This window comes from Strix aluco, chromosome Z (genome assembly GCF_031877795.1).
Source record: "Strix aluco isolate bStrAlu1 chromosome Z, bStrAlu1.hap1, whole genome shotgun sequence".
NCBI lineage: Eukaryota > Metazoa > Chordata > Aves > Strigiformes > Strigidae > Strix > Strix aluco.
This window is the reverse complement of record NC_133971.1, coordinates 81,846,544-81,918,632: the sequence shown is the minus strand read 5'-3', so window position 1 is coordinate 81,918,632 and position 72,089 is coordinate 81,846,544. Positions and strand designations below refer to the sequence as shown.

The 72,089-nt window shown below is 37.0% G+C and overlaps 1 protein-coding gene across 1 annotated transcript; it reads right to left on the bottom strand.

The window, feature by feature from the left end:
- Positions 1–14,626: 14,626 nt before the first annotated feature.
- NDUFS4 (NADH:ubiquinone oxidoreductase subunit S4) lies at positions 14,627–63,477 on the bottom strand. Its single transcript, XM_074813671.1, has 5 exons — positions 62,873–63,477; positions 42,542–42,620; positions 23,440–23,612; positions 19,182–19,255; positions 14,627–14,833 (listed from the first exon to the last, which is right to left on the bottom strand). Exons 1-5 carry the CDS (start codon positions 63,475–63,477, stop codon positions 14,730–14,732), a joined length of 1,035 nt encoding a protein of 344 aa, XP_074669772.1. The 3' UTR covers positions 14,627–14,729.
- Between the last annotated feature and the right edge of the window lie 8,612 nt (positions 63,478–72,089).

The window sequence follows — 72,089 nt, the reverse complement described above, 5'->3', positions numbered from 1 at the left end:
AAACCAGCATTTGTTTCAACAGTTGCAATCCTGATATACATTGACCACTGTCACACTGCAGTCTTCAGTCTTGATGAATAACTTCCCTTTCTCCTTCATCTATCTTAATTGTGACTACAGACAAATAATCATCAGATTAGCAAGCTGTGTTGCAAATGGAAGGTAAATACTAGTAGTCCAATCACCACTATGGACACTGTCATTCTAGTAAGAAAACAACTCCCATTTGTTTTTTGTTGACTATAGTCAGCTTTTTCCTTGTTGTTTTGAAGTTTATAAGAGAAAGTTTGTAGAGAGAGGTGTTAACATTTTAATGACAACTGATGATAGAATTTTCTTTGAAAAGAACTACCAAATCAACAAAGAAAGTGAAAATGGAGATCTATCCTCAGTACTTTTAATGCTCTAAATTTCTGTTTTAAGATTTTTTATTTTTGTATTTAGTCTAATGTAGGCCCATGAAAATGTCTCTGACATTGAAATAAAATTGCTAAAACCAAAGTATTTCAGTGTCATCAGAAAGCAGTTAAAAACTACTGGCTTAATCAATTCCATGTCTGATTGCAACTTGTTGTTGAGTCAGAAGTTATTTCCTTGAAAACAACAACAAAAATCAGAATGGTAATTTCTTTTTCCCAGTGCTTATCTGAAAATTTTTAGTGTCTCAATTCAATAGATTGACCAGACTGGTATTTTGGATTGCTTACAACCCAAGTTCAGAATCTGATTTGTAAGTCACTGCCAACTTTCAGACATTTTCTACTTCTGAGGAAATCCTTAGGCTGTGATGTTTCATACTTAGATTATCAAATGCTTGTTTGGGGTTAATTGCACTTTGTGGCAGAAACACGTTTCTTCCATTTCCAGAGCGTCATCAGCTCTAATGACAACAAACTAATTTCTATTTCCATTCTGAATAATGTTTTGGCTTTGCAAGGGGCATGATTTACAGATGAAAGGAAACTGGCTGAATAGAAACCTTCAGGTAAGCCTTCCCTTTTGTCTTCATGCTGAAACGTACTTTGAGTATAGAAGAGGCTCATTCTTTATGTATGACCCTGCAAAACAAAAAATGTTTTATAGATACATTTATCTTCCAACATTGCCTGGAGACAAAGCCATAGTGAAAACTCTTGTCAAAAGAAAAAACTGCCAGTGGCTAAAATTGTGTATGCTCAACTTGGTGTTGCTTGTCTTGCTGTCTAGTAGACTAGCTGGTTTTAAGAATATTGAAGACAACTATACTCCGCTATGAGATTATTAGCACTCTGAAAGTGAATGGCATCCAAAGCTCTTACCACTTATTTTACAAAAAGAATAATTTAATACAGCAATGGCTACTACAGTGATTGGGAAATGGCAAGCCATTTGGCATGTGAGGAGATTAAAGAAAGAGTTTGATGTGTTTAGTTTGGTAATCAAAGGCTAAAAAGGAGTCTGATTAGGTATTTTAATTCAGAAAGCACATACCAGAGAGGGAATATTGGGTAAGTAAGTGGAAAGGCATATAAACTGGTTATAAATAAAACTAGTCTGGAAATAAGAATAGAAATATCAGTATTTTGGAGATGAGCCATTCTGGACTGGTCTTTGAAATGCAGTAAGGACCACAAGGAATACAATGTTTCATGCTAGCAACTCACAAGTGTGTAAGTGGGATTTGATGGCAGGATGGAGTTGATCCTGCTGTTGAAAATTAAAACTTGTGATTTGTATCTTTGGGTGGTTAACTGCTTGTATCTGTAACAGAGGCTTTAAAGGGGACTGCATTTCCATTTATCTTTTTTGCACCGTATTTTAAATACTTTAATTCTGCCAGCTGTTTACCTGCAGGGGCCAGAGATTTACATTGCCCTCAGTGTGTAATTTGGCTTTTAGGGAATGAAGGTAAGCAGGGTTGCTTTCTTTTGAAGCATCAGACAATGGCCACAGAAAGTGATGGGATATTGGGGCAGAATTTACTGGTATTTTTGTAATATTGAAAAAAACTTTCCTGCCTCTGCTCAGGTTTAGGAAGACCCTGTCAGGTTTGGAGTCATGTGGATTCCTCTCCCGAAATTCAGGGTATTGTCAGAGTCTTTTGATAGTCTTTTCTGGTTTTCTGCCTTTCTACCTAGTGTTAGGCAGTGATTACTTTCTAGGATGCCCTAAGCATTATCTCTTCACAAATGCCCTGCTATTGCTAAGGCCATGGTTTGGACATTAGTGACATTTTTAATTTTTCCTATTTTACTCTTGCGTATTAGCCTCCGTGATGTTTTTTTGTCTTTACATGGAATGTTTTGGGTTAGTTATACAGTGGTAGAAACTTTTATACAAGGTTTTGAGGTTTCATGGTTAACTGTGTAGTTGCATACTTAGGGCAGTCAGAGCAGATATTTTTGTAGACAGCTGTGGAGTATCTCTTCATGGTTGGCTGTGATTCATTCCAGGTCCCTCCAAAGACCTATGCTTCTTAGTATTTAAGTTCACCAAACAGTTGTTGAATCTCTGCAACTGTGACTAGCTGGAATATGTTTAATGCCCTAAAGAACATTAAACATAGGGAACTGCTCCATATGTCCTTCACCTGAACATACCGAGAACATGCAGTTTACAGTGGAGATGTAATTTTTTTTTTAATGTAGGCACTCCTATGCTCTTGTAGTAAAACCTCCTAGGCTCTGTTTCACAGGTTCATCAGCTAGAAGAGTAAGTTCTAACTTCTGGGGATGCAGGAATATTAGTCACTATCTAGGTTCCCATTCTAACTCCATCATGTAGGCAAGTTGGCAACATACCAGGATTTGGTCTTTGGATAGTGATGCTGTAGATGTGATGTTAAGAGTCATACCCTTATATGCCAGATGGCATAAAAAAACACCTCTGCAACTTTCCTACCATTTTTTTTGGTACCATTTTGAAAGCAGCGTAAAAGATTGGACAACCTACAGCAGGGACCTTGCGCAGCTTTGTAAGATGCCATCACCTACTATCCTCAGTCTTGACACTTGGAGACTATAGGCCATTCATTTATTTATTTATTCCAGATGTAAAAAGTCAAGCTCTAGTTCTACAAGTAGATCTATGATGAGTGAGCTATTTTTTGGAGGAAGAACAGTAACTCCTACTAACCCAGCTCATTCTATGTGCTCATCTGCACCTTGATGGTACTGCTCTGCAGACACCAACAGAAAACCCTGCTCTTCCTGCAACATAAGAAATTCTGGACAGGGCTAAAAGTGCTCTTCCAATGTATATGAATTCTCTGTTAAACATAATGACTGATCAGAACAGATCGTTATTCAAGAAAGGATTAGTATTGGAAAACCACCATGCTGGGCTAATATGACATTCATTCACTGAGCAGAATTGTGAAGATCCCTAAAAAGAAAAACATCTATGCATCCTTATTGAGTGACTATTTGGAATTACAGTTCAGATGTGGATAAAATGGGATGGGATGTAGAAAGAATACCCAGCACTGGTTAACAGTATGCAGAAATCAAACCAGCTGGATGCCCTTAAGGAAACATTTGAACATAAGCTTATTTGATTAAGCAGCATTTCAATCTTTATTTAGCTAGATGGTAAGCATCTCTTCCTATGACTGGATTAGCATTTGCAAGGTACCACCAGGGAAATACATAAACATTTACTCAAAGGAGACCAAGTTTTTCCTATGGTTGCTGTTTTATAAAATCTGTTTGTGCAATAAATCTGCACCTGTTGTACATAAGCCATACACGCATAGTCAGAATACTTAATCCTGAGCTGTTAGATGGTCTTCAGTGGAGTCCCAAATATTTCCTTCACTTACAGATCTGTTAAAAGCTTTATAATAGCAGGGTACTGAATACATGTACACAATACAATGAAGAGTTAATTTGTGGAAATAATTCAAAGGAGAGAGAAAAGCTATCATGTGTTTTACCTTTGGACATGACTTCAAGTGGCAGGAGGTAGTTGCTTACTGTCTGAAGATTAAAGTACCACTTAATTAAAATAAGCATACAACCCAGACTTGTCCCGCAGGGAGCAGTGTTTCATAAATGCATAAACAGGTGGCACAGCGCATGCTCCAAATACGGGAATATTTCCAAAAGCAGTTGCAGATTTTATGGAGTAAACCTTTATCTGACTGGGGAGAAGGTTCTCATTTAGCTATCTGTTAACATAGTGTATTTGAGTTAGCAATCCATATGGATTCATTTTGGGAAAAAATCTGTAGCACTGCTTGCAAAATGGTTTGTTCTTTTACTCTTTCACCAAAGCCCGTCACCTCAATCAGGTTGTGAATGTTTTGCTAAGATGCAAGTCATCGAAAATTGTTCTGACACATACAGTATACGAAGACTTTTTTAACAGCAATTAGGTGATTGACATGGAAAACTACAACTATTTTAAGGTGAAATTTTGCTTGGGGATTAAGGTAAGGTGGACTTCTAATTGGTTCTCAAGAAGCAGAATTAAAATGCTTATAAAAGGTCCTATGTTCACACAAAGATAATTTAAGAAACAAAATTAATGAGTCAAAACCCAGTCCCCATTCATTTCACTTATGATGCTAGAAAAGAAGGTCTCAGTAACTCTAGAGTACACACACAGAGCAGGTTTTTTTGAGACTATAACGAGCTGGATGGATTGCTGCTAAGTTAAGTACAAAGAAACCTTGATACTTGATCAGACTCCCTAGGTCTCAGGGAAACAGGAGAAGAGCTTATTTGGATGAACATAGATTGCAAATTTTTTTATCAGCATCACTGCAGGTGAAGGTTGTGAGAACAGCCTTACATATACTGTAATAGGATCCTTCCACCAGACATGCTGGAATGTTTTAGTCTCTGAACCAGGATGCCAGGCCAGAAATTCTTGCATATAACAAAGGTGAAATCTGGCTTCAAGAGGAATGGATGTGCCCAATGGCACATGGCTAAGTATTCTCAGATTCAAGCTTATTACTGCCCAGGGATTTCTCTAAAATTCAGCAAGTTTTACTGATTCCTGTCGATGCTCTGAAATCCTGTTTGTAAATTCTATTCTGCAAGATGGTATTAGAAATTATATTTCTTTTTCATTCTAAGCCAAAATTTGGCAGAGATTTGAGAGGCAGCATATTCTGTCTGTGATCTGGCAAAGAAGATACTCTAAATTAACTAGAAGTGGGTGGGGAAATATTACCCCTGAGGACCTTGCCTGGAAATAAAACCTGTAGCTTTTGAAGTTCCTTGCAAAGAAAAATAGAAAAGAGCAGCAGAGAAATAAACTAGAGCAAATAACAGTCACAAGAGCTACCTAGGAGACATAAGATCCAGACTGAAGTTCTGGCTCTAAATCAGACATTAGGGCCTGGGTCATTCATGTATGAGACAAGCACCCTAACAGTATCTAGAGTCCTTGCTTCAGTCACTTCTTTGGAGCACTCCTATTTTGGAGTATTAGTTGGGTCAGCAAAAAGGAGAGGAATTCCTTAGCCTAACAGTAAGGGATTTCACCTGGGATGTAGCAGCAGGTGCCAGTCCCTCAACTGTGCCTTCCCAGACATTATACATTCCTGCTATTGGCTACTCTTGTGCCAGTTCAGTGGTTTTGATCTGAAGTTATGGCTGGCTGCACAATATTTCAAAACTAATGTTTACTTAAGCCAGAATTTTCCCACAAAACACAATGATTTCAACAACTCAACATTTCCCAGTATTACTTATTTTTTTACGGAGTATTTCCAAGCTGCCAAGATTCAGAGAACTTTTCATATTGCTGACAACTCAAACAGCAGGACTCTAACAGGTTAAAAAAATTCAAGATGAAGCCCCAAAAAACCCCCCTTTTGAGCTAGTCTAGTACTAGATTGATATGCCACAGATAAAAAGAGTTAAGCACCTAGACACAACTAGCAATTCTAATCATGGATGAGACAGTTGGCTACACTCCGCCATTTTATGCCCTCAGGAGACGGTGAAGGTCATTTAAGTGCACAGATGTGGGATGCTGTGTCTACTGGCCAAAAAAAAAAATTCCAAACTCCAGAAAATGTAGTACCAGAATGGAGCACACATAACCACATCACTCAAAGACTGACTGTGAATCTTTAAGGCAATGCCCATGGAAAAGAATAAAAGGCCCAACAGGCGCCAGTAAGAACTGGATTTTTGTTTCTGTGACACCATTTGTTTTCTATTATGGATATTTGCGTCTTTGGTTAACATTCCTCTCAGATAAGACCTCATACCTGATAACATTCATCCCCAGGCCAGGCCACAGATCTATGTCCCTGGCACCATACAACTATTTCTGTCTGGAATCCAAAATACTCCCAAGAAACACATCACTTTGTGTTTAAGTTGTTTTTTTTCTATAGAGACCTGGTCAGAAAAAGTGTCCAGGAAGAGAAAATGAGACCTTGAGCACGTATGAAAGACCATATGGTAATGATCAAAGTTGAGGAAAAAGAAAAAGCTGCCTTCCATCTGCAAAACAGAATTGTCTGAAGATAGTGAAATGGGAATGCTTTGAAGATAAGCTATCACGTAGTGTGGGAAAAGGAGGCAAGAAGCAAAGCCTGGTATTGAGACAATTTCCTAAGGTGCACTCTGTGATTGGTGGGTGGGGGAGCCAGGTGCTGATTATTTTCTACCCTGTTCTAACATGTAAAAATCAGCAAAGTGCTACTTGTATTTGTTACCTGCTTTTCCTCATAACCTGCCTTCCAGTGGATAGAAAGCAAGGAGGGGAGGAACTGAAAATGATCTCAGCTTCTTCTTTCAAAATATTTCAGGTAGTAAGACAGCTGCCCTTCCTGAAATGGGATTCCTATATTGTCTTCCATGGTCTTCTGGCTCTCTTCAGGAAGATAAAGGCTTAAGTTCAAACATGGGCTCTGCAATTTCTCTCTCCTGTGCTTCTTAATCAGTCTGAAATCCGAAGGTAGGCACTGATGGGAAGTGAGGATGCTATTTTTGAGGTCACATCAAGAGAAGTGAGTATACCTAACTCTCTCCACTCCTCTATTGCACTCACTGGTAGCATCTATGCCTCCTTCAGAAAGCATATGGCATCTTGAGACATAAGACAGGACTTCAATACTGAATGAAACTACTAGCCTGGAGGAAAAAAAAAAAAAGTATAAATGGCATTTGTTATCCATTCTTTGTAGCACAGGTGGATGCTTCAGCCATCATTTTTAAAGGAGGCAGGAAAAAAACCCTGAAGGAGCTTCAGATAATACAACAAAACAAAAGTATCTATGTAATTCGATCTTAAACTGTGCAAAGCAAGGAGATTCAGATATAGAGATATAAATTCAAGAGCTTCAAAATCCCTCAGATGATATTTTACTGATCGGAAATTATGTCTCAGACATGAAGAGTGGTATTGATGATTGAACTTCAGGTGTTTACAGTGGAGAAGGTAGTAGCTTAACTAGTCTCTGTTTATAGTCTTGTAAGTGGTTATAAGAGCATAAAGGTGGTTATACTGGCTCCATCTAGCCCAGGTCCTGTTTCTGTTGGGGAGTGAATGTAGACAGCCATCTAGCTCTGTAGGGATGCCTGCCAACGTGTGTACCTTTGAGTATTTTCACAGTCTCCACTATTTCTGGAGAAATTGTCTTCTATTTCTGCTTTAGGGACTTCTCTGCTGGAGGTGGCTTCTATGTGTTTAATAACCCTTAATGATATTTCTTCTCCTCTCCGATAACTTGCTTAGTCTCTCTTTTGAGACATTAACATTTCACAGTTACATTACACCCACAGCAATAGACAAAAAGGCACTTCTAAAGCTCAGCGCATCTCACCTCTTCAGATTTCTGCATCAGCTAAATGAATCAAAATCCACCAGCTATTAAAGGACTACAGTTTCAGTGTGGATATCCACACTGCGGACAGGTGGGTAGTTCTCACATCACCTCACTTTAAAGCAGATACTGTAAGATATTGGCATTTGCAGTTTTACACCAAGTTACAGTGATGGGCTGCATCAAAGTTGTTTCCAATTTACTGTTATTTTTAAAATATGGATTATATTCACAGAGGTAGGTTTTCCTTTTTTATAGCCTAGTTATTTAAAGTAGTTTTGTTTAAATCATTTTACCTACATAATTATTACAGTTGTGCAAGTGTGGTTTGTGGAATCTAGTTACTGCACATTCTCAGTGCTGTGGGTAAGTACACCCTGTTGAGGCAAATGTACCTTTTGCTCCCAAGTTCTGTTTTAGGTATAGCTGCAAAGAGCAGTTGCAAACTAAGGATCGTGACAGTAGAAATTACAGTTATTTAATTGAAGTGGTAGAACATTTAGTAGTTTCTTTTACAGTGTTTCAGTGAAGCTTCTTCAGTTGTTATAAATGAGATGTTATGTCTGTTCTAGTTATTGGGTATTTTATATATTTGAAGACTATACTTTAGGATGTTGACTGGTAAAGGAACTTTGCTATCGGAACCCCAATAATAAAGTGAAAATCTGTCCTGCTAGAGAAAGAGAAAAAATGCATCATCAGAAAGCTAAAACTTGAATGACCCATGCAATATATTAATGAATAAGACAGTCTACAATGTAAAGGGCACTGTAACAGCAGCATTTCCCTAGCCACATGCATCACTCAAAAATATTTTCACAAGCACTGTGCAGACATCCCAAGCGAAGCAATAGAAGTGGTCAGGTCAAGAACAGGGGAAGAAAACAAAAATAAATATAACTTCTGAGCAGCTCTGTAATTTTGACAAAACACCTATTTGGCAACAACATCAGATCACATGTAAACCAAAATAGTGAAACATCCAAGAACTGATCAGAAAAGGTGCTGTAATAAGAAGGGAATTTATTAGGCACTAGTATGTTTTAAGTTTACAGTATTTCTCAGTTCGATGTTTGACTTCCCTTAGCTGGTTAAGGCAGAAGGCAGCAATGACAAGCTTGCATTTGATTAGAAAAATCATCTCAGTAGACTGACTACAACTTTGCATACCTATTCCTGTAACAGACAACGAAGGCATGCTGAAAGACAAATGCTTTACTTGATAGACATGCTAAGAATTTTCTCATCTCCTCTACCTAATAACGGAGAAATTAAATATCTTCCAGTATTTATAGGCACAATACCAGAATAAACAGATTTCTTCACTTCTTCTGGCTCAGTGATACCTTTTAAGAATAACTGTACTTATTTATCAAGTCAAGGCATTGTTTTTCTGGGATGTTTTAGGAGAGTAAACTGTACATATAGTATTAAAAATATTTAATCATAATTTAAATACTTCTGCAATCTTAGACAATAATTTTGAATCTGTGGAATTTAGCCACACATAGGTATCTGAGTATAACTTGTTTTAAAAAGTATGATGATCATTGAAGATCATGATGGTCAGTAGTAAATCTTCATCAGCTTTGAAGGGGAAGTTGTTTGTGGTCCTTTGTTTACTCTAAATAATGTATTTAATTAATCATAAAACACTGACAAACACAACAGAATGAAAAGTTTGAACACCGTACTGGCAAACAGTACTAAGAACAGCCATTCTGTGCGAGAGCAGGATATCCACCTGAACAAACCTAGCTTTGTCAGTGGCTCAGTGACCACCAAAGAAACATAAAAATAGGGCTAACTCCAAGGATAGCCTCTACCCCGTCAGCAGGCTTTAGCTCAGGGATTTTTCTACACACTATACTATTTAATATTTAATAGACTTGTATTGCATGCATTTCTTGTGTTGAATTTGAGCTAGTGTAAAGTTAAGTTTTGGTAGTCAAAAAGTTGCCAGTGAATTTCAAAATCTGCTATGTGAAAATGTACTTGTTTATTTTTAAGCTGTATCCTCATAAATTTGTTGATCTGCCTCTGTATGTAAAACACTGAATAATTATACACTTCTCTGCACCACTTGTGATTTTAGAGGCCACTACCACACTCATCTTCAGTTCTCTCTCCTGCAGACTGAAGAGCTAATTCCACCCTGCAGATTTGCTTCTCAAACAAAAGATACTTATGTCTTTATGTATGCTGTTGCCTCTCTCTGTAACTTGATAAGAGACCTTTTTGAAATCCAAACGGACTACTTGAATTACCTTGTTCCCACATTCATCACTCCTGTAAAGAACATGAAAGTGAATTACATCTAAAATAGCCAATTGACGCATCATTTTTATATCATTTCTGTTCACAGCACTATTTATAAAGACTTTTTTCTTTGGGGGACTGTGTGGGGGGAACCAAAAACCCAATAAACCAAAAACCAAAATCTGCCACATATTATTTAGGTAGAGAGAGTTTTAAGCAAAATGTTAAGTCACAGATAATAGTTATACAGTTTCAAATTTCAATTCCTTCAGGACTTTCACAAGACTACTGTCTGACCTTTGTATTTATTCTCACCAACTTGTCCAGAAAGTTTTTCATTCACATCTTCTGTTCAAGACAGGGACCTTTCTACCTTCCCTCATAATGAACATGGAAGAATCAGAATTTTAAATCCAACTGAAACCCACATTTTAATACCATTTCAAAATAATTTGCCTTGTTGTTCTATTAAGTTCCCGTTGGCACATTTATTTCAGCAATCTTACAATGTTGGTGTTAGTAGCAGCATTAATCAAGTACCCATTAAAAATAAATCCCTCTCAGAATGTAGGAATAAGAACAATGACTTATCAAAGCAAGCTGCCTTACCAGACATACCATGTTACTATACAACTGTCTAAAATTATTTTTTTTATGTTATTTCAGGTTTATTTGCACTTCTTTTCTTTTTGGAATAACAAAATATGTTGGCATACCCAGTAACAAAATATAAGGTTAGACAACAGTATCTCCAGCAAAACCAAACTACAAGAGTTCCTGGTGTGATATTACAGGCAAAGCTAAAATTAGTCCAAATTCATGTCTCTTTTTCTACCACATGACAAAACTTTGCAGATAAGGGTAATTAAATTTTCCATTTCATAGTATCACTTAATAGTCTGATTTGTTTTAAATTATCCATCAAACTGCACAGTTAACGAATACACTGCTAGAAATCTGAAACTGTTCTTTTAGTTTCCTGACAGTCTTTAGGTTCCATTACAACATCATGATTTTGAGTTCCAGGGCCTTTGTTATAATAAAAAAAATTGTTCATTGGAATTATGAATGCTGCCAGTCTTCAAAATAATTTGGTATCCTGCAAATGTAATTTTATCACAACGGAACTATGCAAAACATATTGAAGTACTGCAGGTATGCACCCACATTTTGTAGGGAGTCCTATAGCACAAAGTTGATATGGTTATCAGCAGTCAGCAACACAATGGGGATCATTTACTTCCACTTCAGTTAGGCTTAGGTAAAAGAAATGTCATAAAACATAAAGATTAGGACCATATGAGCATTCAGAAGACAGCTAAGCAGGGTTGGTTTGGGTTTTGTTTTTCTGTGGCTCAAAACTGAATTCATGTAAACAGGAATACATTTAACAGAGCAGAATTCATGGCCAGGAGCTTTGAGAAAAAGTGGCAGGAAGGGGGGAAATACAAATATGGGGGGTTAAATAAAAAATAGGGGAGTTTATTAATAAAGTTAAAATTTCAGCAAAGCATTCCTGGTTTTGAACAGAAATTATAGTACTGGAGTGGCCAAACTTTCAAAATTCATGTAGGAAATTTTTTTTTTAATATCTCTTGACCACATGAAAAAAAAGGTATGAAAAGGTATGTGCTACATACTTCATAGAGCTGATGTAAAAGCTGGGAGTAAAAGCAGTAGGATGTGGGAGGAAAGATTATGATGTTGCCTCTTTCTTAAAAGGAACTTTCACCCAGACTTGAAAGGAACAATCCAAATCTCATTGTGACAGGTAGCTGGCTGAGACAGCAATGACAGATAATAAGACTTTTTCAGAAAACTGGTCATACTACAGACTGATTTGCTAGAACTGGGAAAGAACTTTGTCCTGCAGCAGAGTTCTGCCTCCAAAACTTCACACAATATATCCACACAAGTGTAAACTACTTCAGATCAGTCCGTTAATTTTTTGCATTAGACTTTCCACAATAATGAATGCCACAAAACTGTAAAGAAAACCTCTTAAATCTACACAGCTCAGTGAAAGAATGTAAACGTTACATCAATGTAAGGCTCCTCTGCAACTGGCATGAAATTGTCTTGTAATTCTTTCATACTCTTTTGGTTGTTATTGCCATGGAAGGTGGTAAGATACCGCAGATGCATGTAAATCCCACTGCATAAAGAACATGTTCTATTTGTTTGGGACCTTTAAACTTTTTCTTCCCCCATTAATGATTTTGGTGTTTCCAGAGGTTTGAAATATTACTGCCATGAAAAGCTTTGATTAGTTGGATGCAGCACAACTACACCTACCACAAAGATGAATCTCTAATCTTATTCAGCATTTGTATTAGCCTTGAGTTCTCAAAATCTCTTTAGACTTCCATTTTCAGATCAACAGTTGAGGATACTAGAAAACCTAATTATGGTAGTTTTCCTGCTGTACCTTTTGTTTTGACATATTCTAGATCTGGGAGCAATCTTACCTGTCATAACACGCTGCAGAATAGACAGAAGCTGGAGTTGACCAATAAAACATACCCTTCTGAAGGTACTTAACTAAAGGTGGTCAGATCATCTTGTATGATTCCAGTTGCAGCCTAGTGCTGTAGTATTCTGGTAAGTTAATGAAAGGGTAATGAAGTTTAGTATCTAGTTGACTTTTTGATCTCTAAAATATATTCCTGTTGGCACTAGTGCTCTGCAAGCTCTTGCAATCAATTTCACTTCTAGGGTTTGAAGACTATAGTGACGATAATCAACTCTCTTCCATTGTCAGCATGCTCATTCTTAAGAAGCCATCCAAGTCCTAGGAAAGTGATTGGAGGAAAAGAAGGTCTGAGCTCAAACACAACTTAAAGACTTCAAGGTAGGGTGTACAGTACAGAATCATGCTGAACATATACATTTAAAAAAAAAAAAGGAAGAAAAAGCCACCTTCTTAGGAAGGGGACTTGAAATTCTCCTTTGAATATTTCCATTATCTTAGCAGCAGAAGAAAAAAACCAAACTGCTCTATGTGAAACTGATTCTTGTTATGCTCTATTAACATAGAGCAATTTCATATATTAGGTGTCCAAAGATAATGTTAGGTATCTAACATTTATCAGTCATTTCCCTGGACTACATAATTTCAAAACCCAAGCTGTGTATCTGCTGCATTAGCTATCCAAGCACTTTTCAGTTTTAATGTTAACAATCTTATAAAGCTTGAGGACCATTCAATTAAGATCTTGCTGCTCTTCACTTGTAAAAGACAGAAGGAAAAAAACCAAACCAGAACCAAAATGGGTTTTCTTATTACTGTCTCCTCAGTAAGATCAGCATACAAAGAGATGCAGTAGGTTCTTGACTGTTAAGATTCCAGTTTGGTGCACTCTGGCATTTCTGTAGGACCTTAGGCTTCACTGCACAATGCAGCATTCAAAATTCAACAGGAAGATGAATTGGAATAACAGTTCCCGTCTGTGATAGGAAACTAGCAGTGTCAGCCAACTGGTTGACTACACTGAAACTGGGTCAAAAACAATGCTTTAAACAAATTTTAGCCATCATATAGGGACGCTGGTTAAAACCGAAACAAATCTGGGCAACACAAGGTAGTTTTATGATTTCTTTTAGGTGGAATTCAGTACACAGCACTTACACCATTCTTTATATCTCTGTGGAGAGAGCTGTCTCAACTGCTTCTTTTCTGACAGTTGAGATAAAACTCTCAGTTGAATATGAAAAAGGTGTACCTTCCCCCAATTTGTAATAGATTTCACTGATCATGTGTGCGCCTCTTCACTTGTTAAGTAAAAGTTAAAAGTGAATAAATCAAAAGCCATAGACATGTAACCAAGGATTCCAAACATAATACTGTTCATTATTAAAATTAATGATTTAATGTCATGTAAGAAAAACTGAGTTTAGGCTGCATATTCGATGTTAAGGCTGAGATTCTATCACCACATCTCTTGTTAGGCAACAGAAAACCTCAGTGCAGATAAACATGTAACTAGCAATAAAAAAATAGAACTGTAATTATATAATTAGTATATGCTGATGAAGCACCCAAAAGTCTTCTGACTTTATTTGTGCACATTTAACCGGCATAGTTTCACTTTTGAAGAACATCACAGGGAAACAATTGCACTCTCAATCTTTTGGACCAAATCCAACACAAAAAACACTGCTTTCTATTCCAGTCATAAATGCTTCTGGAAAAAAGACAATATCAATTTGGGCAGAAAGGATGTTATATAATATACATTTATACAGAATAGTCTATACACCTTTACTCAAATATTAAGTTTTATATATAATACTTTGCTCTTGAATTGACAAACTTCTCTTGTATAGAAAGAGAAAAACCCCAGCTTCTATTGAGAGAATTTGTATATGCAAGGCTGATAAGTTTAAACAAGATAGTGAATATAAAATTACCACCAAACAGAAGCCATAACCTTTAAAGATGCAGCTGATTTTAAACATTCCTGTTGATATATTCCTAGTACAGCAATTTTTTAGAAGTATGAACACTTCAAATCTCCTCTATTTATAGGGAAATTTGTAACAGGTTCAATTGGAGACATCAAAAACATTTTAAATAGACATCACAAGATGCATCTGTACTTTAAAGGTCAAATTTATTAGGAGATTAAGAGATGTATTATACATGGACTATAAATATAGCACAGCTGACTTTATTCACAGTCAGACAGCCAATGCCAACCTATTTGGTAGACACCCTTGTTCTTTTGTTCCAAGAAAAGTTTGCACCATAAGACTTGGATTTAGGTTTTGGAATCTTCTCCTCTTCAACATCGTAGCTCCACCCTGGAGGTTACAGGGGAAATGGTGGGGGGAGACAAGAAACAAAGAAATTCTAAATTTCTCAGCATACAATACAGAGCAAATGCAACTTAAACGTTTTAACTTTAATATCTTTTTCTCCACATAGACATCCACTAGTTTATTGCTTTGTAATTGGCAGCAGAGAATACTGAAATGCCATAGATGTGACATATGCCCGTTCTCTCAGTTGATAAGACTTCACCATACTGTGTACCTCCATTTTTTTTACTTCTGCAAAAACTTGAGAGTCATCAGTGAAAAGCTCAACACAAAACAGTGACTGTCCTGCAAGTTCATGGCTCCGCAACTCCATAGTATCACAGAAGCACTAAGGCTCTATGTGTGCTGGGCCAAGAAATTAAAATAAGATAAGGAAAGGCGGAAAAAAATATCATACAGAAGATCAGTCCCAAAGGTTGGGAGAGAATGGAGACCTTGGAAAGCTAGAGAAAAAAGAAGGGTGGGAGGACCAAAGAAAGGAAGAAGCAAGGGAAAAACTTCAGCATTACAAAGGCGTTTAATACTCAAGATTTTTACAAGAACATAAAAAATTATGAGTAAAAAGGAATTAAATGATAGAAGACAAGTAAATTATGTGATAGTTAAGCAAGAGAAATGCTAAAAAATGTCAGAAAAGAGGAGGTGGAGACATCAGTGTTTATGTAAATCAAAATGCAAATTGGTTGCAGCCTCCAGGTGCCTGGAAAGTTGCCAGGGCAGCACTCAGTATTCCAAAGTTTGGTCTCTTTAGCTGCAACATTTCACTCAAAGTTGAGATACTTGAGTTGAAGCTAGAAGTGGTTTTAACTGATACTAATAAGATGATACTTTTCTTCCTTAGTTTTAAAACAAAAAACTTTGTTAAACCTTCTAGGACTTACCTATATCTGAATTTTTACATTTAAGATGCTCAGAAAACATGCAAGATAATCTACACATCAAAACATATTAAGACATTAAGACACAAGACATTGTCATGTCACTGTACTTCAATTTTGTGTATTCACAAATGTCACACAAACATTTTCTTCATGCTTATTAGGCTGAATCAATGTTCATTTCAAAGTTAACTATTCTCTGTAAGAAATACTGGAATAGAGGTTTTAAAAACATATTCTTTCCATCTGTGAGAGCACTGGCTTTTGCCTCCTGTGCTGTTTAATAATGTAAGCTTGGATAAACAGCCAGTACTAGATCCAGAGACACACTTTGGTATTGCAACATTCAGCATTATAACACCTAACTTTGAGGCACTTGTCAGCTGGAATGTAATCAACAGCCCCAAGTTATTGCTTCATCTTTTTATACACTGGATAGAAAGGAGCCGATTGCCTCCGAAAAGAGATTTGCAACTGCCAGCACAACGACTTGGGCTGCTGTAGCTATCCAAGATCCACAAAGTTAGTTACATCTAACTTTGGATTGCAAGAAGCCACCACATTTGATAAGGTTTCACACTCTGGAATGGTCTCCTTGAGCTGGGCACCTTCAGTTGTTCATGACAGAGCAGAGGTCACTTTTATAAAAATACCACAATGGTGGGGGAGGTTATTCTTCCTCTGCCACACAAGCCAAGTGGATAGAAATCAGATTTCATCATCTCTGGAAGAACACCCTCATCACCTGACTAAAGGTTATTGTGGAGTAGAAAAACTCTCCATCCTTGTTACTAAACAGTTTAAATGTTTTTAAACTGCCTTGGTGATGTCAGACAGGACAAAAAAGAATTTAGGTCCACAGGCTAAGCTTTTAATTTCATCCAGTAACAAGTGTTTCCTCCTTGCCTCAACTTCAGACCATCCTCAGCTGTCACATTTTGGACAGAGATCTCAGTGTATTCAGTGCTGTTATTCCTACATTAGAAAACACATCAGATGCAGAAGGCAGAAAGATAGCTTGCCTCAGGTTCCTGAAGCTTTCAGGTGAGAAAGAACTCTTGGGCTTCCCAATCGTATCAAAATACCTGCAATATCTAGGATTTGCAGAAATTAAACTTGAGGTACTTAAGGAATTTTGTAACGGAAAAGTTGGGTGGTTCATATGGGAAGGACAGAGAGGTAAGGATTTGTGTTCCTAGACTTAGATGTGTTTCAAAAACACCTCAGTTTACAAGCTAAGTTCCACTGTAAATGTGTACCTAATTTATAATTTATTTTTAAAAGCAGAACTAAATATTGTAAAATTTATATTCCCAGCTATATCTGATACCAAAGCTATTACCTCAGAAAATATTATGTACATATCATAACGCATAAAACTAAGCCACCTTAAATAAAAATGGAATAATAATTTAGCAAGCCAGTATTGCAGAAAAGTTTGGTACATCTCAATGATGGTAAAATTAAGCATGCAAGCTAAGTGAATATTGAACTAATAATATTAATACTAAGTCACAGCCTTAGTTTAGTTGGTAGAATTTCTTCGTACTTTTCCCACACAATGGAGATTCATTACTAATTCAGTGAAGGCATAACCTTCTACAGTGAATAGATCAAGTATTTTACTGGAATTGGCATTTGGAAAGGACAAAATATAACATCTTCAAAGAGATGACATAAGTAGCACATTAAGACAGTGATATATAGGCCAGGATTCAGGTTTTTCCTCTTATAGGCTGATTTTCCCAAGAAACAGAAATAGCGTGAATAATACAGAAGCATAAGTAACATGAGATTCTCTCAAATTTCATATTTGTTCATAAAACATTACAAAATACTATTAAAATTGCACAGTAATTGGTGTATCCAATGCAAATATGATGATCCTATTAATTCCTTAGTGAGCATAATTGTTTGTCAATAAAATTAAGACTGTTAAAAAAAATCCATTCAAAGAGGAATAAAGGAATTAAATACTAGCCTTTACCATTAAAAAGTACAAATAAATTGCACATTAAATGCTTTAACGTCTTAATTGTACAAGTTAATGGACTTACCCTGTTTTTTGGGTGTACAACATAAGTCATCTAACAACTTTGCACAATTTGGTCTGACCAAGAAACTTTACTGTCTGTTTACGCCAGACTACATAGAGTTGAAAGCTGCAGACCACAGGGAAGACTTTTGAAGAAGCTTACGCTCCATATGCATTATTCCTGGCTTTAAGTCAGTGCAAGTAATCTTCCTCACATCCATGAGCACTAAGGATTAAGCCTAGCTCTTTAAGGAAAATGAACTTGTATTTAAAATTAAAAAAAAAAAAAAAAAACACAAAAAAATAATGCAGCAAAAAATTCATACCAACACATAAAAGAACTGCTGAATATTCAAAAGGCTGAGATTATGGATACTGCTTGCGCTACCATAATTCTGTGAGAAAATACAAGCCTAAATAACCAAATAAATTTACGGATACAGTCATTCTGATACATCATTAGCATTAAAAATATTAAGTAATGATACTGGCTTTTCTAACATCTTTTCCTCAAACATGAACAATCATCACGTGTAAGTGTTAAATATAATTTCAATTTCCTCAATCTACAACTTCCTCACGGGGGGCAGCAAAGGGGGAGGTGCTGATCTCCTCTCTCTGGACACCAGCGGTAGGACACGAGGAAATGGAACGAAGCTGCGTCAGGAGAAGTTCAGGCTGGACATTAGGAAAAGGTTCTTCACTGAGAGGTGGCTGGTCACTGGAACAGGCTCACCAGGGAAGCGGTCACAGCACCAAGCCTGTCAAGGAGTGTCTGGACGATGGTCTTAGTCATATGGTTTAGTCTGAGGTAGTCCTACAAGGAGCAGGGAGTTGGACTTGATGATCTTTATGGGTCCCTTCCAACTTGAGATATAATATGATTCTACGATAAATCCATTCTGCAACATGGCCAAAACTAAAGTCCAATGTGCTTACTTAGTAGTCAATTTCAGTTCTTCTGATTATCATACATTCACACGGGTTCTGACAGCATTTCCTTAACTAGAAATCCAGATGCTCATGTCAAGCCTTCAGGCAAAAATCCTACTGCCATGTAGCTGGGACCCCCAGCCTGGGATACTCTTTAAAGATAAAAATATTAATTTTCCTCCAAGACCTAAGCAAGGCTCAGTTCTCATTCAAAACACAGATACTTGCAAAAGCATTGCAATATTAATGCTAAGAGGCTGGAACACTTTTCCAGAAAGTGGAAGGCCTAGATTCAATGCCTTCAGGACCCTCAGAAATATTCCTCCCCATTTTCCTCCTTCTCAAGTAGAGCACTAATGGTCTACCAGTTTTGTGGAATAGAGTGAAGATGCTTTATTCTGTACTTTTACTGTTGCTAATACTCTGAGATCAAGATTGCCTATATAAAGCTGAATCCCTCATACACAATAGGTACAATACGTACCATTTTTTTCAGCAAAAGCAATGGCATCTTCTTTAGTAGAGAAAGTAAGAACCATGTTGGATAAAGGATCAGCTCTGTAAGAAATCAGATGGCAAATTTTAAGCACATTTGAAATATAAAATAATTACACCTGTATCTCAAATGCTAGTCAAATGCTGTAATATGTAACTTTTTGTAGTACACCACCTCACAAGCCATTAAAAATCCCTTTATTTTTAATTCTTTCCAGGATTAACACTTACTTTCTGCAGGGTATTTTTTCACTCTTTCAATCTGTTAAACTTCCCTCCTTGCAGAAATTAATGTTTCAACTTTTTTATTAGACAAACATGTCTAACCACCTGCTGAGATTATAGTAAGTGTTCTGCGTCAACCTTTTTAATTTTGAAGCTCTGTAGTCCCTCTCCTTTTGGAAGGCTTAAGGTAATTTTGAGTATTTCAAGGAGACCAGGAGTCTGTAGAGCGGCTAGGGAAAGAATAACCTTATATAGAAAAGAGCAGAATATCAAAGTTAGAAGAGCAGAAATTAATCATAGACTGAAAGTACATAAAAAACCTCAAGAGTTCAGCTTTGGCTGAGGTCACATGACCTACATAAATTATTCCAGTACAGCAAGCAGATCACAGGCCACCACTGAAAATGAAGCTCAGAAATACAAACTGCTAGCTAACTAAATACACAGTGGTTAGTTTTAGATGATCAGCTATTCCTCAACTGCATTTCTGAAAGGCATCAAACTGCAAAAAGCTTTTTGAAGCAAATTAAAATCTCAGTTAAAAAAACCAAACTGCCTTATTTGTTGCTATAAAAGGTCAATTTAAGAATAATGACAAAGGATGAAAAAAAATGGTGTTCTGAAAATTAATCTACAAAACTTTTAGAGAAGATACTGGTTGTAGCAGCACAATGATGAGATAATGCTTCCCTGAGACAATACTGTACATGAGCCTGGGAGACAACCAGGAAGACAAGACCAAATTGCAACAAACTATTGAAGGAGCTGCCTCTCAACTGTTCTCTCTTTGAAGCTAGAAGGGTAAATGAAGAGAAAAAGCAACCAGAGATACACTGAACTCTACAATAAAGGACAAAGCCTGTGACTGGCGGAGGGGGAGGGTAAGAGGGGGAATCTAGCTTCCAGCAAAGACAACAATGTAATTTTATCTGATGTACACATGGAAAAATGGAGTTCACTATATATCCAATATATTCCCCCCCCTCCACCAAAACCCCAACAAACAGGATAAAGGCAGAAATTACATTTTCACAAGCCACTAAGATGGGTTCTCTTGAAGACATTTAAAGATTTCTCTTATAAATGCAGTAAGGAAAATTACGAACTAAGAATTAGTCCATGATGTGATCAGTGGAGAATCAAGTGACCCAAATACACGGCAATATTGTGACAATTTTTCTTATCATTCTTCTCTTCCACAATTGGGGTTGGAAAAAAACTTCTCAACACTGCTAAGTGGGAACAAAAAGTTTAAGTCTGAAATGTAGTGAGGGACCAGTGCCTGTTCAGTACTGCAAGTTTGGCAAAAACATTCCAGGACAGAGGCAGCTTGGAAATTGGGATTGCGCGGAAATTATTTGTTCTGTTTTCACGTGGGATCATCTCCCATCCAATCTAAACACAGCTTTTTGATTTCTTTCCATATATGAGCTATTCATGTATTTAAGGTTGGGATAATCTGTGAGCAAACTGGAGTTCAGGATGGCCAGCATGATCATATTGCATGTCAGCAATATCAGTGCTGCAGGATTTCATATGCCTACCCTAAACTGTCTTATCAGGCACTGCAAACTGGGATTCCACATTTTCGTAGGAGATCTTGTACAGTGAAAACCATGTACTTCCCATGTTTCTTTGTTTACAGCTTTATATTAAATGATGTACTCAAGAACTATCCATAGGCATTCCTGTAATGAAATCTCCCACTTTAAAAAAAACCCATCATGGATCCATTTCGTTTAGATCTACAACTGGATAATTTCACTGAAAAAACCCCTATATTCAAGAAACAACAAATGCAACCAAAAAAGCAAATGAGACTGTAAAATGACATAAATATAGCAAGGACCTAGAGGTAAGTAAGTATATTGAATTCAGAGGAAAAGGGCTCTAATCCACCAACCCTGTTACATTATTCACGAGTAAATGGGAAAACTTCTACGAACTGTTCTTTGCAGAAATTAAATCTGAAGAGAAGAAACTCTTCTTAGGTATTTGTGTGTTGCACAGTAATTTGAAATTACCAGAATGTCCACAAATAGTTTTTGTGAGAATTCCTTAAAAAAATTAACAAACTAGTTTACTAAACCCTTAACCCAGCAGTGTAAATTCTCAACATAGCACTTGCTTTTGGACTACCTAGAGCTTGCTTACACATGAAATATTCCTTTCCCTACCCCAAAATAAAAACGCATGCAGAGATGGATTAATTCAAAATGGCCATTGCTTTTTAAATTCCCACAATAAGCTCACTCCAGGACAATTTAACATACAGGTAAGCCCTTAATACCATGGCTTATTTTTCTAGATGGTTATATAGCACAAACGGTTATAACTGTTAGAAAGGTTAAAAGCCATTGTTTTGGCTGAGATCATGCAAAATCCCACCCAGAAAATAATTTGTCTGGGGAGGTTAAAGTCAATGGAAGAGCAAAGGGGGATTAGAAGAAAAGTTAAATTCAACCTGAACTAAAGTAGGTGTAGTACCTGCTACAGTGTTGTAATCTGTGCAGTGGTATAAATAGACCATACTCAGTGGCTAGACACTTAGAGGACACACAAGATAGGAGGGAAAGGTGTGTTGCTGGTCAACAGTCTATCACTTAATTAATTTATACCCTGTGAAACAACCTGGTCATTATTTGCTAAATGTAGTAACTACTTGCAGTGGCCGAGGCATCCAAGGCATACACATTAAATCACTGAAATCTTTTCTTAAACAGCAATTTAAATTATGCTTAAAATGAAATGGTGAAAAACCCCAGGGCGTGCTTAAGATGAGGTCAATGTATATACAGGCTTAAAGTTTTAAAACAGATATTTTAAAATATTAATTGTATTAGACTATTAATTCATATTCAGTATTTTTTCTCATCCAATGATAGTTGAGCTTGGCTTCACTAATGCTTTGCAATACCAATGCAACACAGATGCTACACATTTGAGCCTCCTCAATTTTTTATGGGAAACCGACATAACAGGAAGACTTGATTTCAGTCTTATTTTGAACTAATATTTCTGGATATATTTATTTTATAAATAAATAAAAAAAGAAAAAAAATCATTCTGTGATCTGATTTAGAATGCTAATAAATCTCAAAAAATGTGTCCTCAAATTATTTCACATTTATGGTTTAAAGGTGGTTTTTTCCCACAGAATTTTGCATTCTTTGATTGTAAGTGCTAATATGATTGCAGCCAGACATCTTCAGTACACACTGTATCCTTCTTGAAAAATAATCTCGAGTGGTTGATTTTTGTTTATGTAGAATAATTAACTTTTCTGAATATGCCTCAAACAAGACAGCTTCAAATCAAAATTACAATATTGTCAGGACAATTGCTGCCACAGTCCTCACAGTTTACAGGAATTCTAACTACACTGTAAAACGTAGGTAGCACATTTATAGAGGGGAAAAAAGAATTAAAAATTAGCTGCATCCAAGTTATACTTTCATCTCCAAATTACAGCATATTTAGCCAAGATTAATACTTTTCTGGATTTTGGCATATTTAAGCATTTTTACTATTAATATTAGCAACACTGAAACAAACAGTGTAATATTTTAAATAAGTTTGGTTTTTTTTTAAAAAAATAGTTATGGCTCATTTTAGATCTTCAGGATATTTATAAAACTTTGTTAAAAAATAAAAAACATCCAGAAGATAAGTATTGTTTTATGTTTAACCAAATTTAAAAGATGCAACTGAGAGCTGCTTCAGGTAACTAACAGCCTTCTTTTCTTGATGCTGCCACACAGTAATCACCACAAATGTAATCACTGAAGTTTCCGGTTCTTAAAACCTTTTTTCAAACTCCTCCAGGTCATGTTGTGAGCTAAAATCTGCCTTTAAACATAACAGATCATTAATCATACAACTAACAAACCCAACCACCTACTGTAAGTACTGTTAAAAGACAAGTAGATTTTCAGTAGAAAGGGCATTTCGAACTTAAAATTTACATGACTAGTAAGAGCCAAATATAGAAGAAAAGTATTCCAAATTCGGTAACTACTCACGTAGATGCCCAGCCCATTAAAGGGTTCTCCCAGCGCTCCCTGTTATCAAATTCCATCTTCCATTTCTTTGTATTGTTAACTCCTGCTTGCATTGCATTACGTGCTGGAACAAAAATGTGAACTTTTCTGGTTTTGATGTGCTCATCTGGAACACCAGTTAAAGTAGTGATATCCTATGAAAAATACAATGGAACTTGTTACAATGGGTTCACATACACAGCTTGTAAAATAATACTGCTTATACTTTTTACATAATTTCATGCTTTATTTCTTAAGTTACAAAAATGGAAAAAAAATTGCAGAAAAGTATGTTATGAGACCAGCTGTACAAAAGTGAAGCTGATTCATGCTGGGGCTGCTATCATCCTGCTTCCCCTGGCTGAATTAGATTTTGCATGGATCAGTTACCTGAACCTGCTCATCTCCCAAGCTACACAACTGCTAGTGCCAGAGGAGGGACAGTACATTCCCTCCCATCCTCTGACCACAGCTACAAAGTTGGGAGTGCTCCAACTTGCACCAGCTAAAACAAATGCAGAAATGTATTATCTCTTCCTTCTCCATTAAAGAAAGTATTACAGCACAGACTGAAACATCGACAAATCCTGAAATTCTACATTACCATTAGGAGCCTAAACTTAATATAAACAGAACTATTCACCAAAATCCTAGCCAGCCTACTATGTGCTGCAGTGTAAGTGCTTTCACTTGGGCTTAAGTCTGTATATAATTAAGAGACACCAACATCCATGCTGGCTCAAGAAGCTACGCTTCTTGAGCGTGAAGGAAGAGGCAAGAGGTTATATTTCGCACAATAATCTAGTGATTGTTTGAGACTGCAGAGTAGGTACTAGAATTCAGCTCTCTTATTTCTCTAGCCAATTGTTATCACATAAAATTGACCCCCTTGTGGTGTTTTAAGTTCTGAATATCAGCTTTTGAGAGTCAATTCTTCATGTTCAATATCAAGAGAGCAACATTTTATACTGGTAACATTCTTCAGTATTTTTGTGAAGGACAAAAGGATTCAGGAGATTCCAACCTTCAAAGAAAAAAAAAGGCTTGTAACATTGTATATAGTCAGTAGTAGGATGCCCTCCTCTACTAAGGCTTGGATTGTGAGCCCTGAACAAATAAAGATAAAATTGAAGGATCACAAAACCAGCCTAAAAATATTAACTGACTTTAACAAGAATAATATAGGTAAAAACCTCGCAAGAATTGCTGCGAAAAATTACCCTCAGCAGCATCTAATCAAAGTGAACTTTCTCGCTAAAAACTAAACAGTAATTACATAAAATTAACCTGTCAGTTCACCCTAGTAAAGAGTGAAATCAAACATCAAATCCATCTCTAAGGATGCTAAACTACTCCTGTTCCTTACATACTTAAAAGGCCAGTGGGAGCTCCTTGGTCTCCCTCCCTCCCTGCCCTCCCCTCCCCTGCCCTCCCCTCCCCAGGAACAAACAGTAAACTGCTAAAAGTTCAAAAAAGTGCAGCAAAACTTTGCATATATTGAACTCATCTCACCAGTACTGCCATGACTTGAATGAAAAAGCGAACAAGTTTAAATAAAACACTGTGGCTTTACATGTCTGTAGCTACTAACTTTATGGGATTTTGTTTTGTGACACTCTTAAAAGCTCTTGGTGCTGTCACCAGATCATTCTTTGAAATGACGAAAGTCTCATTTTTTGCTTTACTTCAGAAAATAAATTTTGGGAGATCAGTCCCTCAAAACTACACAAGGGAGCAAGTTTAAATCCTTTTACTTATATTTACAATTAGAACAGCAGGGGAAACAAACAAGCATGCACACTAATTTTCCAACTTCTGACATTTTTACCCAGACTACTAAAAGAAACTGTCAAAGTATCTTACCAATTCCATTATAAATGCTTTCATTAGGACGAAGTAATGTTTATTTTTAATATGACTCTAGCAGTGATAAGAAAAAGAAACACTACCAGTCACTGGAATGTTGCAATATGTATGTAAAACACCTCCTGACAGACGCATTTCTGACTGCTGAAGTTTAAACCACAGTTTTAGAAGGAAATAGCTTAAAGTTTTCTTATTTGAATTGGCAAAGTGCTTTGTTTAACAGAAATGGTTTTTTACCTGCAGTAAAGTCTGGTGGGGCTTCAATGTTTCAGCTTGCCTGTTTATAAGAATAGGCTACTGTATCAGCCTTTATTTCTGTATTTAACAAACATGCCTATTGAGAAAATGTAAGAATATTCTCAAAAAATGTTTTTCCCTTCTGAAATAATATGCTACATGCAACAGTTATGGGTTTGTTATCATCAAATACCTCCAAGTACTCAAGCTTCAAAATAGCTCAAAATTATGAACATTTATTTTTACTATTATTATTCTCAGCAACTCATGTCCATTATTAATTTTATGCTTCAATGATTCAGATTTAGAGGTTTTTGAATTGTTCCAGAATTATCTGGAATTATTAAAATAAGATACTATGTCAAATAACATTACAGACATATACAGTTTCCTCTTTTGAAGCCTCCACACCAGAGAATTGTAAAAAATACTACACATACAGAACACAATCTAAAAAGAGTATTAAAAACCAGCAAACGCTACATTTATGAGGCAACCATAGTAAAGAAATTCCTAGACTTGTCCATCTGGACAAAAATAAAACCAAAACCCCAGACAAACCCTAAGATCCTTCAAGCCATGTTTTCTTGGGCACTCAGTTGGCTCCAAATCAAAGTTATTTCACTAATAATATAGGATTCATCCCACAAAAATCTTTTCAAGGTGAAAATGAAAACCTGCCTACTTTTTGAAACTCAAATATCTACATGGTTTTCCCAGCTTTTCATACTTTGATTCATTATAGCTGAAGTTTCCATGCCTTCTGGGAATCTAGCAATTTTTTGTTGGTATCTTCCCCATTTTAAAGCTGGCAATTGAACAGACAGTTGTTAGGACAATGAGTTTCTGGTGTCTGAAGCCCAAGTTGTCCTGAAATAAAATCACTGTTTTTGCTTGCTGTAGACATGTAAGGTACTGTAGCATAGCTGAGCTGTTGCCAAAGATATGGAATAAAAAGGCTTGGCATCTATCACATACTTGACACCTAAAGAGCACAGAAGCTCTAAAATTCCTATTCCCTGTAGGCGCACTCTTAGTCTAGACAAACTGATTTCTCACACTTTTAAAATGCATTACAACACTCTATTGTGATCATTTCATCCACAGAGCTCCAGCTAGTGACAGAAGAACCTGTCCTTTAAGCGACATTTCAATGGGCTAAAGCTCCCGCTCCAAGATGCCATTAAAACAATATAATACTTGAAAAGAACTATGCTGCACTGGGTTGAACTCTTTACTGTGTCTTCAGTGCTTTGTTCTGAGTTCAAGTTCTCATTGAAACTACCTGTGAACCAACTTTCCAAAACAAAGATGTTTTTGACACATGATTTCACATTACTATCTTTTTTCTTTTTTCCTGAAGTGTTCCTTACTGAATTTGCTATATTAGCATATTGAAATATTAGTGAGGTGTTCGGCATTCAAAATTCTAAATAATAAGGTGACAATATAAAAGACTTGAGATTTGAGCTGTATAGGTTTGCTTTACTAAAAATTAACAACCCTGCTTTTTACATTTTTAACGCAGGCTATCATCTAAAAGGTGCATTCTGACATTCGGTTTTTCTTAATGTAGAGGTGTTTGGTTTTTTTTTTAACAGCAACCTCTGAATTTTTTTGTAATTCAAACAAATTAAAATACTTATTCTGAAGCATTTTGGCTCTTCTTGGAATAAGCTGAGAGGGACAAAACACATTCTTTAAACAGCAGAAATCACATCAGATTGCTTACAAATGAAGAGGAGGTTTTGTCTTTATTATAACATACACTATTTAATAACACTTGTCATGGTGGAAAGACTGGCAAAGCCGTTCTGGACAGAGTAATAAATGATAAATGTGCTATACAGCCGGGAGAAAAACTGTTTCACAGAGGCAGTGTCAATGAAAGCGGTATTGAGCATGAAGATGACTTTTAAAGGAAACAAGAATTTCCTACTTTTAAGCACTGCACTAATAGCACAAATTCCAAAGTGGACAAGAAATGGAACTCTATAATTCAAGGAGAAGAGACAAAATAATTGAAAGTATCTCTGAAAACAATTGGTTTTGAATAGATGGGTCAGGTGTGCATAAAGGTGTTGTGTTTCTCCTGTGACATTTCTTTCCATGCATAGACAAAAACTGTACATAACCACTATCAACTATCTACTGTTTAGCACCCCCCCCCCCCTTTTTTTTTTAATAAAGGAAACAGGGAACAAGCAATGGGAAGTTGATGTCAAAACACAGAAAAACCTCCCAGCAAGCTTCCAGCAACCACCCAGGATTTAGAGTCTTGATAGCTGCTCTCTTTTCAATACCAGAATTTCACACATTTCAATGACCATTATGACTTCAAAGAATCAAATTTTCATCATTGTCCGTCATCTGCCGGTTGATTTGTATAAAGGAGTTCTTCTGCATGCACTTCAGACAAAGGGCTTCTTACTTTCGTGGCTATATATCAAGTTTAAAAGTTCTGTTTGTGACAGTTGTGTCTGTGGTAAATTAGGGTAACACTGAAGGAGTGCAGCTGCTCTGCAGGAACCTCCTTTTTGGCATCATTTCACTTAAATAAAAACTGAATAATTAGCTTCTGCCTTTATTAAACCGCAAAAATGCCACTGGCCTTAGTAATTACTTCCGGTTGCTCCACCTACTTAACCTCAACAGTTTACACTTGTTAGAAAGGAGGGAAAGTAGAAGTTTTCTGTACTTTATAGGAGTTTACAACAGCTTGCTCTCTTCCCCACCCCCAACATGTTTTACCAGACTAAGTGCATGAAGTTTTGCTATAAATTCATGTTGCAATACACTTTCTTTAGGAGCTGTTATATCAAAGCACAGAACATCTTGCATAATACCCACAAAATAGCTGCTGCGAAAGGAGCTTTTTATTTAGTGTGCTCAGCTGCTTAGGCTGTAAGTCAGGAAGAGAACATTTATGTTTCTACACTTCAATACAGTATTTTTGAAACAAATGTAAGAGAACAGAATCTATTATGCAAATTGTAAGTGGAAAAATGGAGCAGAATGAACTAAATGTGGTCAGACAACATTTATCTAACAGCTACAGACATAACAAGGGGGGAAAAAAAGCACATTTGCCCTTAGGAAACTCTGTATCACACAGAATACAGTTTTCTCTCAGGCTTCACAATCATTTTGCATTATCACGGTAATCTGTGAACAACATGGTGTTACCCACAACGTGTTCTCCCATCTAACCATCCTGCAGAACAATTAATAAGGAAGTTGAGAAAACCAATGAAAGAACCATATTTGAAAAAAGAAAACTGAACACTGTAAACAGGATTCAATAATAATGATTGCATGAAAGCTTCCATTTAAAGAAAATCTCTTTCCATAGGCAGTTTTGCAGAACACGCTAAAGAGAAACTGGATATCGAGAAAAAGGTATGTTGAAAAGAGGGTCTAACAGAAGCAGAAATTGTCATGTTACTGGTATCAACATAAGTCCATTATAACACTTCTTAGACTACTGACTGCCATCATGCAGAGGTGTCAGCATCCAAAACAGTCCAACATTTGCAAGTGCTGTTAGTGTGAGCAAACTCTACCCAGCTGTGAAATACAAACTGGTGAAGAGACACTACTCTAACAGTCACTATGGCTAAGCATGTGCTGTTATCACAAAACCTCCTTGAGAACTTCCCCGTCATCCCACTGCACAAGGGTTCACTCCACTTTCTCAATATTTTGTATGCCCAATATTATTCCATGCCGCTTGTATGAAATACTACAAACATAATGGCAAAACACATCCCACACACCATTAAATGAATGTCTCTTGGATTTGTTCAGCGTGAATACAATGAAAGAGTAAACACGCATAACTGATTTGACTTCTAAAAATCCCAGATACCCTCTACAAACTGGAACACAACTTCACACTAGTAAGTAGAAAACTTCCCCCTCACCAACCCTTCTTTTGCATCTTAAAGCATTTTACTTATAGTTTGCATTACATTCTCGAATTTTGTATTCACATTTGTTTTCCTGCAAAAGTCACAGAAAGACTGTATTTATAAAGTAATTAATGGTAAATTATGGCAAAAGCTGCTGAGTTGTGCTTTTGTTAGTTTAAACCATAATACTAAAAAACAAAAATCTCAGATTTTGAACCTCTCAGTGCCCTGGCAAACCTCAAAACAGAGAAGCATTTTTCTTGACAAACATGCAAAAAACACCTATCATTCACCCTGCATCTAAAACAACATTTTAGAAATTTAAAAATGAAACATTCAAAACACGTAAGTCCCACTTTCAGCACAGTTGGGTATTTCATGCTCAGTACAGTTTTTCTGCCAAGAAAGAATCAAAGAGCAAGACAAAATGATTATTTATTAATAAATTATTTTTTTCCTCTAACAGTATGTCTTAGTTTTATAAATGTTGTTTGGGTAAATATCATTAAATTAAAGAGAAGGGGAATCAAATATCTGAGCTTACACTTTGCATTTTCTGTGTATGACTGGAATTAAGAAAATCATTAAATGGAGGAAAGTAGGGGCAGTCAGGGGAGAAGAATATATTTCATAAAAGTATATTGATGTTGCTACTAGTAGTCATCAGAGACTTCAGTGTGGTCATGACATTCTTCAAACTGAGGAAATGATAAACAGCGTGCTTGTCTCAGGGTGGAAAAAAAGTCTGAATTACAACAGACCTTGTAAATTACTTTTTCTTCTAACACAGCAAAACTTAGAGATAACATACCTTCTAGAACTCATTCAAAGCATATGTAAGCAAATCTTTTGCTTACATGCACACAAGTGGCTAGTGGGTTTTTCTTATTACCTGTGAGGCATTTAAAAATACAGTTTTCTACAGCGCACAACCTTCAAGCATTCTACAAGAACTTCAAAATCCTCAGATTAAAAAACCATGCAAAAAAAATAGACTACAGCAAAGTTTTTAGACCATAAACTTTCAAATAAAAGAAGAGGCAGTCTTAGTTTACCTGCATTTAGAAATAGGGTAACTGAACGATTGACATAATCTCATTCTTCAAATAATTTACAGCTACGGCAACACTCTACTGCCTTACTCCTCTCTCAGTTGGAAAACAAAAGACCAGGCAGGAAGGAGCTTTAAAGGAAAGAAGACAGAAGTAGTAACTGCTTGAGCCCACCTAGAACAGACAGCTTTATGCAGATTCCCCTGATTAGTTCAATTTTGTATATACTATTAAATAAATAGCATATTGTCGTTCACTTGCAGTTCAGTGATGGTGTATTCTTTCAAACAAAATGTATTCAAGTTCCAGTTCTGATTATTTATGCTATACTCCTAGCATTAGTCGCAATAAGCAGACTGGCTTGCAAAGCTAAACATAGTATTTCAAGAATATCTTGGTGAATTATTCACTAAAGATGACTCTTAAGCTTACAGTCTGTAAAATGGAGTTTTGATCATGGACACCCAAAGCCCTAACCAGCAGCTCAGGGTAGGGTCTTCCATATCTAAAGTACGAACCAAAATTCAGGTTACTCTTGCACATTGGGAACAATTTCTGCATTTTTTTTAGTAAAGTGGCATCAGAAACTCACAAAGTCCTTATTTTTTTACACTCATTAAAAGTTACCTGTCTTACAAAATAAATCGTAAGCATATGACTTAAGTGAATTTTAAAAAGTTACTCTTTTTCAGGAATTCTGTCAGGAATTAAAAAAATAACAGTTCAGATCTGCTTTATGCCTATTTGAAAACCTTACAAAGCCTCCTTTAAAGTACACATGGAGAAATTTTCCAAATAAGGCCCAGGTAGAGTTCCCAAATACAGGTACCATTTGTTTCACTATCTTCAGCCTTTGGAGGGGAAGGAGTCTAATCTGTGTTAAACGTGTGGCTGGGATGCTTTTTCTCAGTTTTGTGGAAAGCTCCCTTACCAGTTCAAGCTGCAAAAGACCCAAAAGAGCATGACATGCAGAGCCTAGCAGTGAACTGGGACACTACTTACACATAAGCAGTGCAATTAAAGCAAGTGAGGCAAGAACACCTTGGCCAATTCATACTCTAATCTGGACAGCAAATATCCTTAAATCTGAGCTGTTGTGATCAAATTTGGATGTACAGCAAAGTCTTAAGACTTGGTAACTCTAGTAAAACTTCCTATGTAAAAAAGATTATCACTACAGTATATGAAACAACCATCGTGGATTCAGTTTTAAGTAGCCATCTCCCTGGGCTGACAGCTAGAGCAAAGAACACCGATTTAAAAAAAAAAAAAAAAAAAAAAAATCATTATTGTGCATTCTGGTGTTCTTCTTCTTTCACCTCCCAATTACCTATTAATTCCCTATTTAAAGGTAGCTGTGGAACATCATTTAAGGATGAAAATTAGGCTTCCCTTTATTAAAAAAAGACATCCAATAAAGGTGGGGGTGAAAAAAAAAGAAACCAAAACCCAGTGTTTTAAAGTTTAACTTGACAATACTGTCACACCAGTGCATGGTCTGCTACTAAGAATAGTATTGAGAAATCCCGAGTTCATGTAAACCAATGCTTGTCTTAATTGTGATGCATGTTCTCTATTGTTTACATCTCCTTTATAAAGAAAGTGATTTCTGTAAATAGATCTTTGCCACTTAGTAACAAGTCGTGTGAGACTTAGGGGAGAAAAATAGAAGCAAATCCCCAATAAAGAAATGCAAATTTACAGCAAAAATCACTGTTGGTGCATGATTTTTAGAAGAAAAGTCGCATTTAAGAAATTACAAGGAAGTTAGACCTGTTAAAAGCTGTCCCTTACCCTAATGCAAGATGTAATGCTTCTGTGTAATATGCATGGACTTTAAAAGTTGAAAGAAAGTGCTAAATAGTGTACATAATTTCCATACACAGCAGGTAGTGAAGCAAGAAAAGAACTGACACAGTTACCCTCGTTAAAGAGATGCACAATAGAGAACTGTTATGCAGTGTTAGCGTACTGAAGGTCTATGCATCAGGGATGTTGCGGCTATTAACAGCTTAAATGTTCACTGTATTTTGTTAATTAGTGCATGCAGCTTTTAAGCCTTAAATGTGTTTCAGAAGGTTATTTTCTAACAGTAACACAGTCATGATTCCCTGGTGGGTATGGGAAGGGTTGATGGAGCTTCAACTGTTTCAACATCAATAAAATACACAGCTTAATACCGCTGGACAAAATGGTTTCTTAAAATTTATCTACATGGTTAGTTAACATGGAAGCTTTCTATAATGTCTCTCTAAAAAGCTGAATCATAACTAGAACGTTATTAGTGTTACTTCACATACTGTTTTTAGCTTGTTCTAGCTAGTAGTCTGTCCCTGTAATTTGTGCTTTGGTCTTTATATGTTTGGCCTTGAAGATTATTTTAGGACAGAAATCATGGTCTTACACTTTCTGATTCAATAGAGAGAAATTCATCACCAATTAAATTCAGTAACTCAACCCGATACACTACCTCTTTGCTTTCAGTCTTCTATTACGGGGGGGGGGGGGGGGGGAATCAAAAGAGAGTACAATGTACAATTGTATTTACTAAACAGTGATAAGAAAGTGAGAACTTTTACTGGAAACAGACATTACAGAATTTATTCAACTTCTGACTTATCAGAGAACCAGAATCAGTTGACCCAAGACTGCTTTCAACTGGAGTGGACATGGCAACAACAATGTGGTCCTAAGAAAATGCACCTAAGCAAAATTAAAAACAGGAGAATAAAGAATAAAATAGTAGTGCAAACTACAATCTTAAAAAAAACTTCTGCCTGGTTAACATGCTACTCAGTGAAAACTTTAAAATATATGATTGATGATGATGATGATGTTGGCCTATAAAGAAAAATACTGTTGTTTATTTTTATACATGAATATATGTGTACATCTATAAATCTATAAAATGAATCTGTAAGGAAAAAGTATCCATTTTTTCAGATGTTTGTAATCAGAACTACACACCACAGTCTTTAATTTTTTTAAAACGCTTGCACCATAATTATAACGTCTTTCAAAAAAATACGGTATTTGCTATGTCTTATCAGCATTTTGTAGAAATTCCTTATAGCTCAGCTTCTTCTCACTTGTTAACCCAGTTGTCAGGCTAACACATAATAGGATAAAAGTTATTTCCCCATCATGCAAACCAATGGGCTTTATGGAGTGAACCTCATAAACAAGACATCGAGAACTGGAAGAACATCTGGTTCCATTTCATCATTAATCTTCTGAGAAAGAGGAAGTAGTAAAGAAGCATCAAGCTTGCAGCATGACCAAGATGTTCAAGGATTCCCACAGGATTACTAGCTTTCCAGACAAGGAAAGATTTTCCTTTCTGACTTACATATATATACAAAAATTCAGAAAGACACATTTGAATGAACAGAAAAGAAAGAGCTCTACAAGAAACTGTTTATTCACTATTCCTGACAGGACAAGAAGAATTCATGTCACCTACAGAAATATTTCATAAGAGGGGATATTAACTTAGGTGTTCTAAAAAAGTTTCAGATAATTCTATTTTTTTATGAGAACATGAAAATACTATCTAGTCTTTAAAAAGCAAAACTACTAAACAAAACAGCTCCAAAAATGAAGTTACTTCTTACTCCTGTTGATTACTAGGCTGTATCAGTGGCTTCTTTTTATTCTTTCTAGCAGATTAGAAACATTGCCTGCATATTTAGACTTCTAAAACCAAACAAGTATCTGCATGTTGAATAACCTTTTGGAAGCCTGACAAACTAAACATGGCACAATGATACTCCTTTAATTTTTTCTGAGCAGCCATCATAGCATGCTCTTCAAAACCAGTATTCTTTGATAGAAAATTAAATACCATTTAATGAAACAAAAAAAATCACCTGCATCCCTTCAGAGACATATTCTTTGACCCAGTGCTCCAGACTAAAGCCTTGAAATTTTTGCACAAGGATGCTGCATGAAGGAAGCCCAGACAAAACAGACACTCGAGATCTTAGAAGGTTGTGTAACCTCAATCTCAGACACTTCTCCTTCCAATAATACGCAGAAGAGATAGCACTACCATGCACCAAAAAAAAGGCTCTCAGATGAAGAAAACCAAATCCTTTACCCTAACCTAAAACTAAAATAAATCTACATAGGGATGAAAGCGCAATTGCTCTCATTGATACAACTATGTATCACTTTATACCAGCTGCTGGGCTATACTTGCAAAACATGTAGTTTCCTAAACTGAAAAACAAAATTATCTCAGGCTGACGTTTAGTAATATAATAATATTTATTGCTCTTAAAAGACAGCTAAAGGTGATGGCAATTTCTTTACTTGGACGGTCAGGGTTATAGAAAGCTTCTTTATCACGAGGAGTAACTTGTTGCCCGCAGACATTCTTGTAGAAAGCACTTTATCGGTATCCAGCCAACCGGGTTTTCTAAACCACTGCAAGCTTCATCAAACACAACTGCATACAAAAACAAGTTGTAGCAAGCAGTATAGGCTGAATTGAGCTAGGATATTCCAACTGAAGAGGGATTTAATTGCCAAACAGCAAAATATAGTGAATTTGCACTACTAAAAATATGTACATAGCTAGATAATCATGTAAATACATACACAACTACACCTGAGCTTGTACTTTATTTAAGGCCAAATGCAAATACCAGCCAAAACTGTAAAGAAGAAACTGCCAAATTATTTAAATTAAAAAACAAAAAAATCACTGTTCACAAATAAATGTACGCTCTGACAGACCAGTGTGGTGTACAAGAAGTTAGAAGGATTATCACCACCCCAAAATCATTAAAACCTTTAAACTTCACATTAGCTGCTTGACAAGGTTATCCAAGGGAGTTTTTGCTTCCCAGAGCAGTCTTTCTTAGTCTTCACTGGGGGAAAAATAAATAAGAATTAAAAAAACCAAAACCAAACCAACAAGAAAAAAACCAACTTGTTAATAGATTATGTTTTGCAGCAAAAATGCAGATTCACAAATAAACTATCAGTGACCACAAAAAGTAAAGGCCTTTATGTATTCAACTCTATGCAAGACCACTCTTAAATTAGACACTTTTATTAAAGTAGATGTATATGTATTTTCACTTGTGAATAGCCTTCTCTTTTGAATAGTTCACTTTTATTGAAAGAATGCATTTAATTTTCAAATAAATCTCTCCACTGGAAATTAGTATCATCCAAGTGTCAAACATCACCACTGCAGATGACTGAATGCAAACTAAACACTATTGAATATGAAGTGAAACAAGAGGACAAGATACACTGTATTAAATATTTTATAAACTACCAGCAAACAATTTTCTTTTATCTTGAATCTCAAATACAACACAGTTCAGATAAGCTGGTCACCTGCTCACTTGACACAACTGTGATAGAAGAAAGTACTTCTCCAAATCACAGCCTTTATATACAAGGCTACTTTGGCCAAAGCTAGAAACTTTCTCAAAACATATCTGCAAAGTAAAGCATGGGACAAACACTTTTATTAATCTCAATTTACATAACACATTTATTCATTTTTCATTATTCTGAAGCAAAATGCAAGCTGCTGATCTAACCAAGAAAAAAAAAATATATACAAGGAATACAATCTACAAGAGAGAAATTTGGGGCTAAGGGGAGGGGATGGGTAACTCTCTCTGAAGCCCCATACAGATTTCCATACTGGTACCTTGTACCCTTTGAATACAACAACTCCTCATCATAGAGTCATACAAATAAGGCACACAAAAATTTGTAAGTTACATTCCTCATCTGAAGAGGAATGCTGTCCTGAACTGAATCCTTTATGGTAACCAGTTGAATAAATATTGCAGCTAGAGTGGATTAAATGAAGAAAAGATTATTCTAAATTCTTTTATCCCATTAAGTTACTTTAGGAACAGCTTGAACTCACCCTCAGGGAATAACCCCCAAGGGGTTAACAGCATTTTGAAAAACCAAAACATAGAACATCCACTATATCCTTATTATCTAACACAGTGGTAATGCTTGGAGAATTCTTGGCTGAATAGTACTTTCAAGACAAGGAAATCTAGTAAGCCTGTCTTTAATAAATGCATACTTTGCCAAGTGTTTCTCCTTCACCGAGTTGCAAAAACAGCTTCTATACACAGTCTTCAAATGCAAGGCCACACTGCCTCTCACATAACTTTATGATATATCACTGCTTTGGTTTTTCAGAGTAGTGTATATTACATACTCTCAGTTCTTGGTAAAAGCTGCTAGCAATGATCACACTTTAAAAAGCATGTTAAAGCTTGATTTGTTCTGTTCTTTGTTTCACAGCACTATAGACTATCAGATTGAGATTTGAAGAAGTTTCATCATTCCAGGCTATTTTTCACTTGTTTGTATATTTTCTTTTGAGCTGCAGTATTATCACTGTTTATTATAGTAAATTCTATGCTTCTCTAATAAAACAAAGATTATACAATTTCACTAATTTCTAAGTCTAGCCAAAATTGGGATTTGGATGGTGAACAAACTATGACTCAATCCTGAAAACACCGTGTGATGTTTGCTAATAATGCAGTCTTCTAGAAAAAATGGACTGGAGTGTTTCCGCAACTTTTTTGCTGAAGAGGTTCATGTTCCGAGAATCCTGTTAATACACTGCTATTCCTGGATTATCCAGTAGTAAACACTACAACCCACACTAACTGCTACCTCTGGACAGCCAAGAGAAAGCTGCTAAGATTCTTGATACCAATTTCACAGTAGTTATTAGAATCACAGAATCATTTAGGTTGGAAAAGACCCTTAAGATCATCAAGTCCAACTGTAAACATAACACTGCGAAGTCCACCACTAAACCATGTTGCTAAGCACCACATCTACACTTCTTCTAAATACCTCCAGGGATGGTAACTCAACCACTTCCCTGGGCAGCCTGTTCCAATGCTTGACAACCGTTCCGGTGAAGAAATTTTTCCTAATATCCAACTCATTTCCTCTTGTCCTATCACTTCTTACCAGGGTGAAGAGACTGACAGCCACCTTGTTACAACCTCCTTTCAGGTAGTTGTAGAGAGCAATAAGGTCTCCCCTCAGCCTCCTTTTCTCCAGGCTAAACAACCCCAGTTCCCTCAGCTGCTCCTGATGGGACTTGCTCTCTAGACCCTTCACCAACTTCGTTGCTCTTCTTTGGACACGCTCCAGCCCCTCAATGTCCTTCTTGTAGTGAGGGCCCCAAAACTGAACACAGTATTTCAGGTGTGGCCTCACCAGTGCCAAGTACAGGGGGACAATCACTTCCCTAGTCCTGCTAGGAACTACTTCTGATACAAGCCAGGATGCTGCTGACCTTCTTGGCCACCTGGGCACACTGCTGGCTCATATTCATCTGGCTGTCAACTAACACCCCCAGGTCCTTTCCTGCTGGACAGCTTTCCAGCCACTCTTCCCCAAGCCTGTAGTGTCACATGGAGTTGTTGTGACCCTGGTGCAGGACCCTGCACTCAAGCCTTGTTGAACATCATGCAGTTGGCCTCGACGCATCAATCCAGCCTGTCCAGATCCACCTGTAGAGCGTTCCTACTCTCAAGCACATGAACATTCCTGCCCTACTTGGTGTCCTCTGGCTCCAGTACCCTGAGGAACACCACCTGTGACCATCTGCCAACTGGATTTAACTCCATTCTCCACAACTCTTTGGGCCCAGCCATCCAGTCACTTTCACCCAGTGAACAGTACACCTGTCCAAGCCACGAGCAGCCAGTTTCTCCAAGGAGAATGCTGTGGGAAACAGTGTCAAAGGCTTTACTAAAGTCTAGGTAAAAAACAGCTACAGTCTTTCACTCATCCACTAAATCCACTTATTAATGCACTTTGGCCTAGGTTGCTGCAGTACACAGCATTTATTGCTCCTCTTGAACATCATCTGAAAATTCGGAACCGCTCATCCTCATAAAGGGGTTCAGATTTTCAGCACCCAATTTGGTGTTTGCGAGTTATCTTTAGTGACTTATGTAGAGTTTGTCTAGAATCAGAAGGAAACTGGCCCTCTGCTGAGGTTCAGTACTGAGACTTCTGAACCATTTCTGAAAAAAGAAAGTTAGTTAACAGTATAGACAAAATAATTTCAGGACAGGTGCTGAAATGTCAATAGCATCATTGTAGTTATCCTGTCATGCATATAATAGAGTCCATCTCTACATATTCTCACAATGCTACAAAAGCTGTCTTAGCACCATTTCAGTTGCACTTGATAGCACTGCTCTTGAATGCTTAACTCTGTCTAGCAACTCATCCTATTTTATCTTGGCCTGATACAGAATAAAAACATCTGTAAGATGGATGTAACTAATAGCTGATCCTTAACCACAGTTCCACAATCTTTCTAGCGTCTCCCCAGTGACCAAACTCTACAACTGGTCTTGCAATAATTTCTGCTGGTACAGAGGTACAGCATATACATTATCAGTGGAATATTCTGCTTTAGAGATGTAAAGGATATATTCTGGCAGTTGTTCTAATTTTGAAATATTCTTGCAATATTGGTATCACTTAACCACTACAAAAGTCCTTTTATTGGCAAATATTTGGGGGTACCTTCCAATTGCAGACAGCAACTTTCACAGAAGTGCCTAACCTGTAGAAACTCCATTCTAGACACTGACAATGGAGCATTACCAGCACTGACTGAGAAGCCTGCTTAAAGCACACACACTGAACTGGACGACTTTTAGCTACAACAAACAGTACCGATGCACCCAACTAATGACAACTGAAACAAATCACAGTGATTTAAAACAGTTCAAACCCCCACTTTAGGCAAAACCACTGAAGCTTTTTATAATGATGATGGAAGCTATGTTATTCCATACGCACAAACAGTTAAATCATTTGGAACACTACCTGAGGGAGATTTGCTGCAGGCAGCCCTTGTTCTCTATAGCCCAAATTTCCTAATGCAAGCAGAGTCTTGAGAGACTACTTTTCACACAGCTATTTGTCCAGACTCTTGGAATATGACCTAACTGGTGGCCAGAGATTCAAAATGTGATGCAAGAACTATATTTCTGTTTAGCTTTGTTCATTTTGTATGTCATTTTCTGCTGATTTAACTGTTAGTTAAAAGTTATTTTATTCAATATTCACTGAAAACAGCTAGTAACTGAGACAAAGATATCATTTCTTGGATGTGTTCTATACAAGCTGAGCATTTAACTCCTTTTACATTTAAGAATATCACTTTTTTCCAATATGAAAAATGAATGTGGTCTAAACTATTATATTTTCTACTATTTCATTATAACTAATTTTTCTGTTGTATTCAACACATGCTGAGCTGCAGTAAGAAGGTGACTACTACTTAATAATTCAATGTCAGGATGCTCTTTCCCCTTCTATTTCATTTGTGTTTCCCAAGACAAGGTATATTTTAGTACTTACAGAACCAAATGGGACTCTAGATAATTCAAAGGAATTCCTGTTGATCAAGTTTTAGCATATACATGTACACACAGGAATACAAGGTCTACAAAAGCACTGGAAATAGACAGATTAATTCAACTACAATATGCAGTTAAAAGTTTTCAATAACCACAGTGTTACTCTACTAGCCTCATAAACATCAACTCACAGAAGAGTTCAGTCACAAGAGGAGCAAGGCAAACAAGGATAACCACATACCATTTTCCGCCTATTCTTGCTTCTTCTTTCTGATATGCATGTAAAAACCACCCATAAGATGATGTCAGGCTTTTTAAAAAAATAAAAATATTACAAAGCCAACAAACCCATCAAAATATGATTTAATGATTTCTAACAATAAGATGCATGTATCTGGCAGTAATACAAGAGGAGGGGTCTTTTTTAACTAAAAGTTAAATATGAACTTCTGGAATACAGTTTAATTACAACTTGCATGGAAATAGTAGTCATTATGCTTAGCAACAATATTTAAAAACCAGAAAATTTATGTAATGTGTTAAATCAGTTTTAATGGGTTGCAATTAATCCTGCTTAAAATTATGAAATATACTGCAACAACCTTAAAATATGTTAATACGGTACTCTATTTTAACAGGTGTCTAGAGAACTCCTAATCCTGAAAGAGTTGAAAACCACATCAAAACTCTTTGTGAAGATTTTCCTTGCTAATGGAATAGAAATTTTTCCCCATTAATAGGACATCAATTATTGGATATTTTACGGCATTATGGAAACTCCTTCAAAAACTTAACTAAATCCACAAATGAAAATTTTAAAATAATATTCTACTTTTCTACCATTTTGTTTCAGGCCCCACAACAATCTGGAAGAAGGTTTGTGCATATAAAACATGCACCTACGTGCACAATATTATAGGAAAATACTATTCAGTCTGACATTTAACCTAATACTTGAAAGAACTGAGGGTAAAATAATAATTTAGATACATTATATGTATCAAAATTAAACAAGATTATTCAATGGCTGCTACTATGAGATCTCAAAAAAATTCCCAGCAACTACGATATGAGCATCTTCAACTTGATGAGAACATATGACATTAGAAATAATCACTTCATTTACAATTCATTTACACTACCAATAAGATAACAGAATAGGTGTATTTCAAATTAGTATCACTTTAATTCAACTGGAAGTATAAACTCTCATAGCTAGGCAGGGTAATGTACAACCCTAACTTAGGATAATATACATTTAAATACAAAGTGGAAGATAGAAGAGTATTTATTTTGTGGGTCTGTCTTCGCACTATAGCGTCTTTCAGATCTATGTATCCATCATCCAAGACCACAATAGGGAAATGTGATACTGTAAATTCAGGAAATATAAAAACTCTATTTAGATTTTTTTTTTTTAATGTTAAAGAACAGTGCTACAATAATCAAATGCAATTCATAATTTGTTGAGGGAAATGTACGTCTATTGACTTGGTGAATCTTACTTACACAGTGACTCATGAACTCTTCTAAATTAAATTAAATTTCCTGAATCCCAAGTTATGCAACTAGATTAGCAAGATGATCACGTTCTCTAGAATACAGTATTAATTTTTTCCCTAATTTTTAAATTTAAAATTATACTATTACTTTTTAAATTCTGAAAAGTTTACAAAAGAAATAATATTTGTTAACCTATGAGTAGATTAGTATTGCTACATCTATATTACAAAGCATGAGGAAAAAAAGCCCTGAAGAGTTGTTAAAGTAGGTGTGGTTTTTTTCGAATAGCCTGTTAAACTTCAACTTGTAGTTATCATTTCAAATGTTCAATTTATAAATACAAATTCCAAATATTTCTTAAGTATTTAATATAGCTTCAGGGATATGAGAAAGTCCACACAATATGAACTGTCTGGTACATATGATGGGAATTTTTTTTTCCTGAAGATTCAAAGTGATATGAAAACCAATGAAAAGCATGCTTCAGCTGTGACGCATTCCCCCCAGAAGTCTTACAAAAATTATACTATTGAATAATGTAAACATAAGTGTCAGGTTGCATCTAGAGTAACAGACCACACATTATGGAAGAACTTACAAGAAAGATTGCCAAATTTCTGATCTGCTACTGATTAGCAGAAGAATGTTATGCATTTGTTCCTAGTTGTAATCTAACCTTCATGCATATTCAAAAGCTAGAGTATATGTGCATAGTAACAATAAACTTGCATGATGCTTCTTTACACGGTTTCTTCAGTAATACGGGTCCTAATGAAGATAATTTCAGAAGGCTGGCAAATTCTGTATAATTTCACTACACAGAAAATATACCCAGATTTCAATAAGAATAAACATCTCATACTGGTCCTTGGCCATAACATAATAATAAACAAGGTACTCATCATTTTATATTGCTTAACACTTTGAATGCTGCATTTCCTTCACATCCTTATGTTTTACTAATGTTCCCCTTTTAAAAATGTATGAAGGATTGCTGCTTTGTAGTTCACATTTATACAGCTTTCCTAGAAGAACACAGAATACCACACTGAATGCCTATTGTGCAGAAATAACCCTGAAGGCTGTATCATAGCAGTATGCAGTAGAAAACCCTTACCAATTTTTCATCAACTGTGATGAGTTGCGTGTCTCGAGTCTGGTCCTGTGCCAGCCGCCATGTGGAAGTGCTCAGTGACCTGCGGTGCAAGACTTGAAGTTAAAAAATGATTCATGCAATGAGAAAATAGAGGCAGACAAATCTTACATAAACAAGTTACTTTAACAATATCCGTCTTGTAAAAAAAATTGAAGAGGGAGAGATGAGGGCACAAAAATCCTTTTTCTCCCCAATTAGTTCTGTCTGCTGAGTTTTTGGCAGACTCCCACTTTGCAGTTCACAACAGGCTGCACTTTATGTCAGCCTACAGGCTCCCTGTCACAGAGGGACTGCCAGTGGCAAGGACTGTACTGCTCTATATGAATGTACAGTAGCTGGTTTGTCACGAACAGACAGAAAAATACAAGACTGCTGCAAGCATTCTGGAACTCTGATCTTAAAATGATGGCATCAGAGGAAAAAAATCCTAAATCTATTTGAAATGGTAAAGCTCCAGTTCTACACTTCAACAACAGAATATTAACAAATTTTAAAAATAAAAAAAACCACCAAAACCCAACAAAATTCAAACAAAATTTTCTCATTTTGAGTAGGCAAAGCTCACAAGTATTTTGCTTCATTTCTAAATCGGTATGGGTCAGCTTATTTGTTTCCAAGAAATCTTCTTGCGTAATTACTGTAAAGTGCAGATGGAAACACACAACCCAATTCCACATCACTGAATTAAGAAGTAAAATTTGCCCTTAATTTGCATTATGTCACTAATGTCAGGATTGGGCCATTTGAGTACAAATCATTTTTTGGCAAAATAATGCAACAGCAACTGAAACAAGCCAAAATGCCCAATTCTCTGAGCTAAGTGTGTTTCACATGTAATTAAGGTCATTTTAAACAAATGAGGCACAAAAGTGCAAGAATATAGACAACTGAACGGTAAGAGGGACTAAGCCACTTTCGTTTCAACTGTTCTTCAGAAGATTACCTAATTTGGGAAGCCAGACATGCTTGCAAGATGCAAATGAACATTGAGATTCTGCCTATGTGATACTTAAAACTGTACTTCTAGTAATTTAACGCTACTGGTAATGTTTATTAATTTTTGAGGAAACCATCTAGTAATTTAACGCTACTGGTAATGTTTATTAATTTTTGAGGAAACCATCCACAAGTGCCTTTAAAAACACCACAGCTTTTAAAGTCAAATTCCAAGACTTTCAGAAAATCTGGAATACTATCGAAACTAACTCCTCCCCACATAAACTATAACTCTGAAATAGTCAATAGCGTGAAAGGTGTCTCAGGACCAGATATTCTGCACACAATCATTCAAAACCTGTAGAAGTTACAGAATCACAGAATGGGTTGGGTTAGAAGGGACGTTAAAGATCATCTAGTTCCAACCCCCTGCCATGGGCAGGGACACCTTCCACTAGACCAGGTTGCTCAAAGCCCTGTCCAACCTGGCCTTGAACAATTCCAGGGAAGGGGCAGCCACAGCTCCTCTGGGCAACCTGATCCAGTGTCTCACCACCTTCACAATGAAGAATTTCTTCCTTACATCTCATCTAAATCTATCCTTAAAACAGCATATCTTCCACCACATTCTACTAAGCCAAGGAAACATGGAAGACCTAACTGGGGGAACAGTCTCCACATAACACATGAATCTACCATGTCTTCTAATTTCAAATCCCTCCCTAATTTTTGTCAATTCTGGTGAGAATGCATTTGAAGATATGAACTTGATGATTTAATTTAGCTGCACTGGATTTAACACATTAAGTAAACATTCAGTTTTCAGACATTAGCATGGTAAAGTTTTTTAGGAGGTAAAACCTACACTAGAAAGGAATTTTGAATTATAAAGAAAGCCACAAGAATCTTATAAAACTAAGCAACTGGACCAAAGTTCAGTTCAGTAATATTTCAAATGCAGATTCCCACAAATCTATACTTCTAATGCAGATTACACTCTACTAAATTACCTTCCATTTGCCAGTAACAACTTCAAAAAATTTCCACATCATGAAAAAAAACCTTAAAGAACAAAGTTTATAGATCCACCCAACTCTGACATCAACAGACACATCTATTTCTATCTAAAATGACAAAATCTGTCTGGAAGGGTACTGTGAAGAACAAGATGAAGTTTTCAAGTGCAAGGGAGCACAAGAATTTAATAAACGTCAAAATTATAACTACTGTATTAGCTCAGAATCTCTGTCCCAGAGAGCTTCTGGCTCAACATAGCTGTCATTTTTTAATTTGTACATGTAAAGCAATACATCATAAAACCAGGATAGACTGATACTGCAGTATGCTACAAGAAATGGCTCTTAGATGGTCCTTATTCAAAAAAACACCAAGAGAGAAGCTATCCTAAAAACCTTCACAACAGCAGCATTACACTTGAGTTCCAGTGGTAAGCAGCTGAAGCCACAAAGTTTCCAACCTTAAACCAGGCAAAAACATTGTAATAGGAAAATTAGTTTCTCCCCAAATTCAGGAATTTTAGTATCAAAGTAGTATTCTGCGGGTATTCTAGAACTTTGTGTGCTACAGTGTTCACTATACTACTTAATATATGGCCAAAGGACACCAGATTATGCAATCAAATTAGTCCTTTCTGGATAGAAAATACTCTAAACTATAAATCAGAAAGTACTCTAAACCCTGCTCTGTGAAGAGGTCTGATGAGTTTGTAAAGACTTGAGTATGCCAGGTCTTAAGTAATAAGCCTTATCAGAACCACACTTCCTTTTTTTGTAACATAATTGCAATTTGGAACAAAATTTAGCACGATTCAGTTTGAATTTGGTTGGGGTTTTTTTGGGTTTGTTTTGTCAAATGTGGAAAAGCATTAGTCAGCTTTGAAAAGTATAAATGTCATGCCCTTCCAAAATTATTTCCACTTAACATTGCGTCATTTGACATTGTTTTTACTCAGATGATTGCTGATTTTGGAAATTTCTGTACTTCCAGAAAAAAAAAAAAAAAATTAGAGTGATTTCATACCATTATAGTTACCAGGGAATAAATAGCAGGGTAAAATTCCACCAGATTAAAGGTGAGCAGAATCTCTCTCTGAGATGCCTCTACACTGCATACAGAGAGAGCTGGTTTTTTTGCATAATATGTCTTTGTTTAGTGGGATAAATTTTGCAAGGCATCACACTGTACAGCTTTCCATGATGTTTTAGCTCTTCTTCTACAAAAGCAGACAGACCGTTTACTAGACTAAGTCAACTTCTGCTACACTTCACCATTTTTCAAAGCCATTTCTCTTGACTACACCTTTCTAGAAAAAGCACAGCTGTTACTGGAATTTGCAACCTTCTGTATTTCTTAAATATCCAGCTTTCTGTCCATCCCTGGATTGCAATGAGTTGGAAAAAACATACTTTCCTTAAGAACTTCCTATTTAAAAAGTGGTTGTAAACTGGCATTTGGACTAGATTAGGAATGTGAACTATAAATCCATGGAGGTGTGCCTGTGTAAAAACATAAAACACCAGTTCTTCTTTAAAGATTACAGTCTATTGATATTTGCATTTGTTACATCTCTTATAGGAAAGTAACCTGGAGCTTAGAAATACCGGCAACTCTGAAATACCACATGCTATGAAATACTACTATCGAAAAGTTAATAGGAAGTGTTACTTGATTCCCAGAGCACTTGTTTAATTTTCAATAGGTTTCACTGCAAGTTTGTCCCTAACGTCAGGCACTTAACTGAGGAGATAACCAGGAAACAGGCCTCTTTCACACAATCCTCTCTTTTCAAACTCCCACAATGACAAGTATCATTTCATCACTCAAGTTTCCCCTTCGAAATTGTATAAACTTTACATATTCGTTTAATCTGAATGCAAAATAAATGTTGTAATCTAAATCACTTAACTGACCAGATAGTGTAAACCCTTTATTCTGCCCTCAACAGTAATTCTCACAAAATTCCCAATTAATACTTGCCTCTACCCACATCCACCTCGACCTTTAGGCAGCTTTTGTGACAGATAACTTGCTGAAGTATAAAACATACTTTTTACAGTTTCATTCTCACAATGTTCTCCTCCTTTCTTGTACTACTGACCTCTGGAAAGATAATCTGCTTTCTTCCTTTCTCTTTGTAAGCAATATGGGTCCACACTACCCCATTTTGCCTTTTTTTGACTGCTTATGCATTTTTTTTTCCCCTGTCAAAACATCTTGGGACGAGGCCTTAAGAACAGGAAGTTCTATGTCTTACCCTGTTCCAAGACTAATCAAACTCTGATTTAAAATTACTGTACACAGAATAATTTAATCACTACTAAATAGACCAGCAATGTAATTCTAAAGTTCAGAAACTATACAGAAAGTTTTACACGTAATAGCTAGCAACAAAACCCACTATCATCTACGCTCATTAACGTCCCATTCAAAACACAGATCAGACAAACTTCCTTCACATTACTATCTAATAAACAAAATGGGATGAGACTCCAAGCTGGCCACAGCTCCATTGTGGATCTGTCCAAACATTTTCCTTATAGTAAGCTCCTACTGATGGACAAACGAGCTTTTAAATGTGAAAGCCTGCGTTTATTAGAATAGTTCGCTTTTTAAAACAAAATCCCTTCAAAATTATGTGGACAAAAGTAAAATTGCAGATCCTTTCCCACAGTATCCCCACATTAATGTATATGGCTAATCCAATATGCAGCTTCTTGGATTACAACCAACCCTTCACAAGGTCTTCTAGACCCCAAAACGTTTTCATCAAGGAGGCCTGGCTGTATGGCTGGTGAAGAGGACACTTAATCAACAGGGACTCAAACAGCAAAATTCTCCTCTTGCTGAAGTTTGCCTTTCTGGGCCTCTTCCTTCAGATGCATGTGGCATCACACTCCTCCTCCCCAAGTATATTCCCTCTCTCAAATCTCCTAGTCGCTCTCTCAGTGGAAGATTCCTTCTTTGTTTCTACATGTTAGCCTGTCACACAAATACGGAGGTGTCTTTCTCTTCCCACAGACATGGGTAACTTGGTTTGAATTTACAGCAGCTCCTCTGGCTACAGAGACCACCACTCAAATTGTCATTTGGTTTGCAATTACGAAAGCAGTATTTTCTCCCGACCCCGAATTGTGTTGGGCATTTAAGTTCCTTAGACTTGATCTATATGATCCTGTATCATCACTTTACACTAATCAATTTCTGTAGTTATCATGTATCCTGGAAAAACAAATGCTATGATCATCTAACCCCATGTCAGCCGTGAGAAGCATTTACTCCCCCTTCCACCACCATCTGCTGTTCTAGCAAAGTCACAAATGGGTCCCCCATCTCTGCTACACAGATGGAGGGGTCCATTGAAAAGCCGTTGGAAATTCTCCTGTCTTCACTGCAATATTCACACCAGTATCAGGTCCCACTGTGGGATAAAAACCTAGCAGAGTTTCTTGTTGCTGAGGTCATACTTATGTCTCCTCTTTTCTTCCTGCATTAGAGGCCCCAGCTCTGTTGATGCCATTAAACAGTTCTGTTGAACAGAAGAAACCAAACAGTAAAAAAACCAGTAAAATGTCTTTTGTGATATCAGGATGAAGGATATAAGGCATCTGACTTGAACATTCATCTTGGTAGTTTTGGGTGTCTGTATTCAATCTCTAAAATTCAACAAATCTGAACTTCTTCAACATCTGCTAAATAACCTATGCTTAACCCCTTTATGCTTTCAGTTTTTAACTGTATAAATGGAAAAACAAATGGAAGTCTTACAGAAGCGAATGCCTGCCGCAGAGCCTCTGGAAATGTTGTGAAGAATCCTCCACAAGCCTAGTGGAAGGTGAGAAGCAGCCATATTTTTACAAGGCATGAACTTGCCTTCCATGAAGAGCAACACTGCGACCAACATGTTACACAACATCCAGATGCAAAAACTTGCATTTACCTGATATAATTCAGTAGCTGAGATTGAATTAATCGCCCAAGAAAAGGCTCCTTAACCTCTTTATGCAACACATCTGACTGTTTTGATCTATTAGCACCCCCTTTTGGTCAGCTGTTGGAGATATGTTAAAGAAAACCAGGTATCACAGCACAGGTAATCAGATCACAACACAGAGATGAAACAAAGTCTTGAAGAAAACCTCATGTGCCTCATGAAAAATGAAGGCAGCTATTAAGGAGCAAGTCGAAATGGTGTTTTAAGTATTCTGATACTGAATGATGAGGGCACCAGTAGGTGTGAATATGAAGAAGCAGCAGCTATGATGAACCATTCAATGCATTGAACAGATAGTCATTCTTAGAAAACCAACTTTTTTAATATTACGTTATTTATCAGGAATAATATAAGGATCACAGTGTACAGCCACCAGAAAAACATTAAATTCTGAACAAAAAGAACATGGAAACACTGCCAGCTCAGAACTTCCACAGCATCCAACCTAGTCACACACTGCAATTAAGTAGACTAAAAACAAATCAGTATAATGTTCTCTCATATAAAATACAGGCATTAATGATTGCCTGTTAGTATGATGTCAAATACAGTACAAATCACAGTATTCAGCCCCAATATAATGCATTTTTATAAAGACAGCTTGTATAGTTGAACTTGTGAAAGATGAACTTAAACAGAGTGGGATAATACTTCCTTGGTTTTAGATTCACTATTGTAATTAAAGTGATAAAGACTTAACAGAGTCAGCGGTATTTTATTTTTACCAGGATATGTTTACCATTCTTATTACATCCCAACATAAACAAAATATAGACTATAATGCCAAATACTGCCTGTAGAAACCATGTAGTTCTATTTTGTAGTATGAACTGCATGAATAACTTTAGGTTTGGAGGAAAAGCAAGTTTCCCATTTATAAACAGTTACATTCTCAGATAGTATTGGTACATCATAATTCTTCCTTTGCCTACAAAATTATGTTAAATTATAAATTATGTTTCTGAATGGATGAAAGGAATGCAAATTTATTTAATCTAAACTACTAATGAAATGTCTGTATTAAGTGATAAAAACCATCAAAATTGAAATAGAAATATATGCTTCTACTTGATAAAAAGTTCATATGCAAGATATAGATATATTTTCCAGGTGTGTGTTTGGAATACAGGGCAGGCACTGATTGTGATTTTGCTAGGCAAATCTGCATTATGAAAAGAAGCAATGGTCATATAAATGTACTGAATAAACATTAAAATAAGCATTTGACTTGTGCCTTATAATTTAGTGTGCATCTTCAAATCTAAATGTTAAATTCACCTGCCTTTAGAAATATTAAATGGTTAAATTTTCAGGTAGTAAACAATCAAATTTTAGTTATTTTAGATTCTACTTTAGTTGTCCCACAGATAGAAAAACACTACTGACATACCTACAGACAACTAAGGTATCAGTTGAACCACAGCACTATGCAAACACAGCCGTAGTCCTTCCAGAACTACTGTAGGACCAAAGTACTATATAGAGCCACTCCTGGCACTCCAGTTAGGTCCCCAGGCCAAAAGTCAGCTCTGTTAAGACATGGCTTGAGTTGCCCAACATCACTTTCCCTCACTTAAACAACTTTCTCAGGGTCACCAATGAATCAGGAAGGTTAGTTCCGACTTAGTGCCAAGATTGCACTGCCCTTGACTCAAACAGGGCCCATTTGAGCTGCTTTCTAGCCAGCTAATTGAGCTGACACCACTGGGCACACAACAAAGACCAGCACAACCCTTCAGAAGGCTCCATCTGTAAGTACAGGCAGGCTCAACCTACTCCTGCAGAGCTACACAGGTGTCTCCACCATGCTTTTGAGCACTATGACTTGTAGGAGCATTAATTAGGTGGGTACATGCATGGCACAAGCATACACACAATGAAAACAGCTTGAGCTTAGGAATAGTTCAGGCAAAAATCCACAGAGCTAGCTTGGGTTCAAGTAAGCACACCAGCAATAGAGGGCTCCACATCCTGAAACAGTTCTCTGCAAGTCCCAGGCTGACACCAGACTGTTTCTCAAGGTGCTTGGGCATAAACTCAAGTCATTATTTGCTACTAAACTTCTGAACAAAGTCATGCCAGTGTTTCTAGACCCCCATATGCACATGACTCAAAGTATGCCAGTGGTCTCTCCCAGATTACAGCAAACAGACTAGAAACACTTTTGAGAGAAGGGCTTAACACATTAAGAATAATATGACCCAAAAGTATTTAAATATTTTTGTACTAGAAATCATAAAACTCAGTATGAAGTAAGATCTGGTGTACTACTTTTACAGCAATAGAATACATAATTTATAAGATGTCCAACTGCTGTCATATGACAGGAGCTCTGAACTACTGCCACCTGTACAGTTGCAGATCAGCAATTTCATTACACGTTACTCTCCAAACTAGAAGACCTAATCTTAGAAATTAACTTCAGATCACAATCTGAGAACAGCAGGTTGACCATGGACCAGTGGAATCCTCTTGTAGGCAAGTCAGTCAAAAGGCAAATAATACTAGAAATGCTGCACAGACCGTATCAACTGTCAACCAAATTTTGCATTATCTAGTTAAAAAGCCTAATAAAGTTATGCAGGGAGTAAAGACAAAATACACAGGTGACATATTTGCTCTGTTTGTGCTTTCTAAATGTCAAACTTCTCCCCACACATACATAATCAGGCATTCATACAACTAGACAGTAACTAAAAACTGTGCTCTCTTTATAGTAAGAACAACAAAAGTCAAAGGGTTTAATTCCAAAACTGTGAGGAATGAAACTAATGTTCCACAACCCACCTCTGTCTTAGGGAAGTTTATGCATTTTGAACAAAAGCCTTTGAATCATGTAAAATTAAACAAAAAGAATGAGTTAAGATTCCTCTGTGTTTGCAAACTGGTTTACAGCATAGTACAGTCCTATATTTCATCCCTAACCTTTCCTTTTGATTTAGCCTTTCTATTTGACTGCATTTACAAACTTAAGTAATACTTACTCTAATAATCTAAGGTAATAGCAAAGTCTGTAAAACATGGCATATAAATAAAGGCAACTTCTTTCTTATTTAATGCCCTCGAACACTTGAGCTGTAAACTACTGAACTAAGCTATAGCACAAAAAAGAATCCTTTACAGTGTAACTGGAAAACTACATCTTGGTTTATAATGTTTCACGGAAGTCAATGCAGCTATTTGGCTAGTAAGACTCAGTTGTTGGGTAGCTATGAAAAAATGTATTTAAGAGCCATCTATTCATTTACGTTTGTAGTACTTCATAAAAGCCACTCAGAAACAGCCAAATGCCTCACAAATGAAATGCGATATACAGAAGCAGGTCACTTTTCAGAACTGTATGCTCTCAGCAGTTGTTCTAGATGAGGATGGGACAATCTAGCTAGTATTCTCGCATATGATTTTATTTCACCCTTGCTTCAATTTACTTCGACATCAAGCTTTTGTCCTCAACTCCTCTTTGAATTGTTGCCATTCCACAGTTATCAGGTACCCTTGCTACTCTCCATTCTACCACACACCTTAATCACATCACAGCCCATTTTTTAATTCTTCTGCCTGTCCACATCATTGCTTTGTTGACATATTTCCAACTTCCTTTTCATACACCTCTGAGTGGAACAACCCCCATGATATTTCAGTAAAACTTTGTCTACTGAGTTACATGCAAAGAAGATACACCAATGCTGCCATCTTACATGCAAGAATATAATTTGAGTTTTCAAGTCATCTTGTGCTCTAATATTAACAATCTGAAGATGAACTCTGTCTGACCATGCATCAGGACCCTAAGGGCACTAACAGGTCTTAATGGCTGTGACCAGTCTCACCCAGGGCCTCCATGAACAACCCCCTGCCTGTGGACCTGGAGCTCCATTTAAGCTCAGCTCTGGGTCTTCAGCCCTTGCCTGAGCAACACCATTAAGTGTACCCACCTCCAGCCCTGGCTGTGGTCTCCGAGCCTGGCTAGAGCCTTCACCCAAGCTGCAGGATGACTCCAGTCCTGTTCAGACTCTGTTGCCTGGACAGACTTCAGACACGTGTTGCAGCCTGTCTCCAAACCTGTCTGGTTCCTTTTGCTCCTGACTGGACTGACTTGGACATGGCTCATGACTTTGCTGCATCTGAGACTGTTGATGGACCCTATTACCAGCACCCAGCTCTTCTTGTGTATAGATACTGTGGGAATGTGCCCTGATCAGTGAAGGCACTATGCCTGCTGGGATCACCCTCAGCTTCCAGCTTGTTTTACCTTCAGGAGCAGCCAGACCTTGCTAGTCATTAATTTCTATGAGGTTCAGGTTTTTCCAGTGTATACAACATATTTGCACTTGTTTTTCAGCCTCATTACTTTGCAACCAAAGCACAGGACTTAATTTTTATGCAGTCTCTCTATAACAACTGATTTTAAATCTTATCTCTTTTTAAAAAGATACTAACCGCACAAGGTTTTTTGTTGTGGGTACCAGTGTGATTAATTAGCTCCTATAATACACATCTGTCTTTAGCTTAAAACAAATGGTTGGCTGCAATGTAAGCAACCTATGCAAGTACCTCTGACAGAAGTTTTAAAAAAAATTATCACATCAAAACTTTAACTGCTATTCTACATGCAAGTGCAAGTAACAATTACAGGGCACTAGTTTAGGAAAAAGAAAAAAAAGTTCTTTCTTCTAGAAAGTACTGTACTTTCTTCTAGAAAATACTTTTCTGCAGTGTTGAGACAACAATTCTTTAAATTAATGAACGATAAATTATTGTTACAAGACTAATATAATGAAACTGCCATGCTACTTAAATGAAGTCTACTTTAAAAGAAAGCCTGAATGCCCTGGTGTTCAATAATTATTTTACTTAATTTTCTTTCCATTTACCACTATTTATTAATGCAAACACACCTTACAAGCATTTTTGGAGAACTCACCTTTGAGAATAAAAATAACCTTGTCAGCTACCCTATGTGTGTGTTCTCTTGCGCTCTTACACATTGATCCTTTCCTCCTTCACTGGTACTTTTCTTTCCTTTTGCTAGTCTCTTTTCATATTCTTATTATCTGAGCAGCTTTCTGAAAGGAGACTGGCTAGCCTTGCTATTGCTCACTCTTTTTGAAAGTGGAATAAACCCTTAAGGCAAAACTAGTGCTACAAATGCAAACCTTATTCTTGAATTCCAGTTCAGACAACAACATTCATATTATTTGTCCCTTTCTCTGGTAGGCACAATCAACACTGACATATGACAAAACATCACTGCTGCAGAATTTCCCTTCAGATAACTTACGCAGCACTTACAAACACTCCTTGAATACATGACAGAACAGTCAAAGCTACTGCATGAAGAGCTCTGTTTTCTTCCTTCATTTAAAATACTGTGGTTCTACAGAAAGTAAGCCACTTGTTTAGTCTTGGGTCTTTAAATAGCCACAAAATAGATCTCTGGTTTCAGAAAGATGGCACTTCTGAACACTATTGATAGCAGATGCAATATCCATAAAAATCTCTACTTAATACCACTGAAATATATAGAAAAGATGAAAAATTAAACAGTCATCCTCTACAATTTTGATCTGGACTTTAATAAAGATGGCATTACTTAACGTTACTTCATTAGACTGACAGAAAAAGACAACATCAGAAGTATTTACATATAATCTTCATAAAACATAGGTCTTCAAATATTTTATATAAAATACAACAAATCTGATTTTTAAAAAATAATTAATAGAAGCTGTTTATGAAATCTTCCATGCTAACACTCCAAGAATAAGCAGCTGCAAGAACTGTTTGCCCACACACATTCTGGAGCTGCCTACAGTCTGTCTAGTTGAGTCAAAAGTTAATTTACTTCCTCAACATCAGTCACAGGTCAAGGGAAGATCAAGACAGACAGAAATTACTGCAGCTAGAAACCGGCTTGTTAACAAAATGGTACCTAAACATACCGTTATATTGCCAGGAGGGAAATATGCCATTCATTATGAAATATGGAAATACACATTATAAAGAAGATAGTGTTAACTCTTCAGCTTGCCTCCTGCTAGTTTAACAATATCTTTTATTAGAAACATTAAAGGATGTGATCTTAAGACAGTTTTGGAGGTATACTCCGTAACACACTCAATCAAATTTTTACAAAATAATTTTAAAAGCTTATCAAAATCCACTATATTGTTATAAGAATGGAAACATGTACATGCATAAAATGTATAAAATAGTAAGCTCTTAAGGATGATACAAATTTACTGAAACTGTTAACATAAAAGAAGATTTTTCTAAACTTGGGATTTTTTTAACCATTTGTGAGTAGGTTCAAGCTTCCCTGCAAACTACATAAGCCTCAACATTTTAATCTCTTACAACAGACAACTTCATCTATGACAGACAATCTGGACAACAGCAGAAAAATCAATAGCTGCCTGGTGGGGTGGGACATCTTTAATTTCCAGTTTTTCTCAAAATACTAAAAATTTAATTTCAGGCCCTGTGGTAACAAAAAAAAAAAAAAGCGCAAACAGACATGGTTGACTCTCAAGAACCAAAAATGCACAAGTTTAAGAACAGATACTCTCCTGCATCACAAAGAATCGCATTAAACATAATTATGAACAAGACTGTGTGTTAGCCCCAGACAAAACTAGTAACGTGGCCTTTGTATCTCCAGAAATTTACCTTATGACTAACACTGTTTTCAAGCATGCTTAAAGTTCACAAATTTCTTTAAAAAAATAAAAAATTGGCAGAAACAGTCACAAGATGGGGATGATGAGAAACGTACCATACTAAGTAGATGATCTGTCCATAGAGTAAGTTACAGAGAGATGTCAGCAAAAACAACATTCAAAATTAAGAATACAGATAAAAGTTAAAAATATCAACCATATTAACTGTAACTAATGCTTCCATCCTCACTATTCATCAACATGTGCTTAATAATAGGCAAGATTTCCCACAGTGTCAGAAGGAAGACCTATTACATTGGTCTAATACACTGAGAGCTCTACGTTGGTCTAATAATTCCTGCTGTTGATTTGCATTTATTTACTCCCAAAAGAAGAAATATCAGAAACTGATTTTGCTTGCATGCTTATGTCTAGCTGTGAGTGAAAGGCCAAAGCAGCACGTTATTGATGTAGATGGTAACCCAAGTTACTTTGGGTTTTGGAATTTAACTTCTGAATCTCACTGGTGCATTCTGATAGTGTCTGTTTTTGCGAAGAATGGCGCTGAAAGTGACAGTTACTATCATTCAGAAATACAATACAACCCAACTGTCTTCTGGGCTTTTCCAAACATGTATAAAGTTGATGTATATATAACAAGGTTAATTGAGTCATAATGCTCAAACCTACATTAAGACAAAATCAAGATCATTGTTGTAACCCAAAAAGTAGTATTTTTCCAGTTGGAATTAAACCTGAGGAACAGTATATATTAAACCACTGCCACTAAAGCGAATTTTATTACTTTTTTAAACATAGATTTGAAATTCTATCTATTGACAGCTGGCATTCAAATTCCCCCTCTCCATGTATCCATATGGCATTTCATAATCTTTCTATCAATGTCTTTATTTATTGGACAAAAAAATGTGCTTGTAGTCATTTTAACAAGTTCTACAAATACATTTCTCTCCAATTTCAAGACATGAAATATTTAGCTCCAGGAAATACCAACATGAAAGCATTTCCATTAAAAAAGTTTGGGGTTCTGTTTTGAAAACTAAGTGTCATTTTCAAACACAGTGTCAGAACCTATTTTCAACTGTTTAGTCCCTGAAAGAATTATGTCCTTCTGTTTTAAGATACTAGTGCCAACAAACTTCACCTCTAACCTCTAAGGCATTTCTGTTTGGTTTGGGTTTTTGTTTTGTTTTAATGGCAGTTTGGGTTTTTATTCATATCTCCACTCTTCAAATCTGCAAAGCAGAAATATGATTATTAGATTCTCAGATCAGTAGATTTACGGAAGAAGTTATTCTAGCATATAATAATGCTTTTTTTAAAGATATGCCAAACTTTAGGTAAGTGACCTGCAGTTCTGAGCCCACAAAAACGAGTTGCCACACAGCTGGTAAGAAGAGCTTTCAGCTGTTCTAGTGCAGAAGCAAGCACATTGCTGATTTACTAGTTATCTTTCAACACAAAGATACTTTAAACTTCTGTCTGCTTGTCTCTACTAAACCTTCTCTTGCTGAAAAGGCTGTCATTCCTCCCCTTTGGGTTTCTAATTCCAAAAGCGAAGGAACCAAATGCAATTAAAACAATTAATTCCAAGTTATATGCCCAATAATGAACAGGAATTTAAGAAGACTCATCAGGAACATTTTGCTGTCATAATGCCTGCTCTACTTACTTCTCAGTAATTACATTAGAAAAACAATCATTTCCAGAACAACACATCTCTCCCATGCCCCCATTCTCAAACGCTGGCTTTCTCAACCTCTTTTCCCCTTCTGCCACTCTTACTTTCACATCTTTCCAACCCATACTCTTCTTCACCTAGACCAATACCAAAAGTACTTGAACTTTATGAAACGTTATGGGAATCCCATACAACTTTAAGAACAAGAACGATCTTGATCTTAGCTCACCAGGAGACAAGTTGTGCATTAGAAAAAGGCTAAACTACATGATGCATGACATTTTTCACTTTTTCATTTCTCTAATTCATGACAGGATTACTCACTTTGACAGCAACATCCTACTGTTCTAATAGTTCTTTACATCCAACATCTTCACTCCTCCATGGGGTCTTTCCAAAGCTTCCTCCTTCCATTTTAAAGGAAACAGAGAACACTCCAACACCCTACTTCCCATAATGTCAAACACAGAAGCAGGAAATCTAAAACACCATTCTGGTTCACCAGAGCCACTCTGACCCCATAATAAAGGTGAATAGACATGAACAACACACCAATCATGAATAAGAAAGTATGTTGTTGTCCCATCAACTCTTACAGGACAGAAGCAAGCAGTGATGGATCAGCATCTGAGATCCTACGTGAAGTATTGCAAAAGGACGCAAGTCATCCTATGTGTCAGAAATCTCCTCCTCTCTCCCTAAAAGCATGCAAAACTGATGGGGAAAGGGGACCTTCCTTCACAAGAGCCAGGCACCAGATCATCATCAAAGGACATGTGATTATAAAAAAATAACCACTGATGATACTTTCAGCCACGCTGAATATGCAAGATTTGGTTGCTAGACCCTCTCTTGTCCATACAATCATTATTTGAACAGTGTGGACAGAGACAAAGGGAACGAGTTTTAAACTAATTATACACTTAGATATATGGAACATGTACATCTCCCAAACTACTGCTTCAGGCTGTCTGCAATATCAGATGAACACTCAGTTCTGCCTGGAGTTCTGTTTTTAAACTTATGCTCATTAAGTGTACAAACTGCAGGGTTTTTAGTCTTTTTCTCCCCTTGCTATGTCTATTTGTCTCTCCACATCTTTCACCCTGAGACCACCTACGTCACCACAATCTTATGACCAAAAAACTCCCTGGAGTTTTATTCTGCATTTCAGTTTACCATTGTACTATTATTGTTGTAAGACTGTACCTCCTCTGATATGCACTAAAAACAAAATAGATATTCAAGATAAAATTGTAAAATTCAAGCTAAATTTATATTTTAAAAGGTCTTTTTTCCCCATGAACAATCAAAATGAAACTATGTAAAAACACCACTTATAAAGCAAGGGCAAGACCTCAAAAAACTTTTCCCCTCGGTCTTATCTTGAAATCGTATTCCAGGTACAGTTTGCAGATGCAGTTGGCCATTGCAATTAATTCTAATGAAGTTAAATGTTGCAGAACTATTTTCTTATTATTGAAAACCAAAGCTTCTGATGTGTCTGAACCTGATACCACCACATGTACATTATCCTGGACAGTATATAACAGTAAGTAATAGACATGCATTACAGCTGGATGAAGTAAGTAATACAACTGCTGCAACATGCTACTTACTCTAAACTTGACAAAAATCTGATACTGGCTAGCACTAACACTGGCTAAACAGGGCTCCTATTAACAAATGCAGTCAGAACTTTGTGCATCTATGTATAGCTCTCTGGTCTACCCAGATACAGATCTGGGAAGTCTACTAAGCGCTACTTTAACATATGGCTTAGTGTGGACATGCAACAAAAGATCCAACGCTATTTTGAAGAAAGAAAAAAAACCCCACAAATCAAACAATAACACAAAAGAGTAAGCTAGTTATCTTGAGGGGAAAAAAAGCCTTTTTTTGAAAAGTTAATAAACATTTTCTCTATTATTCGTGAAAGAACAATATAGAAATTAAACACCTTTCTTCCAGTTTCTTCCAGTCCTTTATTTTTCCACAAAAATGGCTTCCCCCTCTTTTTACTGAGGAAGAAGCTGACTTATGCATATGACAACTGAAGAATAAGATTTAAATGGCATCCCAGGTTTCCTCATTCTCTTGAACATATAGCATGAATTGAATAACAGGCTTTCTATTACCTAAATGTCCATAATTCTTTGCTTTCATAATCTCAGATATCCATTTATGATGAACTAGCAAAACATTTGCTATCATGCTCAGAGTCTCTACAACAGAATTACAAGAAGGCAGTACATTTTGAAGAACCACCATCTATCACTGAAAAGTGACAAGAACAATTCATTATCATGAAATGCAGGGACTGTGTGTCCAGGTTATTACACCTGCACACATAAAATACTCCTCTTCTGTAACATAAATTAGTATCTTTGTATCCTGACTGCAACACCTTATGAACTAAAGGAACTCTCTGAAATACTAAACAGTTTCACAACAAATAGCTAATTCCCAGTTTGTTTTCTTTTCCTAGCTTCACCTACCCATATTTTCTAATGCAAGGGGACACTGCAATCTTTCCCAAAACAGACATTTAAGAGTCCCTCCTCTGTTTTCCTCCAAATCACATGAAACTTAAAGAATTGTAACTATTGTTGAAATTATACCCCTTAACCAAATTTTGCCTGCACGTAACAAAGAAGTAAAATCTGCCATAATTAGGTAAGACAAACAAGGTACAACTTTCTTCCTGAAGAGGTCAAACTCAGAAGAGCGTGCTCAACATAACTGCAAGTTCCTGAAACCCTGACAGATCTTACAGCACAAAAGCTTCAAAACTGTGATCTAAGCAAAGGAGGCACTTCTATTTTCTGCATCAGCTGAAGCCACCTGCTGATGGTCTATATTAGGCTCACCATCAGACAGAATAATAATGGTCCACTGCTTCAGTGATTTGAAATAGGCCCACAGAACTTCATAAAGATAGAAGGAATGTTGATGCATGTTCTCTTAACTTTGGCACAGACACTTATTTCCTTGTTACCAGTAGTAACCAGTTCAGAATCATCAAGCAGCCTGAGCATTCATATTTTGAAGTGCTTAAACTGGTACTGATAAATTCAATCTTTGCATTAGAGGATGTCATCATATTTGTAAGAAACAAATATAACTCATGGAAATCAGAATAGAATCTCCCTTGTGACTACTGGAAAGTGGTCTTGCAAATTGTTTTCAAAACCAGAAGGCAGCTATATTATTCTGTAACTGAAGTTCTGAAAACTGTAGAGCTATCTGAAATTTCATATGCAAAAACTGTGAAAAACACTGCAAATAAAACTGCTGCTTGAAGGTTTTAACTTTAGTCCTACAGTGCTCAAACAAATAAGCTATATTACTCTCATAACCTAATTTAGGCAAATAACATGAAACTGTAATTTAACCAAGTTGTACCAAACTTGACCAAACCTTACTCTGAATCTGAGTAAATAAAATGCTGAAGTGATGGAAGAATCATTCAAATGCCCTCACAGTTGACAATTCCAGAATCTTCTTCAGTCATCTCATAAGAACAGGTAACTTTTATGGTCAGTAATTCTAACACCTGTATTTACTTTGACACACATCTAGCATACTGGTATAGTACAGTCTGTCCACAGATTACTCCAATAACAAATTAGACAGACAAAGACTTTAAATATACTCTGAATTTGTTGTAAGAAACTACTTGCACCAATCTCCATCTATCAAATACTCTTCTGAAAGGAAACCAGTGTCGCAGGATCTGTATATCCAATTACAAGATTGGATATACAAACCATTGACTTCTCAAAGAAGTATGCTTTTGGATAGCTGATGATCATTATAACTGAAAAATAAGCTGAAGTGGTTTGTATTATAAGAACATTCACAATTCTGTGAGGTAGGGAAGTTCCTTTACCCCCTTTTTACAAAATGAGATGTGAGATACTAAAGGTAGAAATGGGACTGGTACACTGCAAAGCTTTGAGGCACCTACCTGTCTACTGAAATTTATGATACTGGAGTCATCTAGATTTCTGGTAAAATACATGTGTATCAGAACGTGTATCAGAACGTGTATCAGAACGTGTATCAGAACGTGTATCAGAACGTGTATCAGAACGTGTATCAGAACGTGTATCAGAACGTGTATCAGAACGTGTATCAGAACGTGTATCCACAAAAGAAAACAAACCAAACAGCTGCTTTCAAGAAGCAACAGAGTACAGAAGAAAAAGATACAAGACTGCAGAGACTGCTTAACAATATCCTTTGTATAAAACAGTAATTGAGAAAAGTTGTACGTTTCAGTGCCTACTTCATCAATAATTAATTACTTTACAAAAATTATGCAATGAATGACAGCCTTAACTGTTCCTTAATACAGCCAAATCTATCTTATTCTGAAACATCTTTTCCTTGTTCCAAGGAAGATTTTATTCTCACTGTTTCAACATGCAATGACTCCAAAGATGTGTAAAACTTTAAGAGAGACTCACAGGGCTCTTCCCTGCCTCTTCTCCAAGAAACCTGCAGATTTATGATCAGGCCACTCTCCTATGGAATGTGAAGTGTAAGTTTCAGTCCCCCTCAGGCAAATATCTTCAACCTCCCTCTTATCAAAAATATTAAGGGATGCTAATTATTCAGTCTCCCTCTGTGGTAGAGAAGAAACCTAAAGCACTCTTTCAAAGAATAAATTTCCTGGAAGAGATGTCAATTTAAGAGTCCCTACCTCACATTTCCCTGTTCATTCCCATCCTTGCTACATCCTACTAATTGTTCTGGAATAACTGCTTAAAAGGTAAAGTGGTAAAACTTTAAAACAAACAAAATTATTTTTAATCCAAATCAGTTGACTGATCCACTTTACCACATGGCACAGGAAATAGTTGTGTCAACACCACAGAGGACTAAAAGAAGGGCAGAAACAAGCAAACATGAATAGTAAGTTTCTGTATTAGCATAGTGAAATTCCTAAATTCATACTCAAGAGATTCCAAAACATTTTTATGAGACTGAGGATTAGTGCCATTTTAAGAGGGAGGAAGCAGCAGTAACCGATGGGGCAGACAGGCAGACCATAAAAAGTGGGGAAAAACAGTACGGCCGTAGTCCTTCTTTCTCTATATATGTGTGCAGATACAGCTTTCTGTGTTTTTATATACATATAAAGACCCACAGATTTTAAAAAAAATACTGTCACTACCTTGTATGTATGTTTATATGTAAAGACTTAAGTAGCATGGAAAAACAAACCCTCCAAATCATAGTTAATGGCATTGAACTATACTTTTTCCTCCTGACTAGAAGGGAATGTGACAAAAAACTTAAGTCCTATGACATGTACATAAGTAAACACATGCACACATCTTCAACTAGAAGTTGGTCATGTACTGGACTTTCAATACAAGTCTCTGCATTAAAGAAACAAACAGCAAAGTGCCACCAAAATTATAAAGCTATTTTCAGCATTATTTCGAGGAATCAGGAGTAGCTACATACCCCCTGAAAAAAGTATGAGATCTTGGGGAGGGGACAGAGAGGAAAAGCCACAGGATACAGAATAGGGCAGAGGGGTGCAAAACTCTGGGAAGACTGTGCTGGCGATGCAAGGAGCCGTCGCCCTCTCCAGCTCCCTGTCAACGAGACAAACGCGCCCACCACACTGGGCACGGCGGGGCTTCTCTGCCGCTTCGACCAGCTCGCGACGTCCGGGTGCCGCAAGGGCACCGGGCGGGCGGTCACAGCGAGGAAGACAACAAGGACAGATACGTACAGCCCCGGAGAAAGGCCTCGGCCAGGCGCCCACTGGCAGGCCGGCCGCCCCCCTCTCGCGGCGGGGCCCAGCGCGGCCCCCCCGGCCTAGAGCCCGAGGCGGCCGCGGCGAAGCCCTAGGCCCGGGTCAGCCTCGTCGGGAGCGCGGCCGTACCAGCGGGCCGCCGCCAGCGGGCCCCTGGCTGCGGCGATGCCGCCCAGCCGCCCGGCGGAGCGCCCGCGGTGCCCGTTACCTGGCCGGTGACAGGCGGGCCGCGGCGGCCCCGCTCCTCGCGACAAGGTGCCTCAGAGCCGCTGACATTGAGAGAGCCGCCGCCATGACACTCGCCGCAGCCGCTGGAAGACGGCGGCGTCGCAGGGCCAAACCTCCTCCGCCCAGACAGGAAACGCGAAGGCGGAAAGAGGGAGCGGGAGGGGCGGGCAGGGAGAGGGTAGGATGTGGTGCGATGGGTAGAGGGCTGGGGAGGGGGAGAAGGGAAAGGGTGGGGACGGGTCTGATGCCCCGTGGAGGAACTGTGTACGCGTTTGGGGCGTCGGCACCCCTTTCCTCGGCTACGCGTTCAGCCCAGAAACGTTTTCTGGCAGCTTCGGGTGTGACGCCATCTTCTCGGCGCCTGGGAGGGATGGCGCAGGCCTCCGGGCCTAGCGGCCTCACCGCCCCCCTGGCGGGGTGGCTGAGCGGGCCGGTGTGTGTGTCAGTGGGGAGGGCACTGTGGCCTCCGAGCCCTGGTCTCCCCAACGCCTGGAGCCCTTCCTGCTGGGGCACAAAAGCTGCGGGATGGATATTTTTGTCCCATTCTTGCCCATTACGTTTCACAGACAAAATGGTGCACTCCATACAAAGACATCAAAGCTTTGATATATCTTCTTGCCCCTGTGTTGGTTTTTGTTTTTTTTTTTTTAAATATTTATTATTTTCACTAAAGTGATTCTTGATTCACTAAGGAAAGCAAGTCTTTAACGTCGTATTTTAGGAGCTCTGTTTCATTTTTAAACTAATTTCAGCCTTCCTATATTCAAGCAAGGAAGACTGGCAGGACCCCTGTTCTCTTAAAGTGGAGTCATATTTTTAATACATTAACTTCAAAAGGGAAGTAAATAATGGTACTTATGCCCTGGAAGCATTATGGTGCTGTGTTCATGGTTAAAGGAGACAGATTGCTGTAAATCAAGTCAAATATCGTGTTCAGTGCCAAAACCTGAAATGACATGAAGTTTCCAAAAACGCATGGTGCAAAAGCACAGTGTCACAGAAAAATATGTAATACTGTGAAGGACTGAGAAGTTTTTGGTTCTGGGGGGGAAAAAAGGTGGTATTCTTAAAATTATTCTAATTGTTTTTATATTAAAAATCGACATTTTGAAAAAAGGGTTTCAGCTTCAATTTTACTGAAAAACTGCAAAAATATCTAAAGTTTTTTAAACAAAAAAGTGAAGAAATGCCTACAGGAGGAAATGTTGGTTTTGACTAACTCTTTCTGTGTTACTCCAGAAGCGATTTTGACAGCACAGTTTGACAGGGTCAGATACAAGAATTCTGCATAAACAAGTAAATTCAGCATTTTCCTGCCCCAAATAAAAGAAGACAGAGGAAGAAAAGTTCTGATGAAAAGTTAAACAAACTTTCAACAAATGATTTCTGCAGTTATCAAATGAACAGAGAATTAATTTCCAATGAGAATAAACAAGCAACACCCTTGTATTATATAATCCTAATTAAATTTCAGACCTAGAGCCATTATTTCATAGTTGTTCGCTTAGGCAAAGGTTTCAAAATACTTTCTATTGTAAGTCATCCTACTAGAACTTTCCATTCTCAAATATATAATTTTCTATGCTTTCTTCCCATCAGATATTTCTGAATTGTGGGGAAATGAAAATGTGTACTGGTTTTCCCGTTCAGAAGAGCAACAATGCTGCAGAAAAAGAAGAAAAGTGAAAAATCTGTCTGGGCAGCTTAATACAGAGACACAATGATTTATAAATTTGGTGGTTTTCAGACACAAATATTTAAAATTAATTTTTCAATCTTTTGTGAATATGTTTGGTCAGATGTAATAAGGCAGCAGGAGTAACTTTGTACCAATGATGGATTGAAATGGCTCATATGGGGAGGTGATCTCCTTTGTTAAATGCAGGTGGAAAAATACCCCAAACTTTTGAACTTACTGGTTTTTCTTCAGGGATTTTGAGAGGAAGACTTGAAAAACTCTGTTCCCCATTTTTTTGTGATTTTTTCTTTCAACTATATGAGTTATCATCCTAATAATGCATGTTACCTCTTGCACCGAACCTTCAGCCATGTGCAGATACACAGAATATCTGCATCTTAGGAAATTCATGACTTTTTCTCTCTCTCTTCCAAAATCTTTTTCCCCATGCATGAGTGATGGTAGGTTAGAGGAGGCATTCACACCAACTCAGATTTCTTCAGCTAATCTAAACTTGTCTCTTTTGTGGTGCTTCAGCTAGAAGAAATACTCTGTCATTTCTGGAAACAGAGGAAGATTTTATAGCTGTTTAAAGGCACCAGTGGTTTGGTGAGACCAGTTACCCTTGAGGGCTCCATTGTAAACTGGGACAAGTTGTTTAAGTCTGTCTACTTTGCATCAGCTGGCAGATCATCATAGCTCAGCTGAAGATCTTTGGGGTAGATCCAGCTTTGTATCTGGTGTCTTCTTTCACTGCCAGAGATGGAGCCCGTGGTTTGGGCAACATGTGGAGGCTCCTGTGCTTCAAGTGGTTCAGTTCTTTGAACTGGTGCTCTCCCTGCTCCCTCTTTGGGTTGGGGAAGGACAAAGGTAGTAGAAGGCAGCTGGAATTTGGAGTTGCCACCTTATTAACTGAGTCTGTCAAAGGAGGGTGCTAAGTACAGGAGTTGCCTTTGGCAGCTGCAGAGCCAGGACCATCTTGTGCTAGATCACAGCAGCAACTGATGGGCTTGAGCATGTGCATAAGTGAACGTGCTGCTAATTGCTAGCACAGTCTCTGGAACCATTTTGGCCCTGTCCAATTAGCACCATCCCAAACAATGTCTGAGCACAGTCTGGGAACTAGCAATGGGCCTGGGACTGTTCCTAATAAGCTGTGTGGATGAGGCCATTCTGGGTTTTGGATTGCTTTTTTGGAGCAGGGGAGAAGAGGGAAAAGCATTTGGCTCCATGATTGTGAGCTGTGCCACATAAGCTGAGCTGCATCAGGGGTACAAAAGGGTTCTTGGACAGTTTATTTACTAATATAAATATAACCATAGCATTTGCTGCTGAAGTATTATTGTATAGTAGTCACAAACATGAGAGACTATTTCAAGACAAATAACCATAGCTCCCCAGAGACAGCATGTGTGGCAATTCCAAGTACACAGTTTACCGTGAAATTAATATGCATCAACAGTCCCTTGCAGTCTGGTGCCTGAGAAGGGGAGAGATACGAATTTTTCTGTCTCTGACTATACCCCAGGTTTAGAAGTAGACCTGTAAGATACTCCTACATAGGTTTAAGTTGAACATACACTGTTTTATCAGTTTGGTTTAAATTTGTGTAAATGTATTCACACATGTAATACACCACCTTTCAAAACCATGATGTCTTAGGTTAAGCTCATGAATTTGTGTGCATAACAGTCTTAGAAAATGAAGTGTTAAATACTGTATTACCCAAAATAATTCAATGCATCAATTTTTGAGGTGACTGCAGAAGAATCATTCCAAGCCCATACTTTCATGAAGGCTTCAACTTTTCATTCATAATTCTGGCTGCAAGCTGGTCTTCTATCACTGATATACTGTGAAACACTGTCCCTCAAGACTGAAAGTTCATGTGCCAGCACTTATTGTGCTGTACAGTATGCTCACAGTTCCTATTGTCTCACCCTATGAGAAAGCTTATTAGCTTAACTATGCAGAGTTAGAGTCATATTTTCTCTTCACATATGTGAGCTGCACACATTGTGAGAATTGGAAAGGAAATTACGACCTTTTACTTTTTTCCTGCAAGACAGAGGTTGCACAGCTTTACTCTGTGCCCAAGCAAATCAGTTTTGGTACTTGATAGTCTCGAATAAACCACAGTTAGCAGTGACAAGCAGAATTCTAGAGCTATTCCTTAATGTACTGTTGCTTTGAATTGGTTTGTTTTCTTCTGTGTGTCATAGAGGAACTATGTAGGAAACAATAGCATCAGTCTCAAAGATCTTGACAGTCTAATGTGGCAAAGAACTGGTAGAAAAGCGTTACAACGTACAAGCAAACTAATTATACTGGCTATAGCTGTATATATTTCCAGTTCCATTTTGTTTGTTGGTTGTATTGCTTTTACATACAGAAGCTATGATTTCAGTGTTGGATAACTCTTAGATTCTGACCTCTCAGAAATCTAAGTATGACCGCTTAACATACATTAAGTAATACACAATTAACTTTTATAGGACTGGAACTTAGTTTTTAAAATACTAATTTTTAGTTTGAAAATTTTATCTTTGTAAGAGCTTACTCTGTAAGCAGTGACTCTTTTGGCTTCATTCTGTACAAAATAATTTCTTTTGCTGATGAAATATCAGCTGCTGTTACACTTGCAGTTTTGTTGAATATTTGCAGTGGGATGAAGACGATTTCTCTGATGCAGTCCTTTGCAAACCTTACCATGCTTTAGGTGTAAGGATAAATTTAATGGGGTAATTTTTCCGAAATGTCAGTTTCTGCATTAAAAGATGAGTTAGCATAAGGACATGATGTTTTGGGATTTTAGTATTTATTTACATTCTCTATGTGGCAGCCAGGTTGGTGAGGAAGCTGACGATATTCTCAAAGTCTGTTTGACTGCATATGAAATTTAAAGTGCAGTTGGAGCTGTCTGGATTTAATTTTTCCCCCCGTTTGGTATGGGGGAATAAAACATCTCAGTTCGTACGGGAGAAAAAAATTAAAACCAGGCAGAGCCAGCCCCATTGTAAGCTTCACATGCAATCAAATGGCCTCGCAGGGAAACTCCCCTTCCTGGCTGCACTGCTGCCACTGGTGAACCACAATTAAAAAAAAAAAAAAAAAAAAAATCACTTTTTATACTCCCTGCTTTCAAGCTAGACATTGACATGTGAACCAAAATCTTCTTTTTAACTATTGCCCGGGAGGCCACCAAAGAATCCCAGCTGACCCCCTGCCATCAGAGTGAGTGATGGTCGGCTGCTGGTGTTGCAGCTCACTTCCCCCAGGCTGCCACCCTGAGAGATCCCACCATCCACCGTCGGTGTGAGTGACATTAGCCCACTGGGTTTTGAAAACACTTTTCAGGTCGGTCATCGCGGAGAGATAGCTTCCTTCACACACACCATCAGGGTGAGTGACGTCAGGCCACTGGGGTTTAAAATACAGACCCTCAGGCTTGCTAAGCTGACACTGCTGAGAAAACTGCTTTTATTGTTTTACATCAGCAGGGACCTCTTTGTCTTTTTTTGCATTGTTTACTTAGAAGCCAGCCTCCCCCTTCCCCGACTCCCACCCCAGACAATTATTAACATCTGTAGGGTAATTGCTATTTCTTCTTTTTTTTTTTTTTTTTTTTTTAAACTGGAGGTAAAGCAGATTTTAGTCTTGAATTTTTATAGCCATCTGCTTTCTCATATGATTTTTAAAAGATCCTGGGTGTGCCTGGGTATTTGTTAGTGGGAGAGTCTTAGAATAATAAAAGGAGAGCAATTCTTAGAGATTCTAGTCTTTTTAGCTGTCCAGGTCCTTGATTGATAATGCTAATGATAGTCATTCTTCCTTCTTAACTTTTCCTGAGGTTCCTGGAAAATTAAGACTTCAGGAAATGTTTCTCTCCAGTCTTGACTGAGTATGATTCTGGCTGGTGCTTGGTCTTCTAATTCATGCTGCAAAAATTAAAAGGCTTCTCTCTAGCCAAACATTATAGAAATCTATATGTGACATCTTGAATAGTTTTTGAACGCTAAATTCAGATGATGAGATTTTAGGAGCTTTGAGAAATAATACATGGGAGTTAGGATAAAAAACCCTGAGGTGGTTAATATGGAATAAAAGGATTTAAAATTGTCATTCTATAATATTGGTGAAAACACTATATTGTATAATAATATATAGTGCAGTAGAAGTACCATTTTTCTGAACTCTTATTTCCCTTTCATTCAAAGTTAGGAAACATTTCTTGATATATTACCGAAATTTTTTTTTTTCCAAATATTTATATCTAAAGGATTCTAATTCCTTATGAAAACAGCAAACATGGGTAAGCTAAAACAAATACATGTATTTGAGAATTTAGGAAAATAAATTCTGAGAAAGACTGCTTGGTTAATTGTTAATTAAAGGCATAGAATAGTATTGAAACTAACTTTTTTTTGTCTGATTTGTGACTTTATTTTCTTTTTCTTTGCTCTGTGCAATTTCAAGCTCTTCTCTCACTGATCTGATCTTCATTTGGATGCATAAACTCATCTTGGAGTCAGATTTCACAAGAGGTACTGTGCAGAGTACCGTTGCTCTTTAAGAGAAATTTGATTGCTTAAAATAGTCTCTCACTTCTTCAGCTTGACTATTTTTTGAATGGCATCAACTACAGATACATACTGAATGGCACCAGTTTCATTGAAGGAAGAGGCTTTTTAATATTTTTGAGGTTGGCAGGAAATTATTGAAAATACATAATAAAAATGTATTTTGATGAAGCAATTGGGCTGTCCAGTAAAATACATTTGAAAATAATTTGCTTTAGCCTTATGAGAACTGAAATATAGAAGAGAAATATATTAACAATACTAGATCAAACCGAGCTCCTTTCACGTTAGTATGAAAGTAGGCCCTAGTTACCACTACGAGATGCTTCTGAGGACACCGCAGGCAAGGATGACACTGAGTCTTCCACACTGAAGTTCTCATCCTAAGTAATATCCTTAACATTAAGGTTCTTCCTACTCATAAAAGTTCTTTCAAAAATACATTTTTTTTGAGCTTGATAATATTCTGTGGTAGTAAACACCACATGACAGTTATGTATTGTGTGGGGTTATTTAAATTATTGTACTAAATTATAAATGAGCCCCACCTCACTTTCAAAGCCAACTGCTTGTTTCCACCCCATACATACCGAAGCAAGAACTGGACCCCAGACCTCTGCAGTTCAGAACCATATACAAGATTGGGACTCTAACTGCTGTGCTATAAAATTTGCAAGAGGTTTTATGGCATGCTTTTGCTTTTTCTCCTGGCTGCAGCAATCTGTATGTGATTTGCCCTTGTGCTCCTGGTTTTTGACCAGACTGAAGAAAGTGCTACTTCTAGCTCTCTTTGTTCTGGAGTTCATGTGTTGCTCTGAGCATGCTGATGTGCAGGCTGTCATACTATGAACACACTGCAAACAGCTCCCCTGTCTAGTGTGATCTGGGAGAGGGCAGTGAATGTTCAGCACTGTGCAGTTTTGGCATTCCTCTGCCATGGAAATGCCCAGGTCTTCATCTGGTCAAAAAGTTGACCATAGTATACTTTGTGTGAGGATTGATTCATTTGTCACAGACCTAGCATTGCAAAACCTGTCTGTTCAGAAATGAGAAGTTGGTCCCAAATGTCATAGGTTTGTTAAAAAATTTAAAAAAATAAAAATAAAAATATGGATTGCCTCCAGACATTTGGGCCTTTCTGTTTTACTCAGTTTGCATATTCAAATTACCCTACAGAACCATGAACATTATTTTGGATCTTTGTGGTAAAATGAAAATTAAGTTTTCTCTTAAGTGCACAGCTTGAGAGTCTAAGATTCACGAGAGCTGCCAAAAAGTCTGCGGTATCTGTGACTGTCCATATAGAAATGAAAGATGGATGTCCCTATAGCAACTGGAATCTGAAATCAAGTGATTGCAAAAAGGAAGGCAACAACCCAGTTGGGTTCTGCTTGATTTGGCTCTGAGTACTTTGGATAAGGAATTACAAGTTCTGTATCTGTCTGCCTTATGCACTAGCATACTGGATCTGAAAGAGACCACACATGTATTTCTGCACCTTCTGTATTTGGATGGAAGACATCAAAATCTTCTGCAAAAATGCAGCATGCTGTATGGTATTTTAAATTTTGATTGTGACCATCATTGTATTAGCTACACCAGGAATGCTGGGTTTGGTGATACAATTAGTTTCTACAAAAAGGATTGTGGTGCCAGGAAAATAATACGAATTCTGTAAAGCAGCTGTTGGAATTCTTAAGGATTAATGATTCTGTTTCCATGGAAGTAAATTACCGAAATATATATTGGCAGAGTATTTTCTAAATAGAATATGTCCAGAAAAAAAAAGTCTTGAGTTGTTAGAAGATGTTGAAGAATGTGCTAGTTTTACTCAATACCCTGGTGAAGGAACACTATCACCTCCTCAAAATAACCCCCAGTCAGGTTTTGTGCTGTAGGAATACATTTTTTAATACAGATCCTTGGCAACAGTGGCTTTAGCTTGCCCACCACACTTTCCAAAAATGTGCTTATTTTTATTAATTAAGGTACCTGATTGCTTATTCACAATAATTCTCTCCTCTAAATGGCTTTCTACAAACTTTTTTTAGTGGTTAAATCACAGTGACACCAGTGATGCACACTATTTTTCTGCTTGCTAAGATACTATAGCCTTTATAAAACTAGTCACAAAAATGAAGTTCTGAAAGAGGTGGTCTACTTACTTATGTTTCTCAGTATAGTTTTGTTCAAAAGGCCTGAGGTCTGCTTTGTCATTCGTAGTGTACACAGTTTATGAGATTATCATTCTGGTAGCCATGCAATTTCTATTGCATACCATAATTTGTCTGGAGGATTTTAAAAAGTGCTGTAAATTAGTAATTTCACTCCATTTACATTGCCTAATTAAATAACATTAGGACTACAAATGCCACGAGATTTCTACTTACAAGAAATATTTATGTTCTTAATTTTGGAGAGTATAGCTTGATGTGTTACCAAGTCAAATATCAGGGTCTTGAAATGGTAAGTTGTAGGCCTCTTTCAACATCTGTGGAGAATGGGATGGTTCTGCCCTATGCCACTAAAAGGCTTAGCATGTTAGTGTGCTTGCCACTATTAGCCATTCAGCTGCAGGACAGTGTCATACTGAGGAACAGATGACTTACATGCAACAGAAAAGTGGCAAAGCAAAAGTGACATTAATTCCCTGACAAATGAAAATGAACTATTATTTTGCAACAAATCATTTAAATTAAAACAATTCCCTAAACATTTAATTAAATATAATGATAATAGAAAATAGTCCGTGGAGTCCTTTTTTAATTTCGATTCACTTTTTATTCCATTTTCTATGACATTTTCTTGACTGAAATGTTATTTTGGTTTTGTATCAGATTTAGTTTTCACCAAAGGCAGTTGTATTGCAACACAACAAAAACCCACAGAAATAAGTGTATATTTCATCTGAAACAGAAACTGTGAGACACAAATAGGTC

Bases quoted from the DNA above. Each gene is read 5' to 3' on its own strand.
- NDUFS4 (XM_074813671.1), bottom strand. From the start codon at position 63,477: ATGGAGTGCACCATTTTGTCTGTGAAACGTAATGGGCAAGAATGGGAC. The intron at 19,256-23,439 runs GTGAGTAGTTAC...GATTTCTTACAG, and splicing joins TTAATGGGCTGGGCATCTAC to AGCTGATCCTTTATCCAACA. The intron at 14,834-19,181 runs GTACGTATTGTA...TGTAACCTCCAG, and splicing joins TGCTTTTGCTGAAAAAAATG to GGTGGAGCTACGATGTTGAA.